At 46.3% G+C, this 72,089-nt stretch overlaps 1 long non-coding RNA gene across 1 annotated transcript; it reads left to right on the forward strand.

The window, feature by feature from the left end:
• Positions 1 to 27,006: 27,006 nt before the first annotated feature.
• On the forward strand, positions 27,007 to 40,253 carry LOC123586198. The gene is made up of 4 exons (XR_006706670.1): positions 27,007 to 27,639; positions 37,403 to 37,501; positions 37,593 to 37,694; positions 39,656 to 40,253. It is a non-coding gene; the product is annotated as an uncharacterized LOC123586198 (long non-coding RNA).
• Positions 40,254 to 72,089: the final 31,836 nt, after the last annotated feature.

The raw sequence follows: 72,089 nt of genomic DNA on the forward strand, positions 1-72,089 counted from the left end.
GAAATCAAGAGTTGGATGCTTAACCGACTGAGCCACCCAGTTGGTTGGAATGGCTGACCATTCCCAGGGAATGACTGCCCTTTTGCTTGTCATTCTTACGTAGTAGAAATTCTTACAGTCACCTTACGTGACTCAAATCAGAAATTAGAATGTCTTCATTCTTCACACAGTGCTGAGATCTGTTTCTCTCATTTCTTCCAGTGGGGCATTATTATAAGCATTCTACTCGAGGTCAGCCTCTCCTCTGTATGATCGCCTCCACTGCCACCCCCAGAGTTCCTACCAAATTCTCCTCTGAGTTGGAGCATAAGGAGGGAGTCGGGGAAAGAGAAGCACAATGTTCTAACTTAACCAGTACGATCATAAACTCGCTTCAAGCTTTTCGGACACGGCAAATTCGAGAATGGACTCCTTGATGTATCCTCTTGGGGATTCCTGCAAGAACCCAACTGTGATGCTCATGTGGTAGGCCATGCACTTTCTTCTTCCGGCTAATGCCCCCCCTCTCCGCCTGGTCTCCTGATGGTTCACTGCACGCAGATTCTCTGCTGGCATGCCCTTGCTACCCCAGCACCCAACATGGCTCTAGGTTGGCTTTCCTACCAGAGATGCAGTACCTATCTCTTATGCAAAACATATTCATATCCCCTTACTCCAACAAAGCGAGTTCAGGTCAGCCCCACCCCCCTTTGAGCTGCCCCAGAGCATTTCTTTGACTCTGCTCTGTTTCCCTCTCAATTTCTGGAGCTGAAAGGGAGAGGTTAGACAATAAATACATAGAAGGTCCCCACCCTTTCAAAAGTTGTATCTTGGGGGTCTGTTTCTCAATTCACTTTGTTATTTAGTTCTTTATATATTAGTGCCCTAGGCAAAGATTCGAACTTAACATCTTTTGACAGGCATTATCAAATATTTCACTTTTTGCGTGGAAGAGAGCAGCCTTGTATTAGATTATAAAACCTACCTTCATTTGTTTTGCACCCTCAGACCTGGCTTCCTTGGGGTCATGGCCAGTGGTCCTTGTTAGCCGCTACCTTGTGCTGCTTTCCCTCAATAGTGAAATACTAGCACAGCAACGACAATGAGCACACCATAGCTTTGGCCCCATTGATGAAATGGGGGTAATATTACCTGCTTCACTGTGGTGAGCGTTAGATGGATACAGAAGCAAAAGCACCACACAAATATAATCTGCCTTTAGTGTTATGATTGACAACCTTGGAGGTTATATTCCAAGAAAAAAACTTTGGAAGGCAGGATCCAGGTCCCTTAAAAAATATGGAACTGGGTAGCGGGGGAGGAATGAAATATAATTAAAAGGGCACAGGAATAAAAAATTTCAGAAGATGTTTGATGCTAAAAAATTAATAGTTGTTATATTTGAATAGTATTTTTTAAATGCTAACTTGAAAAACATAGTGCTTTTTCTGAATAATCATTAGCTGGTCAAGAAATATTGCTTTTGATTATGGTCTAGGGAGAAGTCACCAGGTAAGACACAGGACACCCAGCGAAATCTGAATTTCAGATAAACAATGAATATTCTTTTAGTATAAGCATGTCCCTTGCAAGATTTGAGACACACTTGTGCAAGCAATTCTTCATTGTTTATCTGAAATTCAGATTTCACTGGGTGTCCTGTATTTTTATATGTGAAATCTGGCAACCCTGGTCTAGGGAGGAAGTTTCTTTCACAAGTTTTATGTTATGCAAATTGAATCTTTTTCAAGTTTTCAAGTCAGCCTTCACGAGATTGAAATGCCACACGCTTTATTCTTACGTTCCGCTTTGTTTCGTTTTCATAAATCTTAGGAAAATATACAACCTCCTAGACTTTTCACAAATACTGTGTTGCCACAGGCTTTCTTCTCCTTATACCCAGTCCTGTTATACAGACTGAGGGGGTGTTATTTGTTTGCTTGATATATATTCATAGAGGGGTTAGTAGGTGGCTCAGTCGGTTAAGAACCCAATTATTGATTTCGGTCCAGGTCATGATCTCGCGGTTCAAGAGATAGAGCCCTGCATCGGGCTCTGTGCTGACAGTGTGGAGCCTGCTTGGGATTCTCTCCCTCCCTCTCTCTCTCTGCCCCTCCCACTCCCACTCACACATGCACACTCTCTCTTTCAAAATAAATAAATTTTAATAAAATAAAATAAAATAAAATAATAAATATTCACAGCGTACTAGGGATATGATGATAAGCAAGGACAGACACATTCCTACCCTCATGAAGATTAAGGTCTAAGGAAGGAGACAAATATTAACCAACAGGCACAACCCCATAGACCGGCTTACACAATTTTTGAGAGAGGAGAAGCAATACTTCTTTTTGTTTCACTTCATTACACATCTTGATCTAAACCACACGTATTTATGTAAAGGTTATGGATTTTTCTAATTATACGAGCATAAAACAGTGACATTAGAATTACAGTTGGCAAAACTATGGCAGCAAGAGATTGCTCTCCCCCAAACCATGTGCATCCTGTGTCTTGTTTTCGCAGATCTGATCAGGTTGCTGCCTGATCCCCTTGACCCTCGGTTCATATGGGAGTTCTGACACACTTTTCCACCCCATTCACTCCCTTTCCCGGCACTTACGGACATCCCTAGTTTTTCACTGTTACATGAAAATAAGACCCTTCTGGGGCGCCTGGGTGGCGCAGTCGGTTAAGCGTCCGACTTCAGCCAGGTCACGATCTCGCGGTCCGTGAGTTCGAGCCCCGCATCGGGCTCTGGGCTGATGGCTCAGAGCCTGGAGCCTGTTTCCGATTCTGTGTCTCCCTCTCTCTCTGCCCCTCCCCCGTTCATGCTCTGTCTCTCTCTGTCCCAAAAATAAATAAACGTTGAAAAAAAAAAATTTTTTTAAAAAGAAAATAAGACCCTTCTGATTTTCTTCCTTAAGATATCCTATACCGTTTCCATTCCCGTCCCAATAAATTGAGGCCTTTTTTAATACTTCAATGTCTTGCCTATTTCACCAGCTGCCTGTCTCTTCCCCAACGGCTAGCTTTTGTAGGGACAGTTTTGTACCTTTTAGATCATTATTAGGATTTCCTTGCAACTCGTCTCTTGTATTTCAAGAAACTTTCATTAGCTCTTACATTACACCTTTCAAGACAATCTTTGAGTCTCCACCTGCATTTAAATTTTATATACGTTAATATTGTAACTCACCAGTCTCCCCGTATTTCATTATCTTCCCCTAAATCTAGCTTCTCAACCCTGGCACCACTGACACTTTGAGCAAGACAGTTTTTGGTTTGGCAGGGAGGGGAATCTGTCCTCGGCACCGTGGGATGTTTGACAACATCTCTGGCCTCTGCCCCTAGATGCCAGTCGCAGAACTCGGTTGTGAGATCTTCCCCAGTGTGACAACCAAAAATATCTCCAGATATTGCCAAGTTCCAGGGAGGGGGGAGGGGGCAAATACGTTCCTGGGTGAGAACCACTATGCCACCCCAAAGTCTCTTTTTTTTCCCACGTGAGATTGGTTTTCTTCATATGGAGTATATTATAGGTGACCAGTTGTCCCAGTTCGCCTAAGACTGAGAAGTTTCCCAGGAGAGAGAGCTTTAGTGCTACGATGGACAAAGTACTGGACAGACCAGGATGAATTAGTTATCCTAGTGGGTGATACGGTCTTAAATCCTTGCTAGTCCACCAATATCTTTCCTTCATTTAGTCAGATAAACGTTATCTTATGTAGGTATGGAATCCCCATCTTGTACTAGCTTCTCAGCAGCCTACGCATATTACTGCCTCATTTTCTAACACAAAGGGGGACAGGCAAAAAGTCTGAGTCTAGTAATGATTGTATTTCCTCTCATAGTGTTCTTACTAGCTGGAAATTTGTAAGATTTTCTCTTTATCCATAGAGGTTGAAATTTTACCAGAACATACCAAATATACACTTTTATTCTGCTCTCCCCCTCCATCAGTCTTGCCTGAAATTTATTCAGTTCTCTCAAACTGCAGATTTGTATGTTCCTTCTTTCATGCATTCAATGATTGTCACCCCTCCATCTCAATTTTTTTCATCTTCTGGAATTCCTTTAGCCCACATGTCAGGTCTTAGAGCTCTGTGTACTTCAGGTCTTTTGTCTTGTCCCTACTGTTTCCATCTCTTAGTAATTTTCTTCTGTGTCTTAAGACATTTCTTCCACACTGCTTTTCAACAATGACCATTTTCTCCTTCGGGTTATCTACCAATGGTTTAGCATTCTATAACATCATGAGTTTTTCATCTCAAAAATCTTGGTGCTGTTCTTGAATCTCCTCTAGGCTCCTACTTTCATTCAGGTTGGTGTCTGTCTTCCATAGCAGCTCAGTTTTATGAGGGGCCAGGTCTATTTATTTGTTCTCCCTCATTTTGGCCCCGGAACCCTGTCAAGTGTGCTAGTATCCTCCTTTGTGCACTGGGGCTTGAGTTCAACTGGTGGGACTCCTTGACTGATGGAAAGTGCTGTCAAACCTTTTCATGTGGTCCAGTGGTTACTTGGTCCCTGGCAAGACACCAAGAAGATACTTACCTGCTCTCTGGCCTCCTCATACTCACCCATCCTCAAAAAAAAAAAAAAAAAAAAAGGTAGCAAAAGGAACCCACCTGCAACAGACGACCAGTTTACCTTGGACAGTACGGAGAATGTGCCATGTATAATTATCCAATCCAGTGTCCCTTTCCTCTCTGCTATTTATTTTACCTTCATGTATTCTTTCTGTAACATTCCTCCTTTTTTTAAATGTAGATTTGAGTTTCTGTCCTATGTCATTTTCCTCCTTTCTGAAGAATTTCTTTGAGCATTTCTTACAAGGCAGGTCTTCTGGTGACAAATTCTCTCAATTTTTGATTATCCGAGGAAGTCTTTATTACTCCATCACTTTTCAAGGATATCTCATTGGATACACAATTCTAGGCTTTTTCTCTCAACATTATACATATTTCACTCTCTCACTTGCATAGTTTCTGAAGAGGAGTCTGCTATAAGTCTCATCTTTGCTACTCTATAAATAAGGTAGACTTATAGCGCCCCACAACCTCAAGCTCCTTTAAAGATTGTCTCTTTGGCTTTGATTCTCTGCAATTTGAATGTGATATGCCCAGGTGTTGTGTTTTGGTATTGATCCTGCTTGGGCTTCTTTAAGCTTTCTGCCTCTGTGGTTTGGTGTCTATCATTAATTTTAGGAAATTTTCAGTCATTATTGTTTCAAATTTTTTTTCTGCTCCTCCCTCTTTCTTCTCCTTCTGGCAGTTCTATTATGTATATATCTCACCTTTTGTAATTGTCCCATAGTTCTTCATATTCTCTTTTGACTTTTTCATTCTCGTTTGTCTTTACATTGTTTTGGAAGTTTCTATTGACATTTCTTCAAGCACACTGATTCTTTGTTCAGCTGCATCCAATCTATCAATGAGCCCATGAAAGGTGTTCTTCATTTCTGTTACAGTTTTGTTTTTTGTTTTTTGTTTTGTCTTTTGGTTTTGGGGGTTGTTTTGTTTTGTTTTGGTTTGATTGCTGGCCTTCCTTTAGGTTCGTAGAGTCTCCATCTTTCTGATTATATTTTCCATTTGTTCTTGCATTTTGTCCCCTCCTTTTAAGTTTATTTATTTATTTTGAGAGAGAAAGAAAGAGCGGGGGAGGAGCAGAGAGAGAGGGAGACAGAGAATCAATCCCAAGTAGACTCCGTGCTGTCAGTGTAGAGCCCGATGTGGGGCTTGATCACATGAAGCATGAGATCGTGATCTGAGCTGAAATCAAAAGTTGGGTGCTTAACCAACTGAGTTACCCAGGCTCCCCTGTTGTCTCTTTTTTAAGTTAGCGCCCTTGGCCTATTAATCATAGTTGTTTGAAATTCCCAGTCTCATAATGCCAACATATCTGCCATATCTGACTGAGTCCCGTTCTGATGCTTGCTCTGTCTTTTCAAACTATGCTTTTTGTCCTTTAGTATGCCTTGTAATTTTTTGTTGAAAGTTCGGTATGATATCCTGAGGAAAAGAAACCCAGTACTGGTTTTCATGGAGGTCACTGCTTATGGACTTTCCTCTAGCAAACTGTGATTCTTTGTATCTACCTGTCTGTCCCTCCAACCTGAAGGCAGTGGTTTGCCCTCTGACCTCAATTCTCTGACAGATCTAATAAGACTTGATTTTTCATTTGTTTAGCTTTTTTCTTACTGTGAGGATGGTAGTAATGACTTCTAAGCTTTTTACATGGCAGACTGAAAACCAGGAGTCCTCTCTTCTACTTACACTAACTGCCCTCTCTGCAGACCAAGGTGCAATTTGTTTTATTTGCCTCACTTAGGCTCTTCCCACTAGCTCCAGACTCTTGTCAAGCACACAGAGAATAAGTCCTGCATCAACTTCCTCCAACAAAATCAGCCAGAGGTATTGCTGTCTTCATACCCTCTGGTCCTGCATCCTGCTGGCTTTGAGAGGGGGGCACGGATTTGGGAGAGGCCCGGGCACACTTACGTTGCTGTCATCTCAGAGCTCTCCTTAATCCACTTGCACCCGGTTAGCTGCCAAATCAAATTTAGATTCTGCCTTTTCTCTGTTTTTTTCCTGCTGGCCCAATTTCCTATTCCTTCTGCTCTCTCTTCCTCACCCGGCATTCTACCAGCTTCTTCCCTGCAGGTCTCTTCCCAAATCTTCCCAGTTCAGTTTTCACTAACAGCGAAGCACAACTTGGATCGTTCCGCTGCCTCCTCAGAAATTGTCAGTGTCTTCCCAATGCTTTCTGGATTAAATACAACCTGCCTCATCCTGACATTTAGGACCGATCTGCATTTCTAAACTCAATTCTCATTGATCTCCTGCAAGCAACTGACTCCTAGCCAAGCTAAAATTGTAGACATTTTCCCAACACCTGGGCATTTCCTATTCTGCGCCTTTGCCTTCTCACTTCAGTTGTGCCACCTAAAATGCTTTCCCAGGTTGCCGAATTCTTAGCCAGTCTTCAAACACTTCTCCTTTATAAATTCTTTCCTCATTCTCATAACCAAAAACTAACTCTTGCTTACTCTCTTTCTCTGTCTTTTGTGAGCCTCCAGGCTATATTCAATTTCAGCATTCTTAATAAGGTATTATTGTCCTTTCGGCACCTGTCTTTTCTGTCTATGATATCTCAAGTGTCTTGAGGGCAGTCTATGCTATACTAACCTCCACATTTTTGCAACATCTAGCAACATGTTTTGCAAAGAGTAGTTGCTTAACAAATATATCTTTCATTTATTTAGAATCATGTTGTTTCAAGATGGCAATCCATGGTTTTCAGCACATTCATTACAGTTTTGAGGTATTGAAGAAAATAGATTACAGTATATCCTTGAAACTCACAAAGGAGAAAAAGACTAGGGACCTTGATGAATCCCAAACACTAGAAATCAAAAATGTTCTTATGCGCCCTTAATTCATCCTTTATTATGTTTCTGCCAATAGCTATGTGTTTACCCAACTCTCCACATGTTAAATATATTTTCTGTCTTTATTTATCTTTTTCTCTTACCTGATGACCATTTTACACCCCCCCCCAAAAAAAAAGTTTTTGATAACTTCATGAATGCTGGGAATACACAACCCAGAGAGATATTGGTAGCCAGTTAGAGTGGCAATGTGTCCTGGTTGTTTTTGTCTCCCCCGAATGACAAATTACCCCATTATGGACCTTAAGCTGGTTTCCTTTGGTTTTGTTACAAATAATGACCACCACAACTGTTAAATCCTTATAGTTATGAAGCTGCTATCCTGCGAAGCGTATTCAAATTATCTGCCACTTGCCATAAATATAATTTAGTTTCCAGCACAAACAACTTTGGGTTGGGAATATTACTCCTCTGTTTCTGCTCGTGCCTCCCTCTGCCGCATTGGAAACCACACAGCTGCAATGATCATCAACATCAACATTCTAAGCCACTAGAATACGATAAACTCTTTCTATCGACTTTTTGCTATTATTATTATTATTGTGGTAGAATACACACAACATAAATTTACCACTAGGGACATTTAGTACACTCACCATGTTGTGCGATCATCACCACTCTCTCATTCCAGATCTACTGACCTTTTTTTTTTTTTTTTTTTTTTTTCTTTTTCTTTTCCTAATGGCTTTTTGCTAAAATACATTAGGGCTAGCTTCTATAATGTAGGCAGATATTAATTTTGCAGAAGTAGGTAGTTTAAATCTTTTAGACTCGCCAGCTTTTATAAACTGAACAAATAAACAGTCCAAAAGAAAGAATCACTGTTTGGTGCCTCTGTCGGTCTGTGTAGAAGCATTTTGAAAGAAATACATACTCAAGATTCATTTGCCTTGCGAGGGCCAGGCAACGTGGTTTCTTGCTCCTGGCAGTATGCTCCTGGAACTGTAGCAAACCCGGATAAGGCACAGGAGACCCAAGCCCTTGGCACATTTTCACCTAGGCCAAGCACACCATTAAACCTCAGTTAGGAAATATCAATAACTTTTGAAAAGTGGATTGCAGTCTAGCGTATTACCAGCTGTCAGCACCTCAGGAACTAAATTGAATGGCCAGGGAATTGAGATATGAAAAGTAAAGAAAAAAAAATCACATGGGCCTCCCTTAATATCATTTGTGACATGTCCCCCCATACTCCCCCTACCGCCCCTCCCTGACAACTGAATAAACCAGAAATAGAAAAAACAGAAGTATTGTATTGTTTTGTTTTGAAAGAAACAGGGACAGAGCGATTATAAAATTCCAGAAGTATAAAAGCTGATGCCTCAAAAACCACTACTCTCTCTACTCTTATATTTTATAATATAAACCAGATGTTTTGAGTTTTTCCAAATAGCTTCTTTGAGAGAAATAATGCTTTGGTCTGTGGCATGTTTTTGGTCTTAGGTAAAATATTCCTACCCATTTTTCTTTTCTCAATCTTCACAAATGTTGTTTTCAGAAAATTCTAAAAGTAAATATCCCTTAACTGGGCTAGTTTGGTATTACAGCTATCCATTGTAACATTTAACGTTTATCATATAATAGGGCAGTGGTTTTGAAAAATTGGAATTTAATGAGGAAAAAAATGCATTTATGTAAGCCCTTTGACCCAATGATAGCCAATTCTTTGGAAAATCGTTTGGGAAACATTAGCCCAATAGGGTTGTTGGCAAATTGAGAGAGGAGGAGTGGCCCAACATACATAAAAATGCCTGAGGTCTCTGTAACGGTGGATTTTGTCGGCTAACACCAAAAAAGAGAGAAGGAAAATTCGTGAATTCAGAAAGTGTTCCTTGAACTTGTTAGACTTGTTGTTAGAGTAAACATTCAACCAGTTTCAAAGTGAATTACCTTAAATCTTCTGAGGTTTCGCTCTGAATCTTACGGTCAGTGTGCCTTCCAGGCGCATAGAAAACCAAAAGGTAACACAAATCAAGATGGCCATAAAAATAGATACAAGCTGAAGCCAGAAATTTCCATACTCCCTGACCAAGACGCGCACATCTCCCTACCCTGCCTCCCCCGCAACACACGCACACACACACTCACTCGCGCGCGCGCGCGCACACACACACACACACTCGCGCGCACACACGCACGCACACACACACACACACACACACACACGCCCCGGCCTGATGGCTAAAATCGGCAGATAAGCAAACAAACACTCTAAACTGCCAAGTGTCTTCGTCCAAATCGGGCCCAATGCAACGACCAAAAGCAATCACTTGGGCCTCATCACATCGCACAAGCGGGCTATTCCGCTGTGTGTGTCTGGGTCCCACAGACAAGTTAACATAATCACGTTGCCAAATGCAAAATAAATAAACCTCTCTTCTTCCCACAGCATGCACCGCGCAGCCTCTTTCATCAGCCGCCCCGCGCCCCTCACACAGGCAGCCGTATCCGCCAGCGGGCTGGCCACGGATGCAGTCTTGGATCCAATCTCGGGGAAGCCTAGACAGGGGTTCTATTGAAATCCTCAGATCAGCGCCCCCCTCAGCTTCCTCCGCCCCCAACACGACTCCTTAAGACAATAGGACAGCAGGGGCGGTCTGATCCCAAGTCAAGGCAGCTCAGTCTAGCTCAAGAGCACAAAAGCTACCCAAGGCGCGCACGCCCCCTTCCTGCCCACTGCGTGGCGGCGCCGCAACGAGCCCACCGCCAGAGCCGCGCGGCCTCCGTGGTCTCAGGCCCGCTCGGGCCAGCCGGGTGCTCCGCCGGCGGCTGGGGCGGGGTGAGCACAGGCACCGTGCCTCACCCAGGGCACAGCGTCTCCTCCCCTTGGAGACCAATGTCCAGCCCGGGTCTGCAGGCTGAAGCTTTTGGAGTGTTTAGTTTTAGAAGCCTTGTTGACTCTAAGGGGCCCAGGAATGGTGGAGTGCTATTGATTCCGGGGGTGGGGGGAGTAGATTATCTGGTTTCTAGGCTAAGACCTGGCCCAGGCCTGATAACGCGTTTTGGTAACCATTTCGAGGACCAACTATAAAGTATCAACCAGGAATGGAAGCCTCAGAACAAAGCATCATACCATGCTTTGGGGAAACGCAGTCCGTCCGCAACGGGGTCATAATGGCCTGGCTGAGGCTTTCTGGGGGGTGGGGGGTGCGGTGGGGGGAGGGTACTATAGGAACTACACCACTGCCAAGAGATGAAAAATGGGCCCAAACTTTGGTATAAGGCCTCTGGCCTTCTTCCAGTGGGACATATTAAAACCAATATCAGGGGTGATACAGCAGGAGCTGCTGGAATGACTCATTCTCCTGACATAGCCACCCAGACAGTTGGCAGACTGCCCTGCCCCACCCATCTCTGATCTCACCACAACATGTAAGCATCTGGTACATTCATCATCTTCTCTGGGGCATGAATGGATGCTTAGGATGTAGATAATTTAGCAGGAATATATGTGTGTATTCTCATGCAGATAAGACAATTATTTCATAATAGAAATGGAACCTGAATCATCTTTGCCTGACTTTTGATCCTGCCAGCATTGCAGAAAAACACTTGCTGATATGTTCGATAGTCAGGAAAAGGAAGCACAGAAGGCAAGAGAGATTACCGGCCGCTCTGTGCATTTGCTACCACGTGCTGTGATCTTAGCCCTTTCTTGTGGATATCTGATTTCACAGGGAAAAGGAAAAGGCAAATGAGAGACAAAGGGGTCCCCACCCAGCATGCACACACATTTTCCATACTAGTGTATAACTGAAAAGTAGAACAGTCATGTAAATAAGGCCAAAGCGTATAAACAGACCAGATGCTATAAAAAATGGTTGACAAAAGCGGGGGGGGAGGGGGGGGGGTAGAGAGGTGAGAGAGAAAGAGAACGAAAAAAGAAAGACATTTGTAAAAATGGCTTTTCTTTATAACTTTCTTTGAGTCTGATCAGGATCCCCCCACCTCGTTTAATTTCATGATGAGTAAGTATGTAGAGAAACAGACATAGAGATAAACGATTTTCTTCTTGAGATTTAAACTCAGGAAGTGCCAAAATCTGTATTCCTTGTTTAATTCCATAGCATCAAACTCTTAGGAGAAATACTGATAGTAATTCTTCTTTTTTTTTTTTTTTTTTTTTTTTTTCCTGATCTAACTGGGCAAGAATTGGAAGACGTAGGGGAACAAGGAAGGAAGTTAAATGGGACACGTGAGAACAGATTTATCTGAGTTCGAATTGATTGAGCTGTAAAAAGAGAGAGGGGCAGGAGACACGTCTGCCATATCCCCCTGGTAATCAGGTGGCACTGTGGGCCCAAGACAGTGTCGGTGTTTTCTAAGAAGGGCAGTGCAAGCTTATTTGAGGGAAACCAATATGCAACCAATCTTTTATGGGCAATCACAAATTAGGTATGCGTTGCTTGGGAGATAACCTTTGCCTGCCTCATAGTTAGTTCCCATCCAAGTTAAAGTTAGGAAGATGTGACCCATGTAAAGCGTAATGCATTTTAATTCAGATCTTTTTCTTGCATTTATGGGATATAACCGCCCCTTCAGCTCAGCTCTGATCTTCCCCTTTAAACCTCTGCAGGTGTCACAGCTTTGTCAACATGGGAGGGTGATTATGAATTTTTATCCAGATAAACTTAAGGGTGCTTGACTGATCTGTCAGAAGTCTTTTGAATTTTTGGTCCTGTTTAGGATCAACTTATTGCCCCTTCAGATGTAGAGAAAGGAACGGCCTCTGGGGAGAGTGATCCTTACACACGTCTTTCATTTGCCACTGACTGCTACACAAAGACAGCCACCTGCCATTGTCGGGCACCAATCCATCAATCCATCCCAGTCTCCTGGAGCAGTCTGGGTGTCTCCCATTCCTTAAGTCTGCTTAAGAGTCCTTGTCCACAAGCTCGGCCATTATGTGCTGCCTTTGGAAGAAGTGTAAGTCAAGATTACAGCATGATCATAGAAACCATGTGTGCGCACTGGAACAAAAGGAAAAAGAAATAGAAAAGCGCGTGCTGGTGTGGCTCAGTCGGTCAAGCATCCAAGTCTTGGTTTCGGCTCAGGTCCTGATCTCACAGTTCATGAGTTCGAGCCCTACATCAGATTCTGTGCTGACTATGGAGCCTGCTTAGGATTCTGTCTCTCCCTCTCTCTCTCTGCCCCTCCCCTGCTAGCTCTCTCTCTCTCTCAAAATAAATAAATAAACTTAAAAATTTTTTTTAAAGAAGTAGAAAAGCATTTTAAAAGGGAGAGAACGATCTCTATTTCCCAAGTGTGCCCATGCCCCAGATTCTGTAAGATCAGATAGCCCTTTAGAAGCCTTCTCTGTTCAGCCAAACTGGGAGTAAATTTTTCTTTCTCTGAACTCCCACAGTATTTATTCATTTAACAATTGTTAAGTGCTTACTAAGTATCAGACACTTTACACGCATGTTTATTTTTACAAACAACCCTGTAAGGTGACCATTATTATCTGTCTATTCCCATCCCTACCCTACACCACTATTTAAATTTTTTTTTTTTTTACGTATTGATTTATTTCTGAGAGACAGAGCACAAGTGGGGGAGGGGCAGAGAGAGAGGGAGACACAGAATCCGAAGCAGGCTCCAGGCTCCGAGCTGTCAGCACAGAGCCAGACGCGGGGCTCAAACTCACAGACCGTGAGATCATGCCCTGAGCTGAAGTCGGACGCTTACCCGACTGAGCCACCCAGGCGCCCCTAATTACAGCTTTTTAACGACAAGTCCCACATTAGACTATTGGCTCATGAAAAGGAAACTCTGTGCCAAGTAATGCCTATCTTCTTAAGGGACTCTACAGCCCTGTGCCGCAAGCACCTTGCAAGCCCTCAGTAAGTGAGTGATGAGTAGATCTGCGAATAGGGAAGGAATGAGTGAATAAATATATTCCACAAGGGATCATTGCCCGCTTCTGTTTGTTAGTTTCTTCATAAACATAGCTTATGATAAATGTGTTTAAAATACTGTCATGGTTTTAGAAGCTATTAGAAAAAGCCAGTGAAAGGAAATCTGAAAGCCTATGGTTTATATACCTACACACCACACACTATGGTAATTTCCACAAGCACAGAAATTATGATAAGTGCAAGCAATTAGAAAACAGCCATGTATTAGACATTTTGTCTAATATTCAAGGAGACTGTAAAATGTTTTTTCCCTGAGGCAGAGGACATATACCCAATTCTGCCTGAACTTGGCAACCCAGTAACTAACAAAGGAACTGAAACTTACAAGGCTTGTATTCAGAAACTTTTACCTCAGAGATGAAGCCCAATGATGTATTTTTTATCATAAATAGAATAAATGTAAAAATCAGATGAAAGGAATTCTATCTTATCAATATTATCAATAAATGATAGCCAAATTCCCCCAAAATGTATAAACTTTAATGAAGGAAAGCCTTATCGTTTCAGTTGTTATTTATTATTCCTTCTCACTGAGTTTGACTTTCCTAGAAATTTGAGATAATTGACTTAAAGACAATAGCTAAGCAGTTCCATTTAGAGGAGAGTTTGTTTACTAGCAAATCTATACTCATGGTGCTTAGTGTCATTTTATTTTACGTTATAATGTGAGCTGGGAAGTGTGATTCTATTTATTGCATGAGCACCGTAATTAAAACCCCTTGGTGCTATATGTGGTAAGCAATGAATGGGCCCATTAGATGTAGTTAAATCTCCATTCTAAACTTCAATACTCGGAATCAAGTTTTTGCAAATTTAATTTGTCACAACTTTGAATGCATCTTTCTGGGCCTATCTTTTTTTTTTTTTTAAGTGAATTCGATAACCTGATTACATTAAGTAAGGTTTGTTTTTTACGTATATTTATAAAAAGAGTGTTACCGGGGCGCCTGGGTGGCACAGTCGGTTGAGCGTCCGACTTCAGCCAGGTCACGATCTCGCGGTCCGTGAGTTCGAGCCCCGCGTCAGGCTCTGGGCTGATGGCTCAGAGCCTGGAGCCTGTTTCCGATTCTGTGTCTCCCTCTCTCTCGGCCCCTCCCCCGTTCATGCTCTGTCTCTCTCTGTCCCAAAAATAAATAAACGTTGAAAAAAAAAATTAAAAAAAAAAAAAAAAAAAGAGTGTTACCAAACCAAATATTCAACCCAGGTGGATCACGAAAATACATAACCTCTACAAATGAAAACGTATCTTTAAAACATCTTAAACCAAGATAGTAGAGGTACTTGAGAAACTACTCTACTTTCAGTATTTTACATGAGAAACATGCGTCTGGAATTTATCCCCAAGGACGAGGACTGAAGTTGCAGGAGTAGACAAGATAACCGAAGAAGAAAGTTATGAAGGAGGCAGGTGGACAAACGTCAATGGAAGCTTCTCCAACTGGGTGTTGAAGGCAGTGGGCAGAGCCGAGGACACCAAAGGACAAGCCAGGGAAGTTGGAGGTGAATTGGATGGTATAGTCAGTGGAACCAGCAGAGAGGAGCACCAGTCGCTCTGGGTGCTGGAGCTGAGTAGACTAGAGAGAAGGTGGCATCTGAGCCAGCCAGCCCAATAGCTGTCCACAAATGACACATCTCCCACGACCCATTTACCTGTGTTCCTATGAGCTCTCTCTCAACAGGCTGAAAGAGGAGATCATGTCAGCATGATGGTTTTTTCTGTGAAGTTAAACACAAACACTGACAACGTAGAAATCATACCCTCTAAATGGGTTTTCTTTCTTCGAGATATGTCAATATACCTCAAAGGTTATCAAATACATGGTAAAACATATATATAACAAATAACTTCGTATATATTCACGTACATATACATATCTGTGGAAATGCCTTATTAAGTAACGTTCTTTGGCCAAAATAAAACACAAGAAGGTGACACAAAGATACGTGAGTAGTCCAAGGGCAGGTGAAATTCAGTGTGAATATTATAGTATGCTAAATACTGTCGCCCTCAGAGGACCCACGGTCTAATCCCTGAAATCTGTGAATATTACCTTATATGCAAAAGAATGCTGTAGATGTGATTAAATTAAGGATCTTGAAATAGAGAGATTCGCCTGTAGTATCTAGTGGACCCTAAATGTGATCACAAGGGCCGTTACGAGAGCGGGGAGGAAGATTTGAGTAAAGAAGGAGAGGAGGGAGTAAGGGATGTGTCAATGGAAGCAGGAGGGCTGAGAGCGAGGAGAGGAAAAGTCCACAAGCCAAGGAATACAGACAGCCTCCAGATGCTGGAGACATCAGGGAAGCAGATTCGCCCTTCGAGCCTCCAGAAGGAACCGGCTCTGCGGACTGGCTAACCTTGATGTCAGCCCAATAAAACTGTCTGCAGGCTTCTGGCTTCCATACCCATAAGAAGATAAAAATTTGTGTGATTTTAAGTCGCCAAGTTTGTGACCCTTTGTTACAGCAGCAGCAGGACACTAATGCAGACGCTTCTTTGGAAAAATATTCACACGTGTAGCACAACATGCTATCACACGTTTTTCTCTAGGAGAAAAAAAAAAAAAAAACGGGCAAACTTGGCAGTGTCCGTAATGGATGTTCCTTGAGGGGAAACCTTTCTCTTTTCCCTGCCTGTTCCGCTGCACAGAGCTCATCCCAGGTCAGCAGCACAGTTCTGTGGGACGGGGAGAGGGAGGCATAAGGGAGACCTGATGACGCTGGGTGGGAAAGAGGGGGTGGGGAAGCTGCCAGGCACAGATCAATGCAGAAGGGGCCCCAGCAAGAGGCCACTTTTGGGGGTTCAGAAGGGTTCCTTCAGGCTCCAAGTCCGGGAGCACACGCTGAGGTCAGCAAATACTGCAGTGGAAGGTAGGAAAAGCACCAGAAATGCTGAAGACTTGGGACAATGGGCTGCTTCGTCTTACGATGTCATCAAAGTGCCTCTGGCCCTCAGGAATAGTGTTGACCGTAAAACAAAAAGAACTTTAGGCAACTCACGATATAATTCTTTCTGGAACAACGCCTCCAGCCCAGGAAGCAAGGCTCCGCGATGACCTGCTAAAGCCCTAGAAGGCCTGGAGGATGACAGTGAAATGACAAGAGTCGTGTATACACAATGTGATGTGTGCGCCGTGCTCTCACAGTATGAAGAATGCACGAAAAGCACGTGAGGGGATAAAACCACCCACAGAAAGCCTAGAGAGCTGGGAGAGGAAGCGGCAGGCACTCTGCCTGGAACCGGAGGACACAGCGTTCAAGGGCAGGCAGAACAAAAGACCCTCCAGGAGGAGAAAGGAACCACTGAGAGAGCCGGGAGGGAAAAGAAGGGTGTGGTGAGAAGTCTGGAGGCAAGGCAAGCAGGACGGACGCTGTCAGAAGCAGAGGACGAGGAGGGGGGAACGAATGACAGTAGCCACGAGGGAGTGACAAGAACCTAATTTCCAAGGGGTGCCGGGAGCAGAGCCAGGGAGCTGGCGGGAGGGAGTGAGAAGCCAGCCGGGAGAAAGGAAAGGAGGCCCCTGACCAGGTGGTGAGGAGCACAGAGAAGACCACTCCCCGGGACCGCGTCAAGATGTCCCGCACCGGATGTGCCCCGTGTTATAAGATGCACCCCGAGAAATGTGTCAGTACTAATAAACACGCACGTCTGCAAATGACTTACTTTCAGAGGGAGGCAGGAGGGAAGGGTTGGAAAACTTAGGATTAACGATCGCTCTTATCTACCTCCTGAGATGATTTCCGGGAATAGTGAAAAGTGGGAGCTCTTGCAGCGGGCATTGCCCGTGACCCTCGTTTTAAAAGAATCCTTCTGCCTGCAGTGTGGAAGAGGGAAAATGGAAATGCGAGACGGGTTAGGAAGGCTGTTGCAGGTAATCCAGGGGGGTGAGGAAACCACACAGGGGCGGAGGATGCGGGCTCTGGGAGAGGCCAGGCTCCACTGGGGAGAGGGAAATTGGAGGTAGAAAGCAGGAAGCGACAGAAAGCACCGGGATGACCTCAGTCTTCTCGGTGAGTCATGAGGTGAGGCTGTCTGCTGAGAGTGAGGGGGCAGGAGTTAAGCTCGGGTGTTCAGAGGAGGGCTGAGGTCTATAAATAGTCTTCTGATTAGCGCTAAGGAGTGAGCGTGTGAGTCTGTCCGGACGCCTTAGAAGCCTGACTGCAACCACTGGCTGGGTGCCAGGCACCCCCACTCTGTGTCCACTGCCGGAGGCGTGAGGTCCCACAAAGCCGGGAGAGAAGGGCCTGACTCACAGAGCTGTGCAACCACGGGAGTCTTAGCCGTAGTGAAATAGTAGTAAGACCTCGAAGAAGCTGTGGATTCCAAAGTGGTCAGGACTCTGTAGCCGAGGATTTTTTGTTTGTGTTTTCAAAACATATGACTTGTACATCTATACATACGGACACATGCATAGAATGACTAGTCGCTAGAAATACACACACACATACACACATAAATAATGACAGAAACCATTGGTTCAATATGTACTTGCTGAACACGTCCTATGTGCCAAGAACTATGCTAGACGCTGGAGAGACAGTAATGAGCCAAAAAAGGTACCTGCCCTTATGGAGTGAACAGTCTGATGGTTAATACAAGGAGACGTTCAAACGGATGTAAAAGTGTCACGTGATTAGCGCCGTAAAGAGCCACACACTGGGCAGTGAGAAGGTAGGATCGACACAGGTCAGGGGTTGAGGAAGAACGGACTCTAGCCTGCCTTAGGTCGCAGACTGGCTTGCCCGTGTTCTTCTCCCTAACTACATTATGATTCCTTTGAAGGTCGTGTGGATGGTTGCCTACTCTTCTCTGTTCACGGCACCTGACACATGACCGTGCACACAGCAAGTGCTCAATCAACGTGCGTTTGGTGACCCGGCTGATCGCCATGGGATATTTACCAACAATGTGAGTGGCCTTCCTTTTCCAGGAAAACTACAGAGGGACATCTTAGTAATAATGGAACATCCCTAAAAAAATTAAAAAAAAAAAAATGGCACATCCCCATTATCTTGAGGATTTGGCAGGAACAACCACACTCACATGCCACTGCCTGGACTGTCTCATCCCTAAAATGTAGTGTCATTGACACTTTTCCTTTTAAAAGAGCACAAATCCAGTGTTCTTTGCACTAACGTACGTTGAGGGTCTGTATTACTTGTTTCTCCTTATTTTTCAAGGCAGCTTCCTTTGATTGACACAAGTTACAGGGGAACTGGGGAATAAATGTTTAATGGGTACAGAATTTCTGTCTGGGCTAATGAAAGGTTCTGGAAATGGACAGTGGAGATGGTTGCACGACGTTGTGAACGTACCTGCCGCCACTGAATGCCCAATTAAAATTTTTTAAGTGGCAAATTTTATGTCGTGTGTATTTTACATAATTTAAAAAATCCAAAAATAATTAAAGCTTGGAAATTTTAAAAACAGAAAAAGATACTGATTATGAATAACTGCCCCCTTTTTCTTAAAGCCCTTCATTTTGATCTGACTAAATCCCTCTCACTATACGGGGCACCTGGGTGGCTCAGTCGGTTGAGCATCTGACTTCGGCTCAGGTCATGATCTCGCGGTCCATGAGTTCGAGCCCTGCGTCGGGCTCTGTGCTGACAGCTCAGAGCCTGGAGCCTGTTTCAGATTCTGTGTCTCCCTCTCTCTCTGCCCCTCCCCCATTCATGCTCTCTCTCTCTCTCTCTCTCTCTCTCTCTCTGTCAAAAATAAATATTAAAAAATTAATATTTAAAAAAATCCCTCTCACTAAAATCAGGCTCATGGACTGGGTCCTGCTCCTCTTATGTCCATTCTTCTGGAACCTTATGTTCCAGTCATAGATTCTCCCATCATGCATTTCTATCAGATGCCTCAGCACTTTACTTGTACACATTCCGAATCTCTGGGATGCTATTCTCAGCCCTCACCTTCCAGAAAACACCTTCTCATGTACCTGAGCTTAGCCTCCTCTAGAGAACTTGTCCCAATACCCATTTCAAACCCTCCCCACCCCCATAGGGAAATGACTGCTCTCTCTCTCTCTCTCTCTCTCTCTCACATCCTCACTTACCCCCGTGTAGATCATTATCACGGCAAATATTACATCTAATGCAGTGGTTTATTTATAGGTCTGTCTTCCTGTGCCGCACCATGGGGCACAGGGGCAAAAACCTTTGCTTATTTAGGTAGCATGATTTTGAGATCTCCGGCTTGAACTGTGTGACCTTGTGCAAGATGTTTAATCTCTTCCAAGTCAATTTCACCTTCCACACAATGGGAATAATAATAGCCTCTATGTCATAGAGTGGTTACAAGGAAGAAGTGCAGTGATGCGTGTGAAGGGCTCAGAGACGGTCTGACACACAGGCAACAATGAAGTGTTTGAATAAAGGAAGTACAATAAGCAGTGACAGTTGTTCAGGGGTTAAGAGGTTGAACATTTGAGGTCAAAAGTTGATAAGAATGGTTAAAATCCTAATCCCAAACATTTATTTGGAAAGGCGCATAACCTCGTCCGCTCCCTCCTGGGGCAGCAATCAGGCTGCAGAGGTGTAAGTATATCATGGTCATCTTAGGCAACAAAAACAAACACCCAAGGAGACCAGTAAGAAAGGCTTATTGTAATAGGCTTCAAACCAGTGGAGGATCTTCATGCTTTAAAGAACGTAAAGTGGTCCGGGGAGTCTGGGGGGCTCAGTTGGTTAAGGGTCCGACTCCTGGTTTCGGCTCGGGTCACGATCTCGAGGTTTGTGAGTTCCAGCACCGCGTCAGGCTCCACGTTGACAGCACAGAGCCTGCCTGGGATTCTCTCTCTCCCTCTCTCTCTCTCTCCGCCCCTCATCTGCTCTGTCTCTTAAAATAAACTTAAAAAAAAAAAAGAAAGAAAGAATGTTAAGTGCTCCTGCTATAGACTTTGAGATACTTTTGAATAAGTTTTCTATACCAACCCACTTACACCAAAACTTTGGCAAACTAGCCTCACTGCTGGAAGTTAGATCAGAAAGTAACCTTTTCCCTAAGTCAGCCTGGCTTTGGAGGTGGATTCCTATTTTACACGAGAAGATGCGGGCTATTTTCAAGGTAGGCAGCTGGCTTGTTCAGTGGAAACAAAACATCACGTGACACGTAGGCGTCATTTCTTAGAAGGCAAAACTGACCGCAGTGGTCATTGCCAGAGACCTCCAGGTCCCTATCTGATTCTTATGCGGTCCCATTAAAGCTGACTCCACACCCAGCCTCAGGGGCGGAGCTTGTGACCCAGGCCTAAACCATCAGCATGTCTCATTTCCTGCCCACTGACTTTCATGGATCGCGCGTGGCCTAGTCAGAGCCAAATGAGATGCAGTGACATTTTGCCTGAATCTTTTGGGAAAGAGACTCTCACTCATAACCTCTGACCTAAAACATAGGAGAATGAATCAGGCTAGCAGGTAGGTACCTTTCTGGTACCCATAAAACTGAAAGCTGAAGTCAACCTAAAGGAAGCCAGAACAAAGAAATGGAGATTAAAAAACTAAGCAGGTGCTACCGATCGGCTTGAGTCCCGAATAGAGTTAAACCTGAAGTCAGCGCTTTCAGCTTCCGAATCACTAATTTCCCTTTCTAAGCTAGTTTGGGTTGGGCTTTTCTGTAACTGCAACTAAATAATCCCAACTGGCCTTCATCAAAGCCACTCTTTCCAAACAGAAGCTCCATACTGTGATTCCCTAAAAAAGATAACCGGTTTCTCTAGAGAACTCACATATGAATGAATCAGGGCATATTCAAGAGAGTAAGTGTCTGGGTAAGAAAATCTCCCCTTTGGGGACGCCTGTGGTTCGTGTTTCTGTGTGGGCCAGGAAACTCCTATAAATTTCACCTGTTGACACATTTTCTTTGCAAGCGTTTTGCTATTTCAGGGGGAGGAGCCGGAAATAGAGGTGGAGAAGGGAAAGCATGAGGCAAAATATGAATGATTATGCAGGAAGCAATATAGCTGATGGCCTTTCAGCAAAGGGCTGGCATGTGGGTACCTGCGGTATGAATTCATGGTGGAGGAACTAATCAGGCAACGTTATCTGATCTGGAACAACAAGAAAAAGAAAGAGCCTCTTTCCTTTGGTTTGATGTGTCTGAAAGCCTTTACCAAGGTGACGGGCTGGTAACGGAAGTATCCCACCAGAAACTTTGCCTTTGGACTGTACTGAGGTGCGGACCTGGGATCTGGGTTGTTTTCCAGGGACCGTCTGCCATTTCGTTTTCAGAACGAAGCTGGAGTTTTGTTCTATAAAAACAGGGCAGGTTCTGGATTGAAACCAAGAGTCGAACATGCTGATGCTTGAAGACAGAGAAGCACGGAGTTGCACAAATTCTTCTGAGTAATAGAGGCTGGTCTCAAGCCTGGGGCTGAGGAGGCTGTGGGAGCAGAACCAGAGTCTGTGAGGTTATTTCTTCCACGAAAAGAAAAAAAACCCACAGCAGCTATGTGAGTAATCTAAGTCCAAAGCCTCTCCCAGGGAAGGCAGCAGAGCTTTGCAGGAAAGGGCGTAAGAATTCGGTAGCAGGACTAGTTACATAATTTCTTCCCTTCCCTAACTGGATCTGGGGCCATAGACAAGTTAGTTTTCCTTCCTGAATCTGTTTCCTCGTCTATAAACTTCAGTTAGATTCTTGAGAGAAGCAAGTTAGTTGAATTACATCAAAAGTCCATGGCAGAGTGGGGGCGGGGAGTGGCGGGGGGACCTGGGTGGCTCAGTCTGTTGAGCATCTGACTATGGCTCAGGTTCAGGTTGTGATCTCAGGGTTCGTGAGTTCGAGCCCTGCATCGGGCTCTCAACTCTCAGGGAAGAGCCTGCTTCGGATCCTCTGTCTCCTTCTCTCTCTGTCCCCTCCCCTGTTCGCTCACTCACGCGCGCTCTCTCTCTCTCTCTCAAAAATAAACATTAAAAAAAAAATGTTTTTGAAGGAGTCCCTTAAAAATTCAAATAAATGGTAATTGTCCAATGTCACTGAACCCAGGGAGACTCACAATGAACATGGGGCAGCAGGCACCTAGACGTGGAGACCTTGTTCTCATTTGGCAGGCAGAGGGGCCAAAGTCTCATTTTAACGTGATTTTTTTGCAGAATATCAGCAGAAAAACACCAAGTTGAAGCCAAATTTCTGCGTTTCTGTAGATTCTTCTAAGCTCAGCAAAATTCTGACCCTAAACTGCGGAAAAGCCAACTCTACAATTTCAGACTGGGTAGGCATGAACCTAAAAGATTTTCATCGGGCCGTCTGTTTCTCAAGAGCAAGATTTGAATCTCATTCCTCTTTTTAGGCAAGATGCATCACATGGTGCCTTAGTTACTGCTCAAGGAATTTTTATTCTCTTGTCTAGAAAAATGAATTCATCCTCCGGACAGCCAAACTGAACTGCTGTTGGAATGTGCTCGAAGTAGGAAGGAAGGGAGAAGGTGTACCTTTCTTGGGATATTAGTTAGGGTAAGGTTAAGCTGCTAAGGGGTAACGAAGAAACCCCCAAATTCAATGACTTAAACGTAGAGAGAAGTTTCTTTCTCTACCATGCAACGCTTCAAAGGGGAGTGAGCCTGCTGCACAGGTCTTTCTGAAATCCCCAGGGCACGGTCCTCACCAGCATGATCAAAGCTGGATCAGTGGATTGAGTACATAAAAGACAGCCTGGAGAAGCACACGTAGAAGTAGCACGCTTCACTTCTACTCATGTTCCATGGGCAAGAACTCAAGTCACATGGCCGTATCCAGCAAGAAGAGAGGCTATAGAATGATCGCACATTCATTGTTAAGAGGATTAAAGACGAGTCAATGGTATTTTCAAAGAATATATCAGATAAAGGTCTTGCATAAGAATAAGTAAAGAACTCTCAGGGGCGCCTGGGTGGCTCAGTCCCTTGAGCGTCCCACTTGGGCTCAGGTCACAGTCTCACAGTTCCCGAGTTTGAGCCCCGCATCGGGCTCCGTGCTGACAGCTCAGAGTCTGGAGCCTGTTTCAGATTCTGCGTCTCCCTCTCTCTCTGCCCCTTCCCTGCTCATGCTCTGTCTCTTTCTCTCTCAAAAAGAAATAAACATTTAAAAAAATAATAAAAAATAAACTCTCAACACTCAATAATTAGAAAACTCACAGCTCAAAAACAATGAATGCAAGACTTAAACAGCCACTAAATAATATAAACAGATGGCAAACGAGCACACAAAAACACGTTGAACATCAAGAGTCATTAGAAACATACAGGATACAGCACATCTGTTAGATGGGCTGAAGTCACAAAGATAGACTTTATGAATTGTTGGTGAAGACACAGAGAAACTAGAACCCTCATACATTGCTAGCATAGGAATCCAAAATGGTACAGTTTGTGAGGTTCTTCCAACATTAAATGTATACCTACCTAGGGACCCAGTCTTTCTGTCCCGAGGTATTTACCTAATAATAATAACAACAAACAACAACAAAAGCATATGTCTCTACTCAGACTTACACACAAATGTTCATTGCAGCTTTATTTGTAATATCCAAAACCTGGGAACCACCAAATGCCCATCAAAAGTTGGACAGATAAATTTTATAACATTCATCTGATGAAATACAATTCAGCAATAAAAAGGAATGGACTCTTGAAAGATACACAAGTGGCATGGATGAGTCTCAAAATAATTATACTGAGTGAAGAAAGGCAAACCAAAAAAAAAAAAAAAAAAAAGCATACGTGCTGCATGATTCCATTTATATATAATTCTAGAAAATGCAAACTAACTTATTGTAATAAAAAGAAGATCAATGGTCATCTGGGGAAGAGAAAGGGGCAGAGATGGGGAAATTAAAACTGGTACAGAGAAACTTTTTGGTGTCTGTATCCTGACTGTGATGATGTTCTCATGGGGGAGAGATATGTCCAAAGTAATAACCTGTACACTTATGCAACTTATTGTATGTGCGATATACACATACATATGCAACTTACTGTATGTCAGTTCTCCCACAATTTAAAAAGTGTATGCCTTTTATTTATTTATTTTTTTAACGTTTATTTATTTTTGAGACAGAGAGAGAGCACGAATGGGGAAGGGGCAGGGAGAGAGGGAGACACAGAATCGGAAACAGGTTCCAGGCTCTGAGCCGTCAGCACAGAGCCCGACGCGGGGCTCGAACTCACAGACCGCGAGATCATGACCTGAGCTGAAGTCGGACACTTAACCGAATGAGCCACCCTGGCGCCCCAATTCTTTTATTTTTAAGGATAGTTATAAAAATGGAATTTGGTGGTCAGTCAGAAGTCTCCTCCACATACAGTTTCTTTGTGTTACTTTGACATTAAGTTCTGGGAGATTTGGATGAGAGGAAGAGAGACTATGAAAGGAAGACTCCTCTTGAGAAGTAAGGCTTAAGAGAACCGTCTGCAGCTGTGGCCCCGGTTTCTGGCTCACGTGCTTCTCCAGCACCAGCCAAGCTCCCAACTCTGGTCCCAATCCCTTACAGCGAACACACCCCATTCCGAACCGTCCCATTAAAATCCCCACCCACTACCAATCCACAGCACCAACCGCCGGGAACTTTGGCCTCCAGCCTCAGCCCTGCCTGCCAGACCACACCTTGCACGTAAGCCCTCCTGGCACCTCAGTTCACATCCACCGGCCAAGTTTTTAGCTAGGTCGATGCTGACCTGGCCCGCTGGGTCATTTCACTTACCCCGACCTTTCCAACAGAAGGAGAAAAGCTATCGTATCTGCATCACACTGAAAACTGGCTGAAGACGTTTCCCCCGAACTTCAGGTAGCATCAGTGGGACTTTCTCTCCCAAACCCCTTCAGAAGGCGTTTTCAAGTCTAATCCCTTTTGCAGCGGCGTGCTCCTTGCCGACAGCACTGCGCATTCATTGGGGCGATACTCTGGAATCTTCCTATGTGAAAGACCGAAATAGATAAACGCATCATAAAGGAATTCTAGAGGGCTTGGGCAGGATGATTCTAAGAATTTTATCCGTCCACTTCAAGAAATTTCTTCTGTTGAGCTTTAGGATTACTACGGAAACAACCAAGGCTTTTGCCGATTTATCCCAGAATATCATCCTTGTTGGGGCACAGTTGTGCAGTGATATTGCCACTGCAAAGGGGTTTTTGTTTGTTTGCTTGTTTGTTTCGTTTTTTGCTCTGAATGGCTCAAAGTGGGATACCGGAACTAAGTTAGAAATAAGCCTGTGTAAGAATGAGCAGATTTAAGGATTATCATTGGTTCTCATAAGCTCAATTCAGGAGACCTGGGGGAAGTGATCTTCATCTTCCAACATGTACTAAGGCACAGCCTGAGAGAGAGAGAGAGAGAGAGAGAGAGGGTTAGTTGAGTTGATCAGTGGAAACAGGGCCAACTAGAGTAGATACTGATGAATCAAGGAAATGTGTGAGAGAAAAGACAAAGCATAGAAAACGCCAGAGGTTAGCTAAATTGAATTTGGGGACAATGAGATCAGGGCTCTCCTGTTGACCGAAAGCCTTACCTCTTGGGTTCATTGGAGCAGGATTTGCAAAAACAAACTGCAGAAAAGCCTTTTCTTTGGCCAGAATTCTTAGTAGGCAGTCATGTGGGGGTAATGGCTCCCTTGTCTGCTCCCACTCCCTCCTCGCGTTCAGCCCCTCTGACTTCTGCCTGAACGGAGAGCTCGGTGAAGTCGGTGGGGTCGGGGAGAGGGAGCCTCACTCGTAGTGGCACCTCTGTTCCGACAAAGGCCCTGGTGTCTTACCTTTCCCTGCATGGAAGGAGGCAGGAAGGGAGCTGGGAGTGATTGATGCCAGGCACTCTGCTAGGTGATTTCTCCTTCAACAGCTAACTTAACTCTTAAAATGCCCCCATGAGATGGGAATTATCAACCCCACTTTCACAGAATAAGGAGCCGAGGAGAATAACCTACACGATATTAAGCCTCAGGAAGGTTGAGGACGTTGCAGTAACTTCATAGCTACTGTGTGGTGCACTGGAGATTTGTTTCCACATCGGCCCCACTGTGGGAGCTGACTCCTCAGTGGTTTTGAACCCTATTGTACAAGGTCCAATGTCCCGAATTATGACAGTCAGGTACTCGGTGATAAACGACATCCAGGTCTCACAGGACGAAGGAGAGGGAAGGAGAGACCTTGATTCTGTCTGCCTCAGCTCACTAGCACATGCTGGTGTGGAGCCTTCCATTTTCAGGTGATTCACAAGAAAACAAGGTCAAGTCTACTTCTTTTGCTAGAGACTCTTTTCTTCTTGTAGTTTTTTGACACGTTCTCGTAGACCGAGAGTTTAACATGTTGAATTCCAGCCTAGAAGCCAATGAAATAAAAATAGCAAAGCAAAGCTGACTGGCAAATAAAGGAAATTAATTTAATAACAGATTTTGTTCAGTCTCTTGGGGCCTGCCCCGACGAGTATTCCCAAATACTTTTGGAGTGAGAGCATGGCCACTGCCAGAGTAAAAAGCCTCTCGATAACGGCTGCAGCAGGCAGAAACTATTGTATGTATACGCAACACTGGCACACAGCTAAACTACACTTCCCAGCCTCCCTTGCAAGGAGGTCCAGCATCAGTCCTGCTCTGGTCAGTGGAAAATGAGCAGAATTGACATGCACCAACCCCACGTCATAAAACCATGTGCAATTTTCCATGTGCTTTTTCTCTTCCCAGCTGGCTGGCATGTGTCGACTCTGGGGACCCACCTTGGGAGCCCCAGGATGGAAGGAGCCCAGGCACTTGAATCACACCGAGGAGGAGAGCTGTCCAGCCAGAAGTATCCGCCTTGGACCGTTACAGATCAAGACAGAACCTTTGAGTATGTAAAGCTGCTACGATGTGGGGATCTTCCCGTGAGAGCAGCCAGCACCCTCTTAGCCAATTTTCCAGAGCCTTGGTTCTGCTCGCCTTCCCAGAGAGCGTGATGTGAACCCCAAAGCACCAGACCCAGGAGAATGAAAAGGAGGCTTCCAGAGAGGCAGGCCTACCTACTTCTGAGCCTTCAGGACTTTTCTTCCCTGCAATTTGTGTTCCACCTCCAGGAAGTGTGGAGGGACCTTGGAAACCATTTTCTTTATATGACTTAGAGAGCAGAATTCAGTTCCGGCACCAAGAACACACCTCACCGAAGGGTAAACTCATAAAGTGAAACATTTGTTTTCAGACTGATTGTGGGAAGAGACCAAAGTAATTAGCCAAAAAGAGTGAACGATAGGATTTTTATGTAGTTTTGTTGCTGCAAATAAGTAGGCAAAACAAGCATTGCCTGCCAGAAATCCTCAAAAGCTTGATTTTGTGACTACAGAAGAGGTATGTGTGCCCGGAATCAATTGTTTGGGTGCAATATGACTTTTTTTTGAGGTGGGAGGGGGGGAAGGCGAGCAGAGAGGGAGAGAGAGAATCTCAAGCAGGCCCCATGCTCAGGTTGGAGCCCAGCACAGGGCCAATCCCACACCACGACCCTGGGATCATGACCTGAGCCCAAGTCAAGACTCAGATGCTCCACGACTGAGCCATCCAGGCGCCCCAACAATGTGACGGTTTAAAGTGCTTGACAGTGTTCAAAACACTTTTTCCTTTAAACACATTTAAATTCACCCTTCCCTCAAATGGGTTTAGTCCGGTAAACACTACCTGTAATTATCTGAGCAACAAGCCGGTTTCATTTTGGCTTCTGTCAAATACTACACATTTCCAACGTGTGGCATTACACTTAGGAGGTTTATGAATTGGTATCCTTCGTAATCCGTGACGGGGGTGAGGTATGTGATTGGAAGGAGGTCTCAACCATAGTTAGGTGATGAAAGGGTTGGTGTGAAAGGTATGTCTTCTCCAAGAACGGGGGAAATCCCTGAAAGAGAAGCAAGCGATGAGGTGCCAACTCAGGACGAACGGATTTATACCCTTTGGTGCAGAGCCACTGCAGGGCTCTCAACGCTTGACCGGTTTGCATCGCGTAGGCAACCGGGGATTGTCACTGAAGCATAATTGCTCTTTGTCGGGATGCAGAAAGTGAAGATCAGGGCTCTCCCCAGGTAGACTCACGCACCTGCCGAAGGACAGGAAAGCAATGAGACGATCTGAGTACCCTGCCTGCACACAGACCCAGAAGACGTGTGAAAACAAATAGCTTCCCTCTCGGTAAGCTGGGAAGACACCCGAAGGTGGCACACTGGACCTTCAGAGCCAAAAGCCAGCATAAGAGGACCTGTGCTCTGCTCTAGGTGTCTTTAAGACGCTGCCATTTGTGTGCAGCTGGCCCTTTAAAAAGAGCTCGAGGCCAGAGAAACCTCATCCAGCAGAATTATTCAGTTTGTTTTAGCAACTGCTTCCCGAGCCCCGTCTCCCATTACTTCATCTGCATTCCCCAGATGCTGACCCTGTCCCCTCTAAGCCCACAGCATTCCCCCCACCCCCGCCCCGCGGAGGCTTTCATAATCTCCTAGGGGACACTCCCAGTACTGAGCCCTGGCAGCCCCACAGGATGCCACCTCTCAGGTCACGGGTGGAACCTGACGCCCTTCCCCAGCTTCTCTCCCTGCAATCCTACCTGCCCCAGATTTCAGGCCTGCGTCAGAGGCTGCTACCGGAGGAGGTAGGGAGGTGACCCTGTTTGGTCCTGCCCAGGCTGAACTCCTCCGGGCAATTTCAGACAGCTGTCCAGGTGTTGCTTAGTAAGGTTGCATTTAGAGGACTGTCCAGCAAGGACTGCCAGGGTCTCCGAGCAGTGGCTCCGAGCCCTGTCTCGTCAGTCTTTGCTGGACTGATGAGTCAGCAACGTGTCCCTCTTCACACTCTCCCCCACCAGTGAGTAGCGCACTTCGGGGACGTCTTCCTGGATTAGTTAGAGCACTTTTGGAGGCAAGAGACAGAGGGCAGATTCAAACCAGCTTAAAATAGTTTATTGGCTAAGAAGTGAAATGGAATCCAAAGGAGTAGCCGGACTTGGGCAGAGCTACGTCCAGAAGTGGTTCAAACGCTACTGTTGGGGACCCCTCTCTCTCTCCACCTTACAAAGAGTGAATCCACCGGGGCGCCTGGGTGGCTCAGTCGGGTAAGTGTCCGACTTCGGCTCAGGTCATGAGCTCCAGGTCTGTGAGTTCGAGCCCTGCATGGGGCTCTGTGCTGATGGCTCAGAGCCTGGAGCCTGCTTCCGCTTCTGTGTCTCCCTCTCTCTCTGCCCCTCCCCCCCCCTCAAAATAATAAGTAAACATTAAAAAATAATTTTTTAAATAAAAAATAAAAACAAAGAGTGAATCCACTCCACAAGCAGGATATCTGTGAGGGGTTGACACTTGGCAACACAGGGGAGGGAGCCAACGTATCCTGACAGCTCGGGGAGAAAATGTCTGCAAAGAAGCCCCACTGGCCCCCTCCAGGTCACGTGCTCATCTCTGAACCAATCACTGTGATTAGCCAGGCCAGGCCCACAAGCCCACCCCCCCACCGCGGCTAAGGTAGGGGCCAGGAGCTGCCATCAAAGCACATTGAAGGGTTTTCTCTGCAGAAAACGGGGCTCAACACTCGCCTCCACTTTGCCATGACTCGTCATTTTCACACCTTGCCTTGGTTGCCATGGATAACCGCTCCTTCCCCCTTGACACGCTGTGTCTGATGTCCAGCACACCCCATGCTCCTCGTTTTCCTTTTCACTGGGCCTTTTCTCGCAGCCTTTTCCTGGCTTTCCTCATCTCCCTGGTCTCCTCGTGCTGCAGCCCTGAAACTCAGGACTGACCTCTTTGTCTCTGCTGCCTTCCGTGTGCACTCCAGTGGTAACCTCATTCAAGCCTGCGGCCTTCTATGGCATCCATTCACTGTGGGCACCAGATTTGTATCCGACTGCTGTCCTCTCCCGAGCCCCAGACTCCATTTGGAGTCCTCCCCCACGAGGGCGACCAACAGGCATCTCCAAGAAACACTTCCAGCACTGAGCTCTTGGTCGGCACCCCCAAACTGCTCTGTGACCCCTTCTCCTTGCCCTTAACGATGAATCGCTCCATTCGTACATGATGACAGTTGCCCCCAGATGGGTGCCTGTCCTTGCCTCGTGGCTCCTGCAGTGTTCACGCAGCGCAGCGGTCAGAGTGAGCCTGTGAACGTAACCAATGACTTCCTCCAGGTAAGACCCTGAAGTGACTCTCAGCTCACCCAAAGTAAAACTCTTAAGAGTAGCCTGCAAAGCCCTACCTCCCCACGCACCCCTCCCCGTTGCCTTCCTGACAGTTGACGGCCTTCCCCCCACTCCATCGGTTCCAGCCTCATCAACTTCCTTGCCATTCTTCTCTTTCACCAAACACAATTACACCTCAGGGCCTTTGCACTTATCGTTCCCTCTGTCTGGAGTCCTCTTTCCCCAGATACCTACACGGCTCCCTTCTTCATGTCCATCAGATTTTTAATTAAATATCTCTTCTCCGTGAACCCTTCACTGACCACCCCGATCTAGAACCGCAAACCCCTTCCTGACTGGCACTTCTTGTCTCTCCTCACTGCCTTGTTTTGTCTCCGTTGTAGGGATTATATTCTAACACACTTATTTTTTTTTTTAATATATTTTAACTTATTTAGTTGGTTCCATTTTTTCGCTTATTTATTTGAGTCCTTGTCTGTCTCCCCAGCACTAGACTCTGCCGGGAGAGGTGATTTTGTCTGTGTGCCCGGGGCCATGTCCCCACCACCTAGTGCTGGTATGATAGGCCGTCAACAATTTGATGAGTGAGTGAAACAGAGTGACTTTCTCAGTCCTTCAGTCTGGCCCCCACCGGGGCCATCCTCTGGTCTCACCCTCTGGGTCTCCTTTGCCAACAGTCTGTACGTGGAGCCCAGGAGGCAGCACAGACTCACTGCCCGGGTGGAGGCAAGATGGCAGCATGTGGCCAAGAAGGGTGAGGCCAGAGCCCAGGGGGCAGGTGGGAGGGTTGGAGAGCAGGGAAGATGTGGGTGGGCTGTGACATTCCACTCGTGGGACGGGGCCCAGGGATGGCTAGACAGGGCCGGGCGGTGGAGGCTGCGGTAGCCGGTGGGAAGCCGCGAGGCCTCAGTCCTTTGTTTGGCCGGTACACGGAGGATGCCAGGTCCGGGCAGGGCAGACGAGGGGGGAGAAACCCTGAGACACACTGAGGTCAAAGTGGATAAGAGCCAGAACACAATGTCCAGCAAAGCCGGCCATGGAGGCAGGCGATCTGTCATCCTTTCCAGTCAGGGCTGATGGGAGCTCTTGGAAGATGCCAGGCTCTCCCTGCAGGGCCGCGCCTTCTCTCACCTTAAAGGCTCAGCTCCTCATTTCTTTCCTGTGACAGGCTGCACCTCTTCAGGCAGAAGCCCTGGTCTGGAGACCCCATAAGGGTCGCCTCCACTGGCCTGGCCCACACCGGCGACAATGCCCCACGCTGCCTCCCCCAGCTACAGGCAGGCCACCAGCTTCCAGGCTCCCCAGCACCCAAAGCAATTTTTTTTAGCATGATAGAATTTAAAGGCACCTTAGAGACCTTCCAAGTCCAGTATCCTCATTTTATCAGTGGGGAAACCTGAGGCCCAGGAGGCCCAGGGGATCGAGTCAGCTGGCAAGGGCAGCGCCCAGGGAGGATGGCCGGCCGAGGGCTCCCTTGCCAGCAGTCTCCACCCCCGAGGATGGGCTGAGCCCAGGCCAGGCCTGGTTGCTTTACCTGGGAACTAGAAGCTCGCTAATGCTCCAGGAATTTGCCGCGTGGTGAGTGCAGGAGTGCGGCTGACCGCAGAGGAGGGTGTTTATACCACCCTCGTGCTCTTCCCTCCATTCCCCATTTCGTGATGGGATCGGGTGAGGTCACTCCTCTGCCTGATGAAAATCTCGGCCCTCGCCAAGCTGCTGTGCTCTCTAAGCTCATTATCTGACTGGCTCATACTTTCCCAGGGGTTGCAAGGAGGAGGAAAGGTAATTAAGTGTTTTGCTTAAATGGCCTTTTCAGTTGACAGAAATAGCTGCCCAGGGATGCGGCGGACGCTCCTTCCCGATTCTCTCCCTGCAACTGGCGGGCGGCAGGCCGAGCACAGGCACCCAGGGCCGGGGAGGGAACCAAGGACAGTGCAAAGGCCAGACAGCCCAAGGCCGCTGCTTCCCCCACGTAATCACTAAAGTGGATCGTCTGCAGGCAGATAATGGAGAAGACTAAAATAAGCCCAGGTCGGCCTTCTCCCCTCGTGCAGGGAAAGCCTCCGATTCCTGTGCACGTGTGACCTGGGGTGCCATGTGCGATCAGGCCAACAAGAAGCAGGGTTCTCTCTGGCCTCCCATGGCCCTCTGTTGGACCAGCATACTGTGTCCAAGTCTATTCGGTGACGTTTAATGTCCCTTTACAGCACGGAGCAGTCACTACTGCTGAGAGAATGTGTTCTTTGGGGAGAAATGATCCTGCCATATGGAGCTCTTGTAGGTGGGGGACGCAGGCAAAGTTCAAGGGTGCATCTCCCCGAGACTCCTTGAATAAAGACGTCAGTTAGCTGTGTCCTCAGACAAATGGGCAAAATCACGTTTCCACATAAAGAAGAATTTGGATGCAAAGAGGGTCGTTATGAAAACACACAAGGAAAGAAAGAAAGGGCAGGTGGAAGCAGAAAAAAATAAAATACAAACAAGAATGTGACTTTCTGATGTGGGAAACCACTGATAGGGCTGCAAGGAGCTACTTCACTCAGACTACAAGGAGTTAAGTCTTAGCAAGCAGCACCTACTGAGAAGTCCAGGGCACATTCAGCATTATTGTGTCAAAGAGAATAGCAGTCTTATTACAACAGAGAGTTCCATATACATTAGTGCCCACACAGTGTCACCTGGCTGTGAATTCAGCAGGATTTTGTTCACAGAATAATACAGTTTTACCATTGTTCCAGCTTAGAAATACACATTCATTAATAGACACAGTATCTCTGGCAAGTCTATGCAACGCGAAGTCCCAAAAAAGGCTCATTATGGAATATGGCCCCACAGCCAGTAATGGCAGTCATTATGACAATGTGCATTAATATCAAAGGATCTGTGATTCTTTTTACATTTTTTCCCCCTGGTATCATCAGTGGTTCTCTAAATTGTGCATCTCTCTTGGCGTGATCAGGTGTCCTCGTAGCCTCTATCCGTATGCAAAATTTCACTGCAAGTTGTTAAAAATTGCAGAAGACATGCCTAATTGAATGTTGGTTAGCTACCATTTTGTTTCAAATTGACCCTCAAATTGAGTCAAGGTGACTCTACTATCATTTAGTGGTATTTAGCCCAAATCAAATCAATCAGGTGCTTCAGAATTTATACGGAAGACAAAATCTTTCCTTTCTGTATATTGGGCTGACATGCTTTGGGGTGGCCACCAAAACTGGGGAAAGGAGAGAAATTGACACATACAAGAAAGCTCAGTGGGAGAAAAAAAAAAATGACTGCCAGATTTGTGTTTATTACCATAGAAATTCCTAATCTTACCCACATCCAGTTTTCCCTTCCTCTTGTAGGTGGGCGATGTGATAAGCCCTAGCACGTGAAACAACAATAGAAATTGATGGTTGTTTCCGGGCCCGGGTTATAGGAGAGTATATGACACCCATACCCTTTCTCTTCCTCTTCTGCAATATTCTTGTAAAAATTCAGCGAGCCATATATTTCAGAGTGCTTTTCCGTGCATGCATTGCGCATTGATTAAAAAAACCATAAAAATGAGAGGTGATCCTGAGTAAATTTTGCCCTCCATGGTACCCTTCACTTCTAAAAATTCTGCTTTCTGGTGGCTCCATTCACCAACATTCTTATTTTTGTTGATGGGATAATGAGCAGAATGTCTTCTCCCCAGGCCCAAGGGCCAATGGAGGGAGAAGATCAGAGCCTCATCAGAGTTTCAGGTGTTTGGGATTTATTGAGGAAGTGCCTTACAGAAAAAACTGGTGAGTCGGGGGCGCCTGGGTGGCGCAGTCGGTTAAGCGTCCGACTTCAGCCAGGTCACGATCTCGCGGTCCGTGAGTTTGAGCCCCGCGTCGGGCTCTGGGCTGATGGCTCAGAGCCTGGAGCCTGTTTCGGATTCTGTGTCTCCCTCTCTCTCTGCCCCTCCCCCGTTCATGCTCTGTCTCTCTCTGTCCCAAAATTAAATAAACGTTGAAAAAAAAAAATTTTTTTTTAAAAAACTGGTGAGGGAGGGGGTGAAGGATGGCTGGGGTTGGGGTAGAGTTGAGCAAGGCTGTTATCTCAGGACAGTCTGTCCTTGACCTAATCTATGGTAGGGGGTGAAGGGAGCTCCAGAGCATAAACAGAACTGCAGAATTATCGCTTCCCACATGATGCAAAAGATCTTGCCTTTCATACCCCCTTTTTCAGTTAACCATTGCCCGTGGTCTCCCCCATCCTGGGAGTCAGTGAAAATTTTCTTGGCAAGGCAGTCCCCATCAGTGGAGGGAAATGTTTTAGAGAAAGGGACAACTGATACCCATGAGCCACTGACCTACAACAGTGGGGCATTCGGCCCAGGACAGTGGATCTGAGCACGGCAGCACAGAACCTACTACAGTCCACCCCTTTCAGTATTCACTTCCACTTGCTTCTCACAGCAGTGCACTCCATCCAGGCATGGATTTTTCAGGATTTGGGTCACAATTCCTAAGGAAACGTACAAGAGGATTGTTACTGGAATGAGTTATAGCCCCCACGGCTGCAGCTGGTCCCAGGGCCATACTTAATCACCACGGTTGCCCTTCTCTAGCACCCATTGTAGATTTCCCTCACATTTGGGTAACATTTCTGTGGTTCTAGCTGATTTTCATGCAGGATCTAAGTTCTTCTGAACATGCCTTAATCAGGCCATGTTTCCTCTACTTGCCCAATTGCGATTTAAACTGAGTCTGAAAGCACCAAGAGTCACCACAAGGGGATCATCAAAATGCCAAACACGTGGTGCCCACTTCTCTGCATGTACCAGCAGTCCCTCGTGACGGTCAGAATCAGTTGTTGTTCCTCATGCGGTGCGTTTTTCCTTGCCCAGTTGTCTATTGTCATAAGGAGACCATGAGACCAGAGAGGCAGCTATAGCTTTACCAGGACCCTTACTGTGTTTCTTGGTGTTAGCAGCCACCTCTAAAAAGTCAGGGTATCTAAAATTGTGTAGATAGGATTCTAGTTCAGATTTCTCAAGTCAGTGATGATGATGGAAATGATGATGAACAAAGCCTGTCTATTTTCTGGTGCCATGCTTTTACCTCTTATGGATATAGCATGTAAAATAGCATTAGTCTAAAAAGTCTCCTGGACCTTGAAATAGTGCCTTAACTCACACAGGGTGTCACCTCCAAGCTGGTGACTCAGCAGCTTTATTGAAAGCCTCTCCCACTGTTCTATCAGGTTGGCGATTTCTGAATGGTGTGGTATGGGGTAGAATCAGTGATCCCATGGTCATGTGCCCTTGCCTCACCTCCTTTGCCATAAAGTGAGTCTTTGATCTAAAGAGATGCTGTGGGCAATCCCATGTCAGTGAATCAGACTCTGCTTGAGCCCTTGCAGAGTGTATTGGCCAAGATCTTGTGGGCAGAAAAGACAAATACATATCCAGAGTATGTGTCAGTCTTAGTGAGCATGAATCTCTGCTTTATCTAGGATGAGAGGGGACTTATATAATAGCCTTACCACAATGCCTTTCTGGTCTGCTGAAGGAACTCAGATCTGACTTTCAATAGCAACAGTAGCTAGATCTGCGTCGGTGAGAGCAAATCCATGCTGTTGGGCTCATGTATAGTCTCCATCTCTGCCTTCAGAATTGTTCCATTCATGAACCCATTGCGAGGGCAGAGGCTGACATCAACTTCCAACTCATCCTATTTGTTTGTTTGTGTAGCACTTCTGCTACAGTAGGTCTTGGTGTGTGGTCATGTACAATACATGGAGATCTGGGCCACCAACTTATTTGTGTCCTATGACCTGCTCAAGCCGAGCCCAGGATGTACCACTTCCATTCTATAATGGTTTGCTGCTGGGCCTGTTTGACCTTATATCTTGGTTGGGTTGATAGAACCCAGGTCATGTTAGGTAGTTTGGCATGTGCCTAATTGATATCTACTCCATATTGAGATGTTCTTTCTCTACAGTACCCAATAACAAATCAAGAGATATTTTTCAAATGATGTATGCTACTCTGCTACAGGCAGTAGGCCTTGCTCCAGAACCCTAGAAGTCTGTGCTGGAATTTTCCTTTGGGGGCTTGGAAAAGCCTCCAATCAGCAGCCCCTTCTAACCAGATACCTGTATGACCATGAAGTCTGCTGGATCATATACTCCAAACAGCGGGACTGCTTTTACTATAAGGACTTTTCTTGTTCTGGGTCCAATGCAAAACTAGCAACCTTCCATGTCACTTAATTAGTTAGAGAAATATTCTCAAGTATATAATATACTGCTCTCAAAACCCAAATGGTCGGGGTGCCTGGGTGGCTCAGTAGGTTGAGTGTCTGACTCTTGGTTTCAGCTCAGGTCATGATCTCACAGTTCATGGGATCAAGCCCTGCATCGGGCTCTGTGCTGACAGTGCAAAGCCTGCTTGGGATTCTCTCTCTCTCTCTCCCTCTCCCTCTGCTCCACTTCCACTCTCTCTCTCCCTCTCTCAAAATAAATAAGTAAATAAATAAGCTTTAAAAAAATTAAAAAAAAAAACAAAAAAACAAAAGGTTTAACAATGGTCTTGCTTCTTTCTTAGTAGCAGTGGGTTCAAGGCACCCACTTTTCCCTTACTTTGTCCTTATTAAGAACAAGTTACCTGTTTCTTACTTTGGAGAGCCTATCTTGGCACACCCCAACCCACTGGACACCTATCATCTTCAATAGATGGGTGCGATGGGTCCCTGAATCTCTGTAGGGTTTAACTCTTACCCTCTGGAGAATTTATCTTTCGAAGGTATTCAAAGCACTTGTCATAGTGGATCAACATTCTTCAGAATGTCCAGCCGATCCGGATCTTTCAGACTATATTATGACAGAGTGCAAGAGAATCAATATATCCTTCAGACTAGATCATGATTGTATACTGTTGTCCCTCCTATTTGAAGGCTAACTGCTACCCTTCCTCTTTCCTTATAGAAAAGAATGCACCACGAGATGGACCAGAGCTATCAGTCCCATAAAGGCAGGAATCAACACTAACTCAGACCTGTAACCAACAGCCTGTGATCAAGCTGGGTATAACCTATTCCTGACAGTAAATTGCTTTGGGTTCCTTTAAGGAAGTACTGAGAAATCACTACTTTATATATTTGCCTCTGTGTTGCAGAATCCATTCTTAAGAGACTTGATCTCCAATCACTGGGCGTCTCAGAACTGGCTCCAGTTTGGAACTTGGGCTACTGATCATGAGTTTCAACTGGGACCTCAGGTTTCTATTCTCTTCTTCGTCCTCATTCTCTTATGATGTCATTATTTATCAACTACTGGATAACTTATGATGGGTGCTAGATGTTGGAGATGTAGGGGTGAAAAAGATACAGCCCACAGCCTTCTGGAACTTTTCCCTTCCAACTTCTTTTGATTACTTTCTCTTAACCACATAGGCTAAAAGAACCAAATATGTAGATAGAGAATGTTGTGGATTCTTAACAGCTAAAATATTTGAAAGTCAAAATGACAATAGTTAGAAAGGTTAATATTGAGGAATTACTAAAGTACTTTCCCTATATTATTTGACTTAATCCTCAAAATCTTGTAAGAGAGGTTTCCTTATTTTGTGGGTGGGGAAACTCACACTTACAGAAGTATCCAAGGCTCAACCTGTCTCCCTAAAGCTGTTTATGATCAAATGAACACAAGAGAGATCAAAGCAAAACAAGATATTCCAACTAGTTGTAATTTGGATCAGAGGAAGGCAAATTCCCCAAAACTCTTAATTCACCCATCCAAACAAGTTTTTTTCCTCTTATGATTCAAGCCAACCTGGGAATGGCAAGAGGTTCAAAATTCAAGAGAGTGTCACCTAATTCAAACATTTTTCCCGGGGAAAACACGTACCACGTACTAAGCCCTGAAGAAAAAGAAAAAATAAAAACCCCACCATACTGTACTGAGGGAGCTCAAAGCCTGTTGAGATAAACTTGTACATACTGAACAAGTAATGAACCACAGAAGGCTCAAAGATCCTGTTGCACACTGTCTTAACCCCGTTGGGAATCATGACAACACTTCAGTAAGTTTTGACTGGCATTTTAAAAATTAAATAGAACATAATTAAAGAGAATAGTATTAAGGAGAAAATACTAGGTTGCATCTCTTAAAGGAAGAATACATATTGGTTTTGTGGAGTTTTGTTACTTTGTAATATTTTTTAACGTTTATTTATTATTGAGAGACAGAAAGAGTCAGAGCATGAACAGGGGAGGGACAGAGGGAGAGAATCCCAAGCAGGCTCCACACTGTCAGCGCAGAGCCTGATACGGGGCTCGAACCCACCAACTGTGAGGTCATGACCTGAGCTGAAATCAAAAGTCAGTGGCTTAATCGACCGAGCCACCCAAGCGCCCCTACAACTGCCATTTTTTTATTCCCACTGGCCACCATTCTGATTGACTATACGAAAGTCCGGAACTTCTTCCTTAGCAATCCATTCTGCAGCATAAAGTCTCCTGGCTTGAGAATTATTCCCGTAGGGGTCAAAAAGGTATAAAATGAAAAAGAGGACGCGTCCAGGCTTTCAAAGCATTTTTTATCCAGAAAGTGCTCTATGTGAGTCGTCCTTCATATTGAGACAGCACTCCTCTTCCCAAACAGTTCCGAGACCCTCACCCTACTTACCATCGCCTCCTGTTTGGGAAGCACCAGCAAGGATCCTTGTTATGGATTCCTCAAGGCCCCAAGTCCTGAGATGAGGCTGGGTTAAGTACAGCCTGGAGAAGAAGGATGCTCATGCTTCTCACCACGCCAAGAAGCTGCAATTCCAGTCACAAAGCATGTCCACAGCAGGTGGATTTATGCTCGGCTCATAAACTAAAACGCTGAACTGCTGGAATGTTAGCAACTCAGGTCACACTGAGCAACTAGAAACACGGTCAGAACCGATCTGAAGAAGGGGCGTTGGAAAAACAGTTCCGGAGTTCGGCCCAGAACTTGTTTGTGCTGTGTCCTCACCCAGAAGTTTCTCTCCCCGCCCCCCATTCCACACCAGCCTGGCCTCTCATTCTCAGGCCTCAGTGAAATGTCACCTTGTCAGAAAGCCCTTCTCTGACCACCCTGCCTGAGTCAGGTCGCTTTCTCAGTGCATCCTCCTCTTCCCCTTCACAGCACTGATCGCAGTGAATAATTATATGCTGATCGGTATGTTCGGTTGTTTAGTATCTCCCTCCCCAGGTGACTGGAAACTCTGACAGCCTGTGGGTTCACCCTGGACACCTGGCACTCAGAAGACAGTGGATGTTTATTGAAGGAGTAAATGAGTTCCGTTTATGAAATTGTAACTTTGTTCCCTGTTACCGGCCATTAAGCAATCGGTTTGCTTTTGAATTTCTATTACCAAAGTATCAAATGTATATCTGCATCTACATCTATATCTATATACTCCTGTTTATAGCAGCATTATTTACAATAGCCAAAAGGTGGAAGTGACCCACCAGTGTCGACCCACCAGTGAACACCACTGACAGATGAATGGATAAAATTACGGTTATACAAACAATGGAGTATCATCAACCTGAAAGGGAAAGACCATGTGACATGTCCTTGGATAACCTTGAGCACATTTGGATGGGCCAAATAGGACAAATATCGTCCTATTCCACTTAATGGGAGGCGCTTATATTCATAGAGACAGCGAGGGGGAGAGAAGAATGGGGATTCGGTGTTTGAGTTTCCGTTTGGGAAGACGAGAAAGTTCTGGAGACGGATGATGGTGATGGTTGCACCGTAACGCGAATGTGTTTAATGCCACTGAACATCACACTTAAAAATGGTTGAGATGGTTAAATTTTGCGTTATGTGTATTTTACCATAGTCTTAAAAACTAAAATTAAAAAATACATCAAAAAGTGTTAAGTGTTTATTACTCGTGGATGCTTTGGGTATTGTGGAAAAACAGAGTGTATTCTATGTAAACGTTAATGTGTAAGTACTGAGAATGTTGGTCACATACTGAATGCAAGTTTTGTATTCTGGCTGATTTGGGTGGAGGTTTCCTCTCTTCCCTTGTCCGATCGGGGAGGCTCTCCGTAGAGCCCCGTGTGTGACGCACTACATACTGACCACAGACCACATACGACACACGGCAGTATTTAGAAATACACGCTGACTGGATGGCTGGCGGAACGGCAAGACGCACGCGGGTACGGACAGGTGGGTAAAGAGAAGGGAGTCCGTGATCAAAGGCATTGTTCGAAAGCGTGCTAAGGTAGCTCACATTCATGTCCTAGATTCCGGTAGGATTATTTCCTGAAACCGCTTCGATCCCGTTTTCTAGTGAAAGGATTTAACGACGACTATTTTCAAATAATCAAGTTTGGGGGAAATCTTAAATAAGAAAGGTCGAGTTGTCTCTTGTATTTATTTCTGAAAGAAGAATCAAGCATGATTATCATTGTCGCATTTGACAGAAAAACTAACTGGGGCAGGGAGAACCCAGTACCCTGCTTAAGAGCGCGTGGCGAGGAAGTAAGGGAGCAAGGGCATAAGCGGGATTCCACGTTGTTAGCCAGTGAGTTCTACAGCTCTCTGGAAGGGAAGGGAAGTACAGGGGAGGGGAGGGGAGGGGAGGGGAGGGGAGGGAAGGGAAGGACTCTCTAATTCATCTTCTTAGAATTGAAAAGCCAAGTCATATTCAACTGTTTGGTCTATTTGAATGCTCATGTTTGAATACAGACAACAACTCCGAGAGAGGCTTCTGCGTCTTCTTCCAGGCCAAGCCCGAGTCTTGCCAAATGAAGTCTCCTCTGGTTTCCCGAGCCGCTGCCCCCCTGCAGCTGAGAGGCCGGCCAGAGGTGCCACGACACACGCTGCCTCACTCACTCTTCCTGTAACAGGGGATCACTTCCCTTAACACTCCACGGTTTCCAGAAGGCTGCATTGTTCCCGAGTCCCATTTTGGAGTTCCAAAAGACCTCATTTCCTCTGGTTGTTCTTTGGCCTTCCCCGGTAGGTGGGAACCAAACTCTTCCGTTCTCCTCTGCTCTGTTCACCATCTCCTAAAGAGCCTTAGAAATGGTACTTAGGGTCCTGAGACACCAATGTCCTCAATACAAGCTGTACCACTAGGGGAACGCCAGCTGCGTGTGGGTGTGTTGTGTGCTGTGCGGGACGGGGCAGGGGTGGAGGTGGCCATGAGGAGGGAAGTCCCGAGAGGGAGGAGCGGTACAAAAAAAAAAAGTCCCTGGTGACTGTGTCTAGACAATGTCACCTTCCCCTTAAAAGAATTCATGGGGGGGCGGGTGCCTGGGTGGCTCAGTCAATCAAGCATCCGACTTCAGTTCAGGCCATGACCTCACGGTTTGTGGCTTTGAGCCCTGCATCAGGTTTTCTGCCGTCAGCACAGAGCCCGCTTGGGATCCTCTGTCTCCCTCTCTCTCTCCGCCCCTCCCCTGCTTGTGCACACGCGTGAGCGTGCTCTCTCTCTCAAACATAAACTTAAAAAAAAAAAAAAAAAGCATTCATCAGGTACACCCGCGAGTGCCATTGAACTGAAATCTGTTCCAAGAAATAAGTTGCCTTATTGGTATCCAGTGAAACCAGTTTATACGTAAGGGTAACATTTAAAAAAAAAAAAAAAAAAAACAGGGCGCCTGGGTGGCTCAGTCGGTTAAGCGTCCGATTTCAGCTCAGGTCACGCTCTCGAGGTCCGTGAGTTCGAGCCCCGCATCGGGCTCTGGGCTGATGGCTCGGAGCCTGGAGCCTGCTTCCGATTCTGTGTCTCCCTCTCTCTCTGCCCCTTCCCTGCTCATGCTCTGTCTCTCTCTGTCTCAAACATAAATAAAAAATAAATAAATAAATAAATAAAAAATAAAAAAAAAAACACACAATAATTTTAAAAGAAGAAAAAGAATCTGAGGGGGGCACTTTACTCTCTTTGAGATGTATTTTATCACCATGGCTGGGGCGTCTGCTTCGTCTTGATGCTTTCACCAAGTCCAAGGAAGGTTTCCCGTGCCTAAGAGAGATGGCACCGTGTCACTCCGGGCACATACCTGTGGCCCTGTGCTCATAGAGTACCCTAACCAGACCTTCCTTTTTCCCTATTCTGAACTCTGGCCGTCCCCTGACAACACGACGGGCTCTTGATGACGGGGAGACAGGTCGGGCATCGGGGGACCTGCCACAAGGAGGCCGGAGCCACTGTACCAATTTGTCTTCAGGATCAGCTTCAAAGCACGGGCAAGCCCTCTGCGAGGCAGAGGTATCTTCGAATTACTCTTACAACTTTCACAAAGAGTAAAACAGAACAACCTAGAACTTCAGACTGGCAACAGCAAACAATAGAAGGAAATGATGAAGACTCTGTGACTTTTGAGCTCTAGGGAACAGGACAGCTTTAGCCACAGAGGAATTTCAGACTCTCCCCCTCCTCCACGCCACAATCTTATCGAGGTCAAGGTAGAAAACCGAAAGCTGCAGTCGTCCCTTCAAAAGAAAACACCGAAGACCAAGAAGTCCAGGGGCTTTATTTTTGCTTGATGCAATTTGCATCTCTACTTTCAACCTTTAAAATAAGCAAACGTCAAGATATTCTTCGCAAAGTCAGACAACGATAAACGAACTTAAGATGCATGTTCAAATGATATGCTCAATGCTTTCCTTCAACTTCTAGGCTCCCTTTCCGATGAAGTATCTCTGAACCTAAAGCACCAGGGTCCAATGATTTGTCTGCAAACGTGGACTATATCTACCGGCCAAAACATCTGGAAGCGCAGGGCAAGTTGTGTATGTATCATATCTTTATCCAATGTGTCTTGAGTTTGGGGACCGCCTGGAGTTTTCTCTCTTTTTCTCAAGTCCTCTGCTTCTTTTATCCAACCACCAGACGGGTTTTCCCTCCGGAACCATGGCCTACAGCACGGAATACAACTGGAACAACTGAAAATAAAGTCGCACTCAAAGTGATACCTGACGCTGGCCGCCGCGTGATGTGCAAGCTCCCTAAACGTCCTAAGAGAGAGCAACTGTTAGACAACTGACAAAACTTCTTAACCAACGATTCTTGGTGTCGCAAATGTTGAAAGGTCATTCCCGGTTTCTCAGGCTCCAAGTAAAGGATTGCTGGTTTTGGAGGCCTGGAGCTGTGGACCGAGGCTCCAAACTCTCCCCCTTGAACTTGGGAATGATAGAGAAGACCTTGCAGAGCTGACCCAGCCCGAGGAGCAGTGAAGGGACTGCTTCTCCATCTCAGGGACCCCACGTCTCTCAGACAGAGGTTATTTGCAGGGGGGTGTGGTTCACTCCTGAGCTTCAACTCAGGTCATTTGTTCCATGACCTGGTCCATGTGTCAAGGTCGGCCCAGCCCTGATGTATAGCAGAAAATACAGCTCTCTTTCAGCAGCCTGAGGGAGCTCCTCGCTTGAGCATTAAGCAGGGGCACAGAATCCACTGGAGGCAGAAGTGACACCACAGCTGAGTGGTCTCACCTGAGCTGCTCTCTCTCTCTCTCGCTTTTTATCTTCACCCCCACCTGAGGTTTTCAACCAGGAACTCTTAGAATGTTCCAGATGTTGGCTGGACTGAGGACAGCTCCCCCAGGAGTTCCACAAGTGCCTGGAGGCAGGGGGAGTGAGGGAGGATGGACCCACACTCACCCCTCTCGGGTTTCCAGAAGAAATCCCTCTCGGGTTTCCCTCCTCACCCAGTAAAGAGATCTGTAAGACAGGCTCCCCGTTCTGGAAAGCCCTCTCTGCTCTCGGTTCTCTCCCAGGCTCCTCCCTCAGCCATCCACTCGTCCTCCCCCCTCTGAGGTGTGCCTCAGGAAGCTCTCACTTGGTCAAACCCAAGTTCCCATATAAAGGAGAGAAGACAGGAGCTCATTCTGTTGCTCAGAGACACACAGCAACGGTACGACCCACGTGTGGTGCTGGATGATTCTTCTGATACACGCCCCACTGTGGGCGTAGATACTTCCCCACTCTCCGCACCGGGCTCGGCCCTGTGGCTTGCTCTGGGCCATGGAGTGTTAGCCCACACAGAGCAAGCAAAGATTCTGTGACTGCCTTGCTCTCTTGCGCTCCCGCCATTGTCATGAGAAGGACAAGCCAGGGCTGGCCCAGAAGGAGGCTGAAGGACACCAGAGCCAGAACCATTTCCAGCGGGAGCTCAGGCCCTCACACTCGTAAGAACTAATAAAGGACTGTGGTTTTAAGTTCTTGAGTTTGGGGGAACTTTGTGGGCTAGCAGTTTGAGACAATAACTAAAGGATACATCCTTTTGGGTTTTCCATCGGGGCCTGCAAACTTCTTGCACCGCAATTTTCCTTAAGAATAGAAGAGGCTTTTGGGGCGCCTGGGTGGCGCAGTCGGTTAAGCGTCCGACTTCAGCCAGGTCACGATCTCGCGGTCCGGGAGTTCGAGCCCCGCGTCAGGCTCTGGGCTGATGGCTCAGAGCCTGGAGCCTGTTTCCGATTCTGTGTCTCCCTCTCTCTCGGCCCCTCCCCCGTTCATGCTCTGTCTCTCTCTGTCCCAAAAATAAATAAACGTTGAAAAAAAGAATAGAAGAGGCTTTAGAGACATTTAAACGAGAAATAAATAGCTTTTCACTCATTCTCAGCCCTTCCTCTGTGGCCTCGCCTTCCCAGGTCACATGACGGACTCGTAAACGGCGGAGGGGCTTACGCACAAAAAGGAGCGACCCTCTGGCTGCCTTCACTCATGTCCCGCTTTTCTTTAGAGGCGGGAGGCCTGCCATCTGTCCCTCAATCCCTCAAGACCTAATTGGTGATTGACGTCTCCTGTCGATAGCCATCAGCCCTTCGGCCAGCACCATTTTACTGCTGGACTGCATCACACGAATTACCCACACGGGGTGACAGGAAGTCGCTTCAGAAGGAGATCCTGACCCCACGGAGGGGCTATGGAAGACAAGGTCTCGAGACCCTAGAGGAGCCACAGCCCGTCACCAAGCTGGTTCCATCCTCTTCGGGTTTACTCCTCGCCTGAGAAAATCGCCCGTTAGGCGCTTAATGAAGAAGACCACGAGGCAGAAATGCTGTAACCCAGGACTCAGCGCCCCCACCTGTTTTGCCACCCTGGACGTCCTCCCGGCCCCCAGGGTACAAGCTGTCCTCTTGGGAAGGAAGCAGGCCTTCCTGATAGCATCATCGCGTTGTCATCCTCGACGCCACACGCACGTCCTGGGCTTGGGCTCTGCTTTCTGGGCCAGCTATTTCTGGCTGAGTTGCACAACCGGCTCTCATACCTCGCTCTCTCCCCGACACACAGTATCTCTGAACCTGTGTCAAGATCAGGTGTCTTTGTCTGAAAACCAAAACCTCCCACTGCTCCTTGCCTCCATATTTTATCTTATTTTGTCTCCTTGGCTCCTTCCACCCAAACCCAGAAGACGCTCCGCCTTCGCTCTTCTCTATCACGAAATCTTAACTTTGCATCTTCCCCCCCCCCCCCCACTGTCCGCCTTCGTTTAGAACACGTGCCAATTAGTGTTTTCATGCTTCCCCTGCATTTCGCTCCTCCCGAAAGCCCACCTGTTTCTACAAGGGATTTCAGCGGGAAAAGCCACGAATCACCTTGTCCCCATTTTGTACTGGATTATTTGTGTCACTCGCGCTGTTAGATTTCACGTTCCTCAGTGGCCAGGCACTGTGCAATCGCTTCGGTTTGTTTCCTCTGCTATGTGGTTCTATGTCCATTTACTACTCCAAACAGAAAATAATGAGAGCGCAACCGTATAAAACCCCAAGGAATAAAATGGTGATTTTCTTAAAAGGTACAGAGAAGAATTGGGACATTGTGGATTGTTTTGGTGGCTTTCACCCTCGAAAGTGCCACAGAAGCTGCCCCTTTAGCACTTTGCTCTGGACGAGTCCTAGTGTGGAGCTGGATGGAGCTGGATGGGGGGGTTGGGGGTTGGGAGGGCAGGGAACCCAGGAGGAGGGTGGCCTCTGGGTGGGGAAGGGTCCATCCCTGGAAAGATGGTACCAGAAGTCCATGCTAACAGCCCAGGAAATGCATACTAAGTGTGGTGTGGGCTCCCGGTGACCAGGCTTCCCACCAGGACAGTATGTCAAGGGGGGCAAGGCCAGTGTGCATCATCTGTCTCCCTTCCCGTGACCCTTCTGCCCCTACTCCCACCCCTCACCTCCCGAGCTATTTGTCTTCAGCCTGAGGGCTGGCTGCCCAAGCACACTGCCCGGTTTCTCCATGCAATTCTGTTCTTGTGGAATCTTTCCTTCCTTCATCTCATTGACATCCATTTCTACCAGCTACCAGAGCTACAATTTACTGAGTCGCTCAGAACATCATAGACTTGGAGCTCACATACCCTGGAACTTACACAGATGATCGCATTTAATCCTTGAAACAGCCTTGCAAGGAAATAGGGGTTATTATCATCTTGATCTTACAAACTAGGAAACGAAAGCCCTGAGAGTTTCTGATTTGCCCAAACTCACGAACCTAGCTGACATTTGGGGCCAGGTAGCCTGACTCTCAAACCTTTGCCTTTGGGTTGCTCTGCACCCTTCCTTCCTGGTGGCGAACTCGGCAAAGTATTTAGACAGTGTAGCTCAGTAATATGAGGACTTTCAGGTAGGGAGGGAGCTATCTTTTTAGGGAGGGACCTTCTCAGCACCTTGGAAAGCCTGATGCCTGGCACATAAGCATGTGCTCAATAAATATATCTGTTGGATGAACAAACGGACACCTTGTCAGCAGCCACCTTCTCCGATGCTGGGCAGGATCCTGTCCCAAAGTGGCTTTGTCAAGATATTCTAAAAGCCCCAGAGGGAGAGCAGAATTGTGCCCAGCACTCCGTGCGTAGGAGGAGAAATGTGAAATGTGTTAGCTACAGCACGCATGCAAAGACATAGTCACCTTTATTACTCAATTATCAAACGTAGCTTCTCTGGAGCTCCTCAGCTCCACTGATGTTGAAAAGTTTTGTCTTGCTAATTTCATGATAATTTAGTCAATTCTAGATTATTTTTTTAAGTCCCTCTTGGGCACTCAGTCAATGCAGACACTGCTTGCCATGCCTTTCATTTCCTTCGCCCCCAAGGGTGATCTAAGTTCCGCGGACAGGAACATTTCTTCTATAAGACTGAAATTATTTCTGAGGAAAATGTTTGAAAACCGTGGTCCTGTTAGGAGTAAGCACTCTGGTCTGGATGGAGACATACGCGTGGATCTCCGGTGGTTGGCACAGGGCTTTCTTGTTGGGCGTGCACAGTGGTCTGCCACCGAATGGGCAGCCCAGAAGTGGATTCAGAGGCTGGGCTGTGCCGGGGCCTTCACTGAAGATTCCAGTGCTTTCTGGGATTCCTGCAAATGACTTTAGATGCAAATACCTTCCAACAGGGGATGGTATAATCACACTGACTGAAGTATGAGCTAACACACCCTTGACCTTCATCTGTGCACCCTATAGGTAAGGGAAAAAATAGGGACCAACATTTTCATGACCTAAGACCATCAAGATTTATCTCTCACCCGGATGGATAACTGTCCAGACCAAGAGCTCCCTCCTGCCACCCCCCTTTCATCTCAAAGTTCTTCCCTCCCCTGGCAGATGGGGGCAAGAGTGCTCAAGGCATCTCTGGTTCTCAGAGTCTCACCTCAGCCCAGAAGTGACACGTTTCACTTCCACCTGCGGCCGAGTGGCCGCCCTCTCTGCCCCGCCTCCCTCTGGCTGTCCTTCACAGTTGACCCAGTTTCTCTGTGTGGCTGCAGGGGCCTCGCAGGAAACCAGACACTCCCAGGGAGCCTACACCCTCACCGGGGCCAGGTGGGACCCCAGGGCTGCCTGGGAGCCTGAGGTTAACAGTCAAACGTCAGTGACAAACAAATCCGGGTTGAAGTCTCAACCCACATCTAATATGCTAGGTAACCTTGAGGAAATTACTTGACTTGTGACTCAAAGGGCCGTATCAAGACACACATAAAGCAGTCAGCACAACATTTGGCATACGGTACGTGCTTGATAAACATTAGCTCTTATGTTCAGTGTAGTCTCCTAGTCAGACTGCATGGGCCACAGCAAGGTCCCCAGGCCCTGTGGCATTTGCTTCTGGCCACTGGAACCATCTGTACGGGAACCCATTAGTTGGGGGAGGAGAGTGAATCTCCTTGCCTCTTTACCCTCCTCTGAGGTGACATTACCAAAGGAGGAGTTGAAGTAGAAACAGACACAAGAAAGGTCATGGTGGGGGAGCACCCAGGGATAACAGAGGAGGGAGGCAAGCAGACAGAAGATGGGCAAGGAGAGAGAGTGGGTGGGGGCTGGCCAGGAGTCCGAGTGAGAAGCAGGATCAAAAGAGAAGACATAAGAGCCATATGGGGCTACCCTAGGCCTCTCCCGGTCCAGCACCTGTCCACTTCTCAATGGATATACATATGGGTGCTGGAGATCATCCTGTCCAAACTGGGTTGGGATATGGCTCACCAAAGTATTTCTCTCAAAAACGCACTCGTGTTATTCACCGCTTGTTGTTGGAGGTTGAACTCTGTCCCCCTCCCCACCCCCACCAAAAAAAAAGATATGTTAATATCCTATCCCCTGGTGCCCATGAAAGTGATCTTATTTAAAAATAAGGTCTTTCCACAGAAGTGTAGGTGGTGTGCAAGTCTTTTGTTAATACCATAAGGGTCTCTGGCCCAATGAGTGGAGTGTGTTAGTAATTCTTGCTATAATTTAAACAAACAAAAAAAAATAGGGTCTTTGCAGATATAGGTTAAGATAAAGTCAGCCAGGAGTAGAGACATGAGCAGAATCTTTCTCTGAGTCCCCAAGAAGGAACCAACCCTACTGACGACCTGACTTTGGACTTCTAGCCTCCCGAATTGTGAAAGAATGCATTTCTATTGTTGTGAACCACCCAGTTTGTGGTATTTTGTTACAGCAGCCCTAAAAATCTGATACAACAGTCACACATTTAACCACTACTGTTAAGAATCTATTATCCTTTCGGGGGCGCTTGGGTGGCTCAGTCGGTTGGGTGCCGACTTCAGCTCAGGTCATGATCTCAGAGTTGGTGGGTTTGAGCCCTGCGTCGGGCTCTGTGCTGACAGCTTGGAGCCTGGAGCCTGCTTTGGACTCTCTCTCTCTCTCTCTCTCTCTCAAAAATAAACATTCAAAAAATAAAAAAATTAAAAAAAGAATCTATTATCCTTCGGGTATTAGGAAATGAAAAAATGTGAGTTCTTGCCCTCATAAAGTTTACAGTCTGGTAGGGAAAGTGGACATTAACCAAATAGTTCATTATGAAAGTCCAAGGTGCCTCCTCTCCCTTTGCTTCCATTGTGAGGGCAGAAATGGGGTCTTAGTCACCTTTTAGCCTTAGACCCTAGCATAGTGCTTGAAATATTAAAACTTAATTAAAGGTAGACCATATGAAGCTCAGTCTCTCTGCGGTGTCGTATTCAAAGCCACACCGCCTCCAAAAGCCTTAAACAAAATGATGGAAGCTTTAGGCAAGAACCCTGAAGTGGGAGGAGTGGGGGGGACTTGTACCATAAAGCACACAGCAAGATTTCCAATGTCCTCCTTAGGATTTCCTTCTTCAGAGCAGCAACTCCAAATTCCATCCACTCTCCCCACCTCCTGGTCTTTGGTCATGCGAAGAAATTTGACTTCTCTTGGCTTCTCAAAAAGGGTTCTGCTTAGACACTGGGAGAAGAGAGAAGCTATTTGATATTTCGACTTCATTTCTTCTTGTTCTCATGGGTTTGTGAATTCTCGAATGCATGAGCAAACAGCCAGCTCCAAGGTCTCAGGTCTTCGCTTTTTGCAAAGCGGGAAAGAGTCTGAATTATTTAAGAGGGCCTAGAAAGCCCAGAACTCCGTGCAAGAGCCCTTCTCCTAGGGCAGGAAATGAACCCATCCATAACGTATTTCCCGTCGTGCAGTGTCTTACTGAATGGGAAACACCCTTGCATTTTCCTCCCAGCTCCCTGCTTGGTGAAGTTGCCCTGGTGGAGGCCGGAAGGAGGAATCCTAGCCTGGGGATTTACAGGTGTGTGCAGTTGGACACACCTCCCCTTCTCTCTTAGAGTAGACCCACGAAAACTGGGGGGGTTCTACTAGATCCCCCTGAAAGCCAGAACAAGCTCCAGAATGCAATACACTTAGACCACAAGCAGGATCAAGAAGATTAACCAAAGAATAGAACCTCCTTTGGGGGATCTTCTAAAGTTCTTTGTTAACCAGCACCTGGTGATTTGTTCTAGTTCATCAGCATTGCTCTGATAACAGTTTGCTCAGGAGACTCAGGGAGCAGCCAGCACCCATAGAAGAACAATGACCCGGGGGCACCTGGGTGGCTCAGTCAGTTAAGCATCTGACTTTGGCTTGGGTCATGATCTCACGGTTCGTGGGTTCGAGCCCCACATCGGGCTCTCAGAGCCTGGAGCCTGCTTCAGATTCTCTGTCTCCCTCTCTCTCTGCCCCACCCCTGCTCATGCTCTCTCTGTGTCACTCAAAAATGAATAAACGTTTAAAAAGGAAGGAAGGAAAGAAGGAAGGAAGAGTGAGCAATCACCCGGACACCACTCTCAACATGACCCACCCAGCAGAGGCAAAATGGCCCGTGGAGAAATCTCAAACCCAGCCATCAGGGAAACTCACACTGAAAGACTATGGAACTTCTAGAATTGGGCTTCACATGACCTGAAGCCTCAGCAGTGACCAAGGATTTGCTACCCGCAGTATCCAAATGCCCGAAATGCTAAATGTCTTGTTGTTATCAATTTATCAAGTATTCACTATAATTAGCCCACTTGTAGTGAATTCATTTGGTATGAATTTGGATGTCATATATATAGTACTTTCATAAGAATTGCCATATCAATTAATTAATTAATATATCATAATTACTCATCTTCATTCATCTCGTATAATTAATTAATCTACCTTTAAAGTGAAATGTTAACAATCAATTCATATCACTTAAGATCCTTAAGCCACTGGCAGAGCCTTTATTATGATTATTTACAAACCCTGCAAGGTATTTTCACATACATGTATTCACAGATTTCTCCCTGTCCCCTATCTATACATCACTGCCGCCTTGCCAAATAGATTTGTCTAATCAATACCTCAGTGTCCTTATCTTTAAAGATGTCACCTTGTGTTTGCAGCTGTTAGCCCATCGATACGCGAAAAGATTTCTGAGCTGCTTCTGTAGCAGTGAAATGTATCAAACATTCATTTACACCACATTCATCTCAAGGACCGTCCAGATAGGAAAGACATCAGGATCTTTTCTATTAAACCGTGAAAATACTCTCTTGATTGCTTAACACACCTTATCACCGAGTGGTTGATTCACCCATAAGCAAAATCGTATTTTAAAATGCGAACGTTAGAATCAGATTACTTCGAAGAGAATGATATTTTAAGTCCTAGGACTTTGTATGAGCCTATTTAGTATATCACCTCAAATATCTTGATGATGAGTGAAAAATGGAAAACAATGCAGATATTTGTCATATTCTTACCAGGCAATGGATATTGTAAATATACGTAGCCTATCAGTTCTCTGGTGTAATTGGGAAAGGGGAAAGATGAAACACACCAATGCTGGAGAAAGATATTCGGGAACGAAACCCAAACTGGTAAATCACTGGAGTGTTGACACTTCTTGAACTTGACCTTAAAAGATCTTAACAGCAAAAGAGAGTTATTTTTAAACAGGTCAAACTATAAGCTTAATTTATGTGGGGTCTTGAGATACAGACCCGAAGCAAAGGTGACATACATATATAATTATGAGTTAGACAACTCATTCTGTTCATTTTATTAATACCACTTCAATTTTTGACATTTGATTAGCCTTCTTTGTATTTAATTCCCAAATCCCAAGAGCAAATGCCTAATATCTACTGAATTCTTTTTTATTCCAGTGTGCGCGTGTGTGTGTGTGTGTGTTTGCATATGTGTGTAGAACACAACCTAACCCAGGGTAGTGAATAGTTTATTGTAAAGTAGAGGATCCAGATTAATGTGCGTTCTTGTTGGCTTTTATCAGGAAGACAGTGTGAGTCTCCTTGAGATATTGTTACTCTCACTCATGGGTGTGACAGTATGATATATATATCTATCACGCTCATTTCCTTCATTCGTTCTTTGCCCTATTGGAACAGGCATGAGATGATGGCAATCTGATGAAAAGGCAACATGATTCGTTTATTGCTTAAGGTTTATTTAAGGATGTCACCATGACCTATATCCATTAGTAACCTCGCAGGTTCTTAAAGGGACACTAGTAAAAATACCTGATTTTTAAAAATTCTACTAAGCTTTAGTAAAAGCCCATGCAAAAGGCATTTCTTTGCTCCACTTCTCCGCTGCCTTTCCATCCTTTTTGAGATTCATTTGGAGGGCTTTCTTAATGATTATTTATTCATGGAGAGAGAGAGAAAAAGAGTGCATGCACAAGCAGGGGAAGGACAGAAAGAGGGAGAGAGAGAATCCCAAGCAGGCTCTGCGTTGTCAGTGCACAGCCTGACACAGGGCTCGATCCCACAAACCGCGAGACCATGAACTGAGTCAAAATCAAGAGTCGGACGCTTAACCGACTGAGCCGCCCAGGTGCCCTGAGATTCATTGTGAGTTTTATCCACTCTTCCACAGATTTTACGACCTCAGTAAGCCAGCGTTGCATAGTGAGGTGCACTGAAGAAAATTAAAATAAAAATACCCTTCTTTTTCAGTGAGATTGAGTTCTCGCAATTGGCCTTAGTTCTGAAATGTTTATTTACCAACATTGGAGAAAAGCCCCACAAATTCAGCGGAGAGTTGTAGCTGTTTTCTCACGTCTGTTTTCTCACCCCAACCCACCGGCTGCCCCAGAAGAGTGGCTGTACTTGTAAGTCTTGCAGAGAGCAAGCAAGGCGTTATTACGAACACCTGAGTTTATGGGATAAACTCAATGCCCATGGCGTCCAGCAAAGAAGCATTTGTCCGAACGCTTCTCGGAAAAAAAAACCAACTGTGTGGATGAAAAGGTGGATCGGATGGGTCCTCAAAGAGCGTTTATGGATGAAGGCCTCACTTTTCAGCGGACAAACCGAAAGCTCCTGCCCGAGCCTTCCGTCTGGCTGACATAGACAGGTGCATCAGTCCCCGGGGATTGAACTTGCCGGCCCACTGCAAATTCAATTCTGTTCGAAATCACGAGGGCCTGCAAAAGCTGCAGACAGACAGTGTTCTTAAAGTGTTTTAGTTTCAGCGTGCAAGTGTTTATTGTGTCCAGATTTTTGAAGCTAACTACAAGACAGTTATATCCATTGTTAACCAGGACTTGCACATGGCAATAATGATATGCAGACTTTAGTGCTAGTTTACAATGTACTCAGGATTCGGCAGTTAAGCTGGCACCAGGCTGGAGACCCCCGGGGACCTCGTTTAGGGTATGGTTGAGGCCTTCCATCGCCAAGCACGCCAATTTTCCTGCCAGGGAAGATCAGACTCAGGCTCTTCAAAATCATGGAAGTCATTCCAGAATACCAAAATATACCAACGGCTGAATTAACGTTCTCACCTTCCGTATGAGTTTGCACGAGCTGCTCTGACGAAGGATCCCAGGGGTTCCTGGGTGGCTCCACCAGTTAAGTGTCCAACTTCGGCTCAGATCGTGATCTCACAGTCTGTGAGTTCGAGCCCCGCGTCGGGCTCTGTGCTGGCAGCTCAGAGTCTGGAGCCTGTTGCAGATTCTGTGCCTCCCTCTCTCTCTCTCTGCTCCTCCCCCAGTCCCCTCCCCCTCAAAAATAAATAAGTAAACATTAAAAAAAATAAAGGTTAAAAAAAAAAAAACAAAGAATCACAGACTGGGTGGCTTAAACATTTCCAGAAATTTATTGTCTCAGGGTTCTGGCAGCTCAAAGTACAAGATCAAGATGTCGGTAGACTTGATTCCTTTTGAGGGCTCTGAGGGAAGAGCCTCTCTCCCCGTGGTGTGTAAATGGCTATCTTCTCTGTGTCCGCTCATATGGTTTCCCTTCTGCACATGTCCGTGCATAACCTCCTCTTCTTATAAGGATGCCACTTCAGTTGGATTAGGGTTCACCCTAATGACTTCATTTAACTTAATTCGCTCTGTAAAGACCGCATTCTGGGGTTAGGGCTTCAACAGGTAACTCTGGTGTTGGGACATAAGTCAGCCCATAACACCTCCCTGTAGGTATTTCGATGTCAGGTAACACAACCCTGCAGACACTTTGTTTCTGGTGTCCTCTAGAAAAGAATAAGACAAATTAAGGATCGAGTTTGGGGGAACTACTCCACCCCTGTGTTGTTTTTTTTTTTTTTTGTCAACTCCTTTATACTCAGTAGAGTTAAAAAACAAAACAAAGCAACCCTAAAAAACCCACCAGAGCTAGAAAACCACAGTACTAAGTGGGGATAGACCAAGGTGCAGGTGCGTACCCGCAGGACAGGGCTCCTGGATTTGCAGGCTGGCGGCTCGGTAAAGACTGGCAGAACCTGGAACGAGGGCAGGACCACTCCCACAGCGACCCATCCATCAGAGCCATCTTAATGATAATGATACCATCAAGACATGAACTTCAGGGCCAGCCTATCCAGAAGGGTTTGCCTTCAGCTACCAGATGCGGGAAAGATGCTTCCACCTTGAAAGTGAACAACCTGACAAAAGTCTTTGGTTTTTCCTCACACCACTGACCGGCAAGGAGGAAGGCTCTTAGTCCTTCAAGAATGGGATTCTCTGTAGACTCAGTAACAGGACCATCTAGCACCATTCAGTCTGCTTTTCTTGAATCAAATGAAGACTCTATGGAGTTTTGACTCTGGTTCAGAAGATAAGATGGTCAGGGCGCCTGGGTGGCTCAGCTGGTGAAGCATCTGACTTCGGCTCAGGTCGTGATCTCATGGTTCGTGGGTTCGAGCCCCACGTCGGGCTCTGTGCTGACAGCTCAGAGCCTGGAACCTGCTTCCGATTTTGTCTCCCTCTCTCTCTGCCCCTCTCCTGCTCTCTCTCTCTCTCTCTCTCTCTCTCTCTCAAAAAAAAGTAAATACTAAAAAAATTTTACGAAGATAAAATGGTCATATAATCTTCATAGATTTCTAACCTAGCACGTGCAAAAGGACTACAAAGTGTGTGCTTTTGTTCCCAATCTGACAACTTTTTCCTTACACTTCTTTTCTGTACCAATATCTGAAAAAAATGCTTAGAAACGATGGGGAATAATGCTACAAGGGAGGAGGAGAGATTTCCTGTTAAGGAGAGGGGAGAGAATTCCTTTTGAGGATGGGGAACACACATTAACGCTGTTTGAACCAAGGGTCTCGGTGAAATAAGCTTCACTTTTAAAAGAACACTCTAATATCGGGGCATCTGGGTAGCTCAGTCAGTTAAGTGACCGACTCTTGATTTCGGCTCAGGTCACGATCTCACAGTTTCATGAGTTCGAGACCCGAGTTGAGCTCTGCCCTGACCACAGAGATCCTGCTTGGGACTCTCCCTCTCTCTGCCCCCTCCCCCTGCGTGCCCTCTCTCTGTCTCTTTCAAAATAAATAAATAAGCGTTAAAAAAAAAAAAAAAAAAGGTTCTAATGTTTCATTTGAACTTATTAATACCAGAGTGGATTTATTGTCGAAACCTCCCTGAGAAAGCACAAACTAGACCATCCCAAACTCAGCAAAAAGCCTAAAACACCATCTGTTGCTATGTTGAACCATTTGACTGGGGGAGAGGGAGAGGAGCGGGCTGACAAATTGGAAGGCACACTCTCAGGCACATAAATATCAACTCTGAGTCCTCGGTTTGGGAGCCTAAGGAGAAAATAAACCTCCTGGATGCTTGGTTGGGATGCCTGGATCTTAAAAATGTGTGAAAGCATATAAGTGGCACACTTCTACAACGTCACCGAAGCAAGATAGATTAAACAAAGGTGTCAGAGAAGTTTGGAATAAGGAATATTTTAACGCTGCCTTGAAAGGATTTCATCGTTTGACGGTTGTTTATTTATGAAACGATTAAACTGAAAGTACATTTAAACCAGCCTCTAAAGCACCGTATGGCTTGCAGCTCCCCCTGCCACGGCAGAATTCAACGCCACTGCAGAAGCGTTACGGGGAAAAGATTTTCCTACAAATAAGGTACTTTTTAAAACGTCACACACGGCAAAATTCCGCGTGGTCTTTATCTGGGACATGACGCCTTTGGCACCAGCCGTCACTGTCCCTAAACGTCAGCGTCCTCTTCAAACGGTAACATGCACGAGCAGAGAATGGCTTTTGGTAATGAACGAACGGCTTCCCCGATCTGTCGGGTAAACAGCAGCTTGACTGGATCATCTGGCCTTTAATAACGAAGAAAGAGCAGCACACACACCGGACCCAATGTGTTGGCTTTGCAGCCGGATCAGAAAACTCTCCCCCGGCCTCAACAGCTAATCTCGCTGGGGTGTCCCCGCGCCTTCAAGTCGACCCACGATGACAAAGCCCACGGGAGCAGTTAGCACACTAACCGGGAGCGTGGTCCTGTCTGATTTTCACAGTGACATGTGCGATGTGGCCGCCGCTCTCGAACCCCGGAGCCGGCCGCGGTGCCCGAATCAACCGGTAGGTGGCGCGCCGAGCTACCGACTCCGCCGAGCCAGCCTCGAGCAGCTTTGGCTGGCGAGGCACGCAAGGATTGTGATTCATAAAAAACATAAATTCTACTTGATGAACAATAATAATAAAGGAAATGGAGTGCTGGGCACCATAGAGATGAAATTTTAAAGCCCCGAAATCAAGTTATTTGAGATTATTTAATTTAATTTACTAAATTTGAATAACTGTGCGATGTAATGATGCATGGCAGGGCATTTAGGTTTTATAGCTTCTAAATGCTTCTCTTTAGGGTGATTGCACTCAGTTGCATGGCCGCCAGAGAACTCTGTCCCCATCTCCAAGCTGTGTAAACAAATTGAGGGGAGAATAATTACACATTGGGAAAAAGGAAAGGAGAATCTATTGAGGGTAGAGAGAGAGCCCCCGTTACAAAACGTCCCCCCATTTCAGGTAATAAACTACCTCAAAGGTACTCAAAGACCAGTGTTAAAATTTTTATCGATATTAGCACAGCAGCTAAGCCTAAGCTAAGCATTTCCCAGGTGCTTCTTGAAGTGAAATCCTCATTTCACAGTACAAACAAGTAAGGTCTATAACAATCGTTATGTCCACGTCTAAATGGGAATGTGTACTTCTAACAGCTTCTAAACTGACAAATCAGGACCCTGCAAAGTCTGGGAATTCTGTTCATCCTTTGATCCATGAAAATTTTCTGCAAGCAGATACAAAAAGTCCTTTATTCAAAATGCAGCCTTACATCGTCTTCAGCGGAGCTCCAAGGCATGCATTCAATATTTGCAAAATGGGCACGGATTTATATCTGCATAAACGTAGGGACTTGCACACACACTGTATTAATTCAAATATCTGTGAGTGTGTGCACATATATGGGTATATACATGCTGTCTGTGCACCACTCGCCTCTATTGTTTTCAACATAACTGATTTTGGCACCCGCTCTTTAGCACTTTGGAAGGGCCTTCATTAGCACTGGGATAGTATCCAAAAAGAATCCAGAAAAATCAACACATGGCTGCTCTTGTTCTCACGATAAATGACAGCTTTGGTGGAAAACAACAACAGTCAAGAAGCAAAACAAAAAGCAAAAAGCAACAAGAGTAGCAATAACATGAATAGAGGAAGTCAGACATCACTAACGCAGATTTTTTTTTAAATTTTAATTTATTTATTTATTCAATTTTCACAACGTTCTTCCTTTACCACTAAGCCTCCGGGTACTTACGCGCAACTAAAAATATAAATAGTGAAAGTATATTAAGAACCCTGGGGGGGGGGGGGGGAGAAAAACAGTAATGCAGGCTTATGTCTCCTTATAGACACAAACATGCTTATTATAGTTTTAAAAAATATGCAAAAGCAGGTAAGTGGCACATTTAGCTAATTTTACTGATATGGGACAGCAAAAGCTGCCCATGAGACGATACCAGCCCCCAAATTGAAGGTTGGCCACTGAAACGTCCACACCAATAAGCCACAATTCTTTGGAACCAGAGTTCTGAAGAGATGAACCTTTCTTAGAAAACAGAATCTCCCTGATTACCTGAAAGTCTTATCTCGAACTCATTAATAGGAACTCTTGGGTCATTCGGATGCCATGAGAATGTGTAGGGAACGCAGTAACCTCCAAAGGAGTCAAAACCTCCATGATATCCAATGTGTGTGTGTGTATATGTGAGAATATGCCCTCACACCATGCCTTCATAGGCAGATAATAAATCCCGCTTTAAAGAAAAGCGGTAATCAAACTATAGCAGGCTTTGATTCAAAAAGTTAATTCCTTTGCAGTTCAGCTGTCAAAACAATAGTGGGAAATTTAAGTGTGCATGGCCCTTTAAGGCTCGTGACTCTGCCGGGAGACCAGATACCAAGGGGGAAAACCCCCTGGGGTCTTCAGAAAAGAGAAGTTATGGTGCTATTCATTCCTCCATTAGCCCCTTGACTTCTGTGTCCTCAGTTTCTCAGATTTTGTGAATTTTTGGTACTGAAGGGTCTTGATTTGTTTCCTGGAAAAGGGAAGAAGAAACGGGAAAGCAGGGAACTGATGATAATAAAAGGGAGCAAGTTCATAAGATCTGTAGGCACACGCTTCAGAACAGGAAAAGGGTGTGTGAAGCATGGCTGGAACCACCTTTATGAGGAGCCCTGCCACGGTGCCGGCGACGGTCACGGTCCCGAGGAGGAAAAAGCTGTACGTGAGTAGGTGGCAAGAGAAGCAGCTGAAAGAGACAACTCTTCAGCTTAAGCTCTGGAGTGATTCAAAATACAGGAACAGTCTGAGATTGGAGATCCCGGCAGACAGGAAGCAAAGCATCTCCAAAGTAATCCATTCACTCCACAAATACTTAAGTGCCTGTGATGTGACAGGCACCATGTTAAGCAATAGGTATACAAAAGCAAACAAGATATTTCCGCTGGATGCCTTTCTTCCATAGAAGCACGGCCACCATTTTGTCTGGCTTTTAACTCAGCACACAAAATCCTCTAACTCGGGAGGTAGGCGTTGAAAAACCTTGTGAGTCTGTGGATAGAGAGGAAACTGAGCCCCAGAACTGAGTGTCCCTCAGGCGGTGTGGGCCTGGAAGGGCCTTCGACTGTCGTCCCTTCTCCCCCTGATCACTGCACCCCAACACAGACTCTCTCAGGGGCTCAGTAGTTATGCCGTTACTGTAGCCTAAGTATGTGTTGACAACAGTCCGTCCTTAGAAACAGCTCCATTTCAGCCTATGGCTGATAATTATCATGAAGAAGCTAACACAATCTCATGTTTGACAGAATTGTCTCACTCCCCAAGAAGGGCCAGAAAACCGATTGAAAGGTTTCCAAAAGGAGGAAAGATTCCAAGTAGAACGGAGGCTACTTCTCAACAGCCTATTCAATAGCCCTTCTCTCTTTCGTCTCCCCCAAGATGAGGAGAGAAGCAGCCTGGCGTTTGGCAGGAAGACCAATGTCAACACTCTATATTTACTTATTTATTGGCAGTTTGGAAGACAGCCACCATTTATGGTCCTCCATTCCCAAATAGAGGGAGCGATGATTCCTGCCAATAATGTCTCCACGCCACCTGACTGCCCTCTCTCCACGCAAGCCAAGAGGGGAATGGGTCCAGGACGTTCACTGTTGGCCACCATATTTATAACACTTTTAATGCTGTCTATACTGTAAAAGACCCCAACTGGAGGCGATAGTCGGCCACAACTCCGAGACATGGTTTAGTACTCACAGAAGCAAGGTCTGGAAAGGCAGAACCTGACTCTCTCCATACCCAGCCACACAACCCCCATATTGATGTTCTGTTTGGAAGTTCGATATAAAGGCCTTGGAGAGAGTCCCAAAGAGTTTCATGTACACATGGGTGAGGATATGTTTGGGAAATCATCCTTCTGAGAAAAGACCAAATAAATTGGCATTTGTCTGGGGAGCAAAAAAGAGACAGCTAGGGATGTAGGACCTAGAAAAGTCTTTAGAGTGATATTAGGAGAGTGAGACCGTCTTTGAATGAGAGCAAACAGTGATCTTCAACTTCTCACAGTTAGAACAAGAGAAATCAGAGCATTTTGAAAGCCAGATAGGCCCTTAGCAATTATGTGGTCTGACCTCTTCCTTAAGCAGATGATGCAGCGTATTTTTTAGGAAAAGATTCTGGACTAAGTGGATTAGTGCCCTGAATCTAAGTAGAGTGCTAGATTCTCACAACTGACTGACACCAACACCCGAAAGATGAATTTTGACATTATTAAAAGCACCGACACGTCAACAAAGGTATTCGAGCCACACGTTAAATCTAGACAAAAGCAAGCAAGTCCGTTCAGTCAGGAGCACAGCACGCCCCGGGGCCAGGAGTCGAGAGACCCCCTGATAGCCTTCTGATGGGACCAACAGCTCTTAGTGGACTGCCCATCAGACTGCCTTGGAAAGCAATCTGACTGTAGCAATAGGATGCAGGGCAAGTTCGACCAGTCGAGGGCCTAGGAGAATGAATGCGGTTTTATGAATTGCTGGGCTGAGCCTTGTTGTGAAATCCAGGGAGCCTTCTAGACAGGCATTTCAGCTGCGGCTTCCCAGGTTGTCCACACTTACAGGCAATTTCACGGGAAGCAGGTTGTGGACACACCAAGTAAGCTATGAAAGCTCAGTCGGCCTCCACCACGGCTGCAGCATGAAATTTCCCGTTTGCTCCGCAACCTTCGAATTCAAAGCAAAATTGCCACCAGCTGTGCTTTCGGCTTTCTCCACTGCAAGTGAAAAGCAAAACATCTTTGATGATAATGTGGGTGGAGGAAAATTTAGGGAGCCCCTCCTCCACCGAGAGTTAGTCAAGGTTGAGGAAAGTCAAAGTTGGAGTTGTCATCTGCTCTCAAAGATGGCGTCCGATGGAGTCCCATAGAGGGAACGGTGAGACTGGACTGGAGGTCAGAAGAGACTGGTGATCTTATCTTTCCTACAAGTATACAACCAAGATATAAGTGTGTCCACAGGAGAAATGTGACCCGGCCATTGTCAGTAGTTTAGACATTCATGTGGCAGAAATGAGGTAGGTGACAGGCTTTCCGCTTCCCCAACACCTAGCTCTCCTTTCCACCCTGCCATTCCGAATCCATTTTCCATTCCCACTTGGTCAACTCTTGCTCATCCTTTAAAAATCAGTGCAAATATCGTGTCAGTAAAATCTCCCAGTGTCTCCAAGACAGAATTAGGCACGCTGCCCTCTGTGGTTCCAGATATAAAATCTTACGTATTGTACATATATATTTAACACTGACCACATTAAGCTGTAAGAAACAGGAAGGAGGAACAATAACTGAGCTTTGGGGTCAGAGATAAGAAATTCTATGCCCCAACTCTTCCGTTTACAAGCTCTGTGCCCTTGAGCAAACTATCCGATCTTCCTGATCCTTAGGGCAATTCTATCCATAAAATGGGGACAATAATGCCTCCTTTGGAATAAATAGATTTGTGAAGGTGAACTGCAAATGGCGAATAAAGCCCCTAGCACTGGGTCAGACTCATAGCCAATACTCTACAAATTAGTCTCCCTCACCTTCTCCCTCCCTCCAAAGGCAAAAACATGCCTTTCTTCATGTGTCCTCAACGTTGAGCACGAAACATACTAGAACATTCTAGGGACGTAATACATGCAACCATCAATGAATGTGATAACTAAGGACAAATAGGGGCCAGTTTTAATCATAAAATGTCAAGTCCAGGAAGGGCCCTAAACCAATAGCATTTGACCCAATGATCACTAGAGAGGAAGCCCAGAGAGGGCAAGCAGCAGGGCCGGATGAGACCCCCTCCTCTCCTGCACCCGGGCCAGGACTCGCCCACCAGTTCTCGCTGCCTGCACAGGCTTAGCTGCTTCTAGGTGGTGTAGACCAGAAGCTGCATGGGCCTTCCTGGGAATACATTTCAGCTGGCCTCTTTGCCCGGAGACCCGGAGACCAGTGCCAGCCTCGGCGGCTGTTGTTTTTTTTTTTTTGTTTTTTTTTTTTTATTTTTTTTTAAACATTTATTTTTGAGACAGAGAGAGACAGAGCATGAACAGGGGAGGAGCAGAGAGCGAGGGAGACACAGAATCTGAAACAGGCTCCAGGTTCCGAGCTGTCAGCCCAGAGCCCGACGCGGGGCTTGAACTCACGAACCGCGAGATCATGACCTGAGCCGAAGTCGGACGCTCAACCGACCGAGCCGCCCAGGCGCCCCTCGGTGGCTGTTTTAATACGAGTCCCCTCCAGCTATTAGTGGCTAAAGGCAACGTCTCATCATCCACACTAAGATGGCTTCATTCAAATTGGAAATGATAGATGGTTCACGGGCATGAGAAACCGTGTTGTGCTACATTCAGAAAGGATGCAAATGACAAAAACATGTTGCCTTCTGGATAGGCAGGGAAATGGCGTATGGCAGAACGCACCCGGCTCCTTGCACCTCCGTGTCTGGCTAGACGATTTTATGGCATTTAGCGGCACTGTGCGAAGGCACCCACGGCATACCATAACTCTCACAAAACAGCGTTTTCATGTGCTAACGGCAGCTCAATCAGAAACACATGAATTTAATTTCCTTCAAAATACCCACGGGTATAAAAATCAATGCAGGAAAGCCATTTGGCCAACTGTATGTGGGGCTTTTCTGAGCCCAAAAAATTGCGAGGACTTGTTGGAGATGGCTGGTGAGCCCAAAATCCCACCGGGGTCCAGCCCACCCCGAGCACAGGCCCGGCCTAATGTGATGTGAAGCCCCGGCTGTCTTTTTGGAGAGAGACAGGTGCTTGCTGTGTGGTACCTTAACGGCTGCCATCTCTGCAGATTTCCTGCTTTCTGCTGTTCGTTCATTTGCTCAGCCTCTCCCGCCACACAGCCATCAGGGAGATCTCATTTTGGCTGCAGATCGGGATCCCTGCCTGAAAGTTGATAGAGGTTGAGCTATTTGCAGAAATAATGCTTTCCAGACGTACTAAACAGTACCCCTCTTTCCAGATGGAGTGGCATTAGTGTTGCTTCCAGCCATTTCCTCACCTTCTGGTGTAGTTGTCAGTTCTCCCATATGCACCACGAGCCTTCCGTATTCTGGGGAATCTCGGAAAACTGCTCAGACCCCCAGCTTCTCAGCGCTCGCAGGCACAAATGTGCGCACATACACACACATTCGTGCAGCCTCCGCTTTTATGTATGCACATGCAGTTTTCTTCCCCCACCTCCTGGGAGTCAACTTAGACTTTCAAGGGAGCTAATCACTAAATGTGATAGCTTAGCAGCCCAGGGATTTAGGCATGAATACATGGGATACCCAAAAGTCCCTGGGCTCTGGTAGATGTTTCCACCATCCTGGGCGGCGGTGACAATATCATTCACATCTCCTTTTGGTGGCCTCTACGTTTGAATGTCGGAGGGGGGGGGGGTCTCGGCGAACAGGCTACTCCCCTACAGAGGAGCCTAGAGGCTTTCCCAAAATAAATCTGTTGAGGGCTGGATTAAGCTGCTTTGTGTTATGGCCCATAAATGAGACACTGTGTTTGGATTGAGGGACCCCATAATATCATCCCCATATGTTATTTCCTTACTGAAAAATTATCCCCTTGCCATATTGTATTTGTTCTGGGTGGTTTGAACATGCCCAGGCCTGAAGTTCTTCAAACAGGTCGTGAATCGAGGTCCTTCCCGGCTCTGAGATCTGAAGCTCTCAGGACACTAGAGGGGACACTACCTTCACTCACTCACGTCTTCAATCTAGTGGTCAAATGGATCATTACACCCCAAGGAAGGGGGCAGTCCAGTAGGGAAAATGGCCCCATTTTCCTACAACTATCTCCTTTGGTTTGCCTTTCTGCTTCCCTTTCTAATTCTCTCCTGAAACTGAGCTTTCTTTTTCAAGCAGGGAAGCGGAGAGGGGACGGGAATGTTCTACATTCGTGGAGACCTTCCCTCACCCCTTGCTCTCTTTTCTCAATTTGGCTGACTTTGGTCCCTGAGTGCGTTCAGGATGGAAATGCCCTCCCTGCACAATCTAAGATCTGCCCTGTTTCTGTTCCCACAGAGTAAAGACCCATGCATCCCGGAGTGGATGAGGGGGTTAAGGTTAGCTTCTCAGAAGATCCTGACATCGGAGGCTCTCGATGCTACTACATCCTGTGAAAGTCAGGTTGAACAGCCGAGGCCAATTACTAAACACAACAAAGACAAGATGAAACAGAAAATGCATTTGAAAAAATATATAAGCCATTGGATATAACTGATACCTTCCTCCTCAACTCTTCAATTATGAGAGAGAGAGTCAGCATATCCTGTGTGACCTTGGGCAAGTTACTTCACCTCTCCGAGCCTCGGATTCCTCACCTGTAAAATGGGGCTAACACTCGTAAATACTTCAAAGACTTGTTGTGAGGGTTAAATGAGATAAGGCATATAAAGTGCTGAGAACAAGGCTGGAGTATAGTGAGTGCTTTCTACCTCCAGAAAACCTTACCTTCCACGCTTGAAAAGACCTTGGCTGTCAACCAGGCCATTGCCACTGGTAGGTTTGATATTTATCACACTTCTGGGTCATTGTTGTTGATGCCCTTGTCCTTGGCTGTGTGAGTTGAGTTACTCATGGTTAGGCTTGTTCCTGGGAAATATGGTCCTCAAAGGTGGGCTACTTCTCGTGGAAAGGCACTGTCCTGGCCATCTCAGGAAAGATCTCACGCATTCTAGCCTCATTTCTTGATCCCCACATCTCCTGATCTTGCTAGAATGACACAGATAAGATCCTTTCGCCATTGTTGCACCCAATTGTGCTAAGAAGACATATTCTTCCAATTGGGGAAAAAAAAAAGAGAGCTTAACAACCAAATAGTTGCTTTATTTGATCAACTGCACATCTTCCCGCCTGACCAAGTCTTCATGGGCCTTGAATCTTTCCCACCCAAAGCTTGGCAGATTTTGCCACATTTCTTAAAAGCCCCAAACCATTTTTCCCTGATGATTCGAAACGCACGTAAGCGACAACGAAAGGCTTTTCACAGGTTACGGCAGTTTTTCTTAGCGTTTCAAAATGCATCTTATTGCTTCATCGATGTGCCTGCACAGTTTGCAAGTACAAATCAACTATTTCATATTCACTCTATCATGCCCACCCTCTTTCACTTTTGGAAGTCCCCCAAAAAGTAAAATATCACCCTCTAATTCTTTCTGCCACTGCTGTTGATAAAAGGAAATGAAATGTATTAGTCACCTCCCCTCAACCCAGGCTCCCCATGACAGTGTGAGCCTTGCTCATTAATGCGGGTATGGGAGGCAGAGGAGAAGGAGGGGTTTCCATTCAGCCCAGGGATGGGACTAACAAGTTGACACCAGCTCCACGAGGGGGAATACCTCAAACAATTCCATCAACATCGATTTACTTTAACCAGGTGATATTTTAATGAGCCAACCCTAGCGCTCCGGATGACGTGACTTCTCAAACTAAGAGGGCACACCCCCTTTAAAAGGGGGGGAAGAAAAAAGAAAAAGAAAAAGAAAATCACGAAAAAAGCCAGAGAGTTGACACCTGCAGGTGAGTCTAATTCCCTTCGTCCTGTGGGCATGCGCCGTGTTGGGAGAGCTACAGGTGCATCGAGCTGATTTTTGCTGTCATCGGAACTGACCCCCAGGCCCCCGGGAGGCCCACGGCCTGTCTGCTACAGTGACAGGGAGAGGAGCCAAGCTTCAGCTTGGGGTCCTCAGATGTGTAGCACAACAGGCTACATCCAACTCTGACGAGGGCAGCTGGATCACATGAATTTTTAAAGTAACACAACTGATTTTGTGGGGGGGGGGGGGGGGGCGGGGGGGGGAGGAGTAGCGGGTCATGCTTGCTTCTTCCCCCTGTGAAATCCCCACGGAAGAAATGCACGGACCCAGCATGTTGATTTTGGCATCGGCACACACGGTCCCTCTGTTCTGAAGATGAGCTGACACGTGCAGATTTGCAGATCAGCCATTTCAAAAGGTTAATTAAATATTACCATTGTTTTCCAAGCTATTAATGTATGTTCTTTCTTCATGTGAAAGGCTTCTCCCCACTCAAAAATCAGGGTTTGGATTTGCTTCCCAATCCCTTCCCCTTTTAAAACCTGGAAAGAGAGTGACCGAGGGGCCTAGAGAAACAGAGACAGAGAATGGAGAGAGAGAGAGAAAGAGAGAGAGAGAGAGAGAGATTCCCAGGCCAGAGGCAAAATACAGTTTGGAGCTGAGGAAGGAGCGACTGTGGCTGGCATTGTCTGAAGCGGAGCCCTTGAAACACATTCTCAGCTGCAGCTGGGGATTAGAATTATGTCATTCACGGAAGGTTCTAGAAAGGGGCCAGGAAGGAACCCCTGCTCTTTCCACCTTTATTTATTCGCTGACATAATTGACCACGCTGGAGCTCAGGAACGCTGCGAGCCGTGGCCTTCAGTGGTTCTGGGGGAGGGTAAGCGGGTGTGTCAGCCGAAGGCCTGTGAGGACGGAGGCAGGGATGCGTCCCACTCCCCAATGTCTGCCTGTCCCCTGCCACTTCCAAATGGCAACATTTGCTGTCTGCCTGAGGCATCCAGAGGTTGGCAGGACAGGGCCTCAGTGCGAACCAGAGAGGGATTCCAAGATGGACGACAAGGGATAATAAGACAGAGGTCAGGGAGAGGACAAGGTTTCTCTCTGGCAGGAAGTGCCACCCTCTGTGACTGCAGTTTACAAGAACCCCGAGCCAGGATGAGCACAGCAGTCTGCAGGAAATCTCTCCAGACAGCCCATCTTCCAGGGCAAGCAGGACATGTTTTGTTTGCAAAGTAATAATGCCTCCCTAGATGTGGGGAGGAGACAGCTAACCTAACGGTAGAAGGAATGGAAAACAAAGGGGCAGAATGGAGGCAGGTGACGAAGGGGTGCTGTGGGCGGGGCGAGGCCTGGCATGGATGGAAAGAGGAAGGGGGCCGGCAGTACCAAGTCTGGTCATGGATCCAGTTGGAAGAGTGCGGTCACAGCTAGCCCGAGCACCTGCCTGCCCACCCACCCGTATCCATACCGTGCGATCTGAAATTTCATCTGCAGAGGGCGAAATGGCAGTATAACGTGTTGCTTACAAACGCAGGCTCTGCAGTGCGAAGATCTGGGTTAAGAGCCCATCTCCATCACACCCTGGCTGGGTTTCTTTAAGGTTTTTCATTTCCTAATGTTTCCACTTTGAAATACAAATTGCTGTATTTAAAACGATGTTACGTTAAAATGATGTGATGTTAAAGCATATGTTAAAATGATGAAATGAAGGGGGGAAAAAGGTGTGTAGGATGTCCAGGATACGGTAAGTGTTCTTGAAACAGGAGGAAGGGAAGGGACAACAAATCCTGGACAAGCAGAGGGGAGAGGAGGAGAGCACAGGAGGAGGAGGGAGAGCATGGGAGGGGAAGGCCTGGATACCTTTGCCCTTCTCGAGCCATCTGTTAGCAAGCTGTCCCAGGGCGTCCCGGGTGCAGCTTCCCTGGATGAGCTCATTCTGATCTCCTGCGGTCTTGACCCAGAGTCCTGTCCGCTGCATCTGCCCCACCACGGTCTCCCTCGCGGGTAGGATCACCTTGACGCGCTACCCACACCCAGAGCTGAGCCCCCACATACACGTGAGGCTTGGTGGTAAGCTGGCAGGCAGGGATGGAAGGGGCAGAGGGAAATGCATGGTCACGCAGGCCGAAGCTGCGCGGTAGAAGGGACGAGCGCTCGTGTCCTCGGCACGTTCAAGGGCTGGGAGACAGCCTCCAGAGACGAGGGCTGGGTCTCCCGCAAGACTGGTGCCTGGGGGACAGGTGGGAAAGAAAACCGCGGAACAGATATGGGGATTTGGGACTGAACTCACTCCAACCAGGTACGTACTGGCACCTGACACATACCAGACCCTTAGTAAAATGTTGGTGTGCATTGAAGAAGCCACTGACGTGGTCCTAATGGAGCCTATATCACAGCACAAGGAACAGAGACAGTGAATCAGAGCACCGTGCTGGAGAGTAGGGGGTGTGATCAGGCACCGGGGAGAGAGCCAGCGGGAAGCCCATGCAGGGCAGAGGAACAGCTACTATAAGGAGGCAGGGACAGCGGGTTCCCACAGGCTTGTCTGCTCAACCTAGTAACCACCCCCACCCCCACCCCTCAGCAAGTGAGCAGTCGTGAGGACACAATCTAGCCCACTGGCGACCACTAACTGAGCTGAGGGTGGACAGAACCCCAATTCCCCGACTTTGGGCCAATTGGTCTAGAAACGGACTCCTGACTAGGGTTGCCCAACTTCGCAAATAAAAATGCAGGCTGTCCAGTTAAATCTGAATTTCAGATAACCGATTTATAATTTTTTAGAGTAAGTATATCCCGTACAACTTTGGGGAGATACTTATAACTAAAAAGGAATGAATCATTTCCCTGAAATTCTAATATATATGGGCATCCCATATTTTATTATTTGGCCACCTTATGCCTAACCCAAAATGGACCTTCAACAGAGTGCCTTCTCTAGAATGCAGTTAGAAAAGAACTGAGTCATTGGGGTGCCTGGGTGGCTTGGTCGGTTAAGCGTCCGACTTCGGCTCAGGTCATGATCTCACGGTCCGTGAGTTCGAGCCCCGCGTCGGGCTCTGTGCTGACAGCTCAGAGCCTGGAGCCTGTTTCAGATTCTGTGTCTCCCTCGCTCTCTGCTCCTCCCCTGTTCATGCTCTGTCTCTCTCTGTCTCAAAAATAAATAAACATTAAAAAAGAGAGAGAGAGAACTGAGTCAGCCTCTCTCCAAGAGCTAAAGGTGCAAGATGGTTTCTGCCCTGTGAAGAAAGCCAACTTACCAAAGGAGAGAATAAAATGAAGTCAGGAGTCAGTGAGAAGCAGAAACAAAGGGAGCAAGGGTACTGATGGCATCTAATGCCAGGCTCCATGCTCCTCCCTGCCATTCCTACAGCTTGGTATTCTGCTCTCTGCTTGCTGGACCCCACTTCCCTACCCACTACACCATTGCTTCCAGCTCCTACGGACAGGAAAGAAAGCAGAGGCATTTAAAAAAATTTTTTTTAATTTATTTTGATCGAGAGAAAGGGAGAGAGAATCCCAAGCAGGCCCCACGCTGTCAGCACAGAGCCCAACTCAGGGGCTCTATCCCACAAACTATGAGATCATGACCTGAGCCAAAGTCCGATGCTTAACCGACTGAGCCGCCCAGGCACCCCAGCAGAGGCATTTTCAATCATCAGCTCAAAGGTAACAAAGTCAAGCGAACGCACATTTAGTACAATAAGGCCAGGATTGTTATGTTATGTGGTACATGGTCAAAGCCATCTTACAGGAAGAAATGCCGTTTCTTATATACATCAGACTGGGTATTTTTCAAAAGGAAATTAATCCTCAGGATGGTGAATTATATTTCATTTCCAAATTTAAGGAGAATCCAAGCCAGAGTGGAAACACACACCTTCGCCCCACCCTGTCTGCAGAGCCGGAATTTCTCTCGCAAACCGAGCAGAAAAGCTCACGTGGGTATCTAAAGAGCCTAAAAGTTGTACGACAAGTTATTTGCCGTAAATAATAGACCCCGGGTTTATAGCCTATAAGCCAGTAAGAAAACCACAATGGGGACCTTCTTCCAAAAATAGGCGAGGGGATATTTGCAAAAGAAATATGAATTTTTGATAAAAATATGGAAAAAATTCAGCCTCATTAATAACCAAATAAGTATAGATGAGATACAAATTAAAACATCAAAGTTCCCTTTTTAGGGGCATCTGGATGGCTCAGTTGGTTGAGCATCCACCTTTGGCTTGGGTCATGATTGGTTCATGAGTTCGAGCCTTGCATCGGGCTCCCTGCTGCCAGAGTAGAGCCCGCTTCAAATCCTCTGCCTCCCTCCCTCTCTGCCCCTTCTGCCCTCTCTCTCTCTCAAAAATAAATAAATAAACTTAAAAAAAAATCCCTTTTTAGACTATTAAATTGGTAAATGAAGAAAATCTATTCTATGGAAAGCTAGCCAGGGTAAAATGGAGTGAGCACTCCTTTGCACTAACGGTATATCCCTAATGTGCAGTATATTAATGGTATATCCCTGATATACAAAGAACTTCTGGAAAATAATAAATAATAAAGACCTCAATTAAAAAATGGGCAAAGGGTTTGAACAGGCAAGTCACAGAAGAGGTGCAAGCGGTGAAGGTAGGTTTGATATAGACATAGATTTCCACTTAGATGGGGATGTGGATTTAGATAAGCGCTCATCCTCACAAGGAAGGTCAAGCTGAAACAAGACACCAGTTCTCTGATATCATAAGTACTGATAAGTTCTATTTCTGGGAAGGGCTTTGGGGAATAGCCCGTCTCGCACAGGCTATTGGTAGGCATAGATATTCCTACACCATTTTTAAAGGACAATTCAGCAATATCTATTCAAAGCACCTGAGATCTCTGACATCTGTTTCCTCCTTGAAGAGAGAAAACTGTTGTTTATCCTCCTCACGGTAGAAGAAAACTCCCGCTTCCTGCTATCTCAGGAAATAATCATCACCCCGTGGTCCCCTCTTCTCTAATTTAAATTTTTTTAATGTTTACTCATTTTGGTTTTTTTTTTTTTTTGAGAACGAGAGAGAGCAAGTGGGGGAGGGGCAAAGAGAGAGGGAGACACAGGACCTGAGCTGTCAGCACAGAGCCCGATGCGGGGTTCGAACTCAGGAACCATAGGATCATGATCTGAGCCAAAGTCAGACACTTAAACAACTGAGCCACCCAGGCACCACCAACCGCCTTCTCTAATTTCAAAACCACATTTTAAAATTGTGCAAACAACGGCGTTAATTTCCATTTCCCGCGTTTTGATCCATTTTATCTCTATTCCGGGCAGTCTCCGATGAATCATCTCTCATTTTTTAACACTCCATTAAGAACGTGGCGACCAACGTGGGCATAATATTAGCCCAAAAAACAAAGCTTTAAATGCCAAAGGCTGTAACAGAGTAACAACACTTTCGGCAAAGATGGGCCGATAGCGATCGCGTTCGAGTGGAGGAGGACGTCTGAAATGCTGGTCATCCGAGTGGTCCTGCTACTACACGGCCCGTTCCTCCTCCTCCTTCCTTGGAATTTTTCCCACTGCCCCTTCCACTAAGCACCATATTCTCTCCTTCAAGGTTTGCTTCGTTCCTGGGCAGGAGGCCGTGCGCCTGGAATCCTGCCCCATCCCGTCTCCGCAAGCTGTCTCCTACAATCATTCTCCCAGCTCCTGAGATCCTGCTTCCGCCACAAAGCCCTTCCCAGCTGAGAGCCAAGTGATTCTCCTCCAGCTTCCCACCTGTTCGGAGCCACCGCAAGCTCCCTGTCTCCGGCTTCCATTGTTTGCAATGAGCAGCAGTGGGCACCGCGATGTCCTGCCCGCTAAATGACTGCAGCATCCTGCTTGCCCTTTTCCACCCGCCCGTCTGCATCCGTGAGGGCCGAGACCCGAGTGTGTAAATGTGCTTTGCTCGGATCAGCCACCCAAGAAGCTGTGGAGTGACTGTCGTCTTCTCCTCCCCCCCCCCCCCGTGCCCCCCCCACCACCACCTCG

This window comes from Leopardus geoffroyi, chromosome C3, assembly GCF_018350155.1.
Source record: "Leopardus geoffroyi isolate Oge1 chromosome C3, O.geoffroyi_Oge1_pat1.0, whole genome shotgun sequence".
NCBI lineage: Eukaryota > Metazoa > Chordata > Mammalia > Carnivora > Felidae > Leopardus > Leopardus geoffroyi.